This window comes from Lottia gigantea, assembly GCF_000327385.1.
Source record: "Lottia gigantea unplaced genomic scaffold LOTGIsca_48, whole genome shotgun sequence".
NCBI classification, from domain to species: domain Eukaryota; kingdom Metazoa; phylum Mollusca; class Gastropoda; family Lottiidae; genus Lottia; species Lottia gigantea.
The window spans coordinates 1,853,939-1,922,585 of NW_008709663.1; the positions used below are offsets into that span (position 1 = coordinate 1,853,939).

At 33.3% G+C, this 68,647-nt stretch overlaps 10 protein-coding genes across 10 annotated transcripts in view; 6 read left to right on the top strand and 4 right to left on the bottom strand.

Annotated features, from left to right (window-relative positions):
* Positions 1 to 1,920, bottom strand: part of LOTGIDRAFT_192880 (hypothetical protein) — a 4,845-nt gene extending 2,925 nt beyond the window's left edge. The window contains exons 1-5 of the mRNA XM_009061462.1: positions 1,904 to 1,920; positions 1,264 to 1,306; positions 718 to 880; positions 212 to 289; positions 150 to 168 (exon numbers count right to left, since the gene is read on the bottom strand). Of these exons, the coding sequence (XP_009059710.1) occupies positions 150 to 168; positions 212 to 289; positions 718 to 880; positions 1,264 to 1,306; positions 1,904 to 1,906 (306 nt within the window). The 5' untranslated portion in view covers positions 1,907 to 1,920. The remainder of the gene's footprint in view (positions 1 to 149; positions 169 to 211; positions 290 to 717; positions 881 to 1,263; positions 1,307 to 1,903) is intronic.
* A 3,978-nt stretch (positions 1,921 to 5,898) lies between these two features.
* On the top strand, positions 5,899 to 9,641 carry LOTGIDRAFT_124953 (hypothetical protein; the record flags this gene model as incomplete). Its single annotated transcript, XM_009061463.1, has 8 exons — positions 5,899 to 6,012; positions 6,255 to 6,419; positions 6,975 to 7,033; positions 7,422 to 7,484; positions 7,706 to 7,850; positions 8,394 to 8,451; positions 8,874 to 8,950; positions 9,447 to 9,641. Coding segments are annotated over 8 exons (876 nt in total), but the record flags the coding sequence as incomplete, so codon positions are not given.
* Positions 9,642 to 14,732: 5,091 nt separating this feature from the next.
* On the top strand, positions 14,733 to 23,925 carry LOTGIDRAFT_192884 (hypothetical protein). The gene is made up of 11 exons (XM_009061464.1): positions 14,733 to 14,805; positions 15,571 to 15,615; positions 16,161 to 16,244; positions 16,595 to 16,767; positions 17,345 to 17,474; positions 17,675 to 17,808; positions 18,331 to 18,433; positions 18,922 to 18,986; positions 19,298 to 19,379; positions 19,774 to 19,926; positions 21,104 to 23,925. The coding sequence occupies exons 1-11, from the start codon at positions 14,758 to 14,760 to the stop codon at positions 21,185 to 21,187; spliced, it is 1,101 nt and encodes a 366-aa protein (XP_009059712.1). The 5' UTR covers positions 14,733 to 14,757; the 3' UTR covers positions 21,188 to 23,925.
* Positions 23,926 to 25,882: 1,957 nt separating this feature from the next.
* LOTGIDRAFT_125060 (hypothetical protein) lies at positions 25,883 to 27,761 on the top strand (the record flags this gene model as incomplete). Its single annotated transcript, XM_009061465.1, has 4 exons — positions 25,883 to 26,068; positions 26,529 to 26,618; positions 26,960 to 27,046; positions 27,543 to 27,761. Coding segments are annotated over 4 exons (582 nt in total), but the record flags the coding sequence as incomplete, so codon positions are not given.
* A 5,084-nt stretch (positions 27,762 to 32,845) lies between these two features.
* LOTGIDRAFT_234254 (hypothetical protein) lies at positions 32,846 to 39,874 on the bottom strand. Its single transcript, XM_009061466.1, has 10 exons — positions 39,812 to 39,874; positions 39,336 to 39,407; positions 38,803 to 38,925; positions 37,887 to 38,087; positions 37,060 to 37,167; positions 36,460 to 36,519; positions 35,883 to 36,008; positions 34,461 to 35,058; positions 33,744 to 34,435; positions 32,846 to 33,154 (listed from the first exon to the last, which is right to left on the bottom strand). Exons 1-8 carry the CDS (start codon positions 39,854 to 39,856, stop codon positions 34,972 to 34,974), a joined length of 822 nt encoding a protein of 273 aa, XP_009059714.1. The 5' UTR covers positions 39,857 to 39,874; the 3' UTR covers positions 32,846 to 33,154; positions 33,744 to 34,435; positions 34,461 to 34,971.
* Positions 39,875 to 48,362: 8,488 nt separating this feature from the next.
* Positions 48,363 to 50,874, top strand: LOTGIDRAFT_125037 (hypothetical protein; the record flags this gene model as incomplete). The annotated part of the gene is made up of 5 exons (XM_009061467.1): positions 48,363 to 48,480; positions 48,880 to 48,977; positions 49,444 to 49,598; positions 50,210 to 50,339; positions 50,848 to 50,874. 5 exons carry the CDS (start codon positions 48,363 to 48,365, stop codon positions 50,872 to 50,874), a joined length of 528 nt encoding a protein of 175 aa, XP_009059715.1.
* A 1,089-nt stretch (positions 50,875 to 51,963) lies between these two features.
* On the bottom strand, positions 51,964 to 54,543 carry LOTGIDRAFT_125047 (hypothetical protein; the record flags this gene model as incomplete). Its single annotated transcript, XM_009061468.1, has 4 exons — positions 51,964 to 52,100; positions 52,953 to 53,092; positions 53,925 to 54,013; positions 54,445 to 54,543. Coding segments are annotated over 4 exons (465 nt in total), but the record flags the coding sequence as incomplete, so codon positions are not given.
* Positions 54,544 to 58,231: 3,688 nt separating this feature from the next.
* On the top strand, positions 58,232 to 58,612 carry LOTGIDRAFT_124879 (hypothetical protein; the record flags this gene model as incomplete). The annotated part of the gene is made up of 1 exon (XM_009061469.1): positions 58,232 to 58,612. A coding segment is annotated over one exon (381 nt), but the record flags the coding sequence as incomplete, so codon positions are not given.
* Positions 58,613 to 60,846: 2,234 nt separating this feature from the next.
* On the top strand, positions 60,847 to 61,323 carry LOTGIDRAFT_124993 (hypothetical protein; the record flags this gene model as incomplete). The annotated part of the gene is made up of 1 exon (XM_009061470.1): positions 60,847 to 61,323. A coding segment is annotated over one exon (477 nt), but the record flags the coding sequence as incomplete, so codon positions are not given.
* Positions 61,324 to 63,431: 2,108 nt separating this feature from the next.
* On the bottom strand, positions 63,432 to 64,439 carry LOTGIDRAFT_179011 (hypothetical protein; the record flags this gene model as incomplete). Its single annotated transcript, XM_009061471.1, has 1 exon — positions 63,432 to 64,439. One exon carries the CDS (start codon positions 64,437 to 64,439, stop codon positions 63,432 to 63,434), a length of 1,008 nt encoding a protein of 335 aa, XP_009059719.1.
* Between the last annotated feature and the right edge of the window lie 4,208 nt (positions 64,440 to 68,647).

The following is a 68,647-nucleotide window of genomic DNA, read 5'->3' on the forward strand; positions in this document are numbered from 1 at the left end:
GGGGGGGGGGGGGGAGGAAGGGAAGGAGTGTGGGGGGGAGGGGGGAAAGAGAAGTGGGAAAGGGGGAGGAAGGAGATACAAGAGAGTTTTAGGACTAAATATTAAGATATTTCGTTTATTGTTTATTTTGAAGTAACCAGATCCACCACAAGATAACTCATGACAAAACTAACATATTTAGTAAAATAAATAATAATTAAGAAATAATTACCTTTGTGCTATAAGTCTTAGATCGTGAGTTAAAACATTAGCATCAGCTGTTATACCTGCTACACTACAAGCCATATCACTGAAAATAATACACCAGTACGAATTACTACCCAGCACAGGGTAGGGTGTAGCACAGTTGGTTAGAGTGTCGCAATCTTGGTAAAGTGGAACAAATGATTGCTGTGGGTTTAAATCTGTCTATGAGTGAATGTCTGGTAACCTTGAATAAGTCATCTTGTCTCATTATTCCAGTCAACCCAATTGTAAATAGGTACTAAATAATGCATCTTTCCTCATTATACCAGTCAACCCAACTGTACTGAGTATGTCATAGGTATAGATTGCAATTGTTATATATAGATTGTAATTTTGTACTAATGACAAAGCACAGGCACAGCACTTTTAAGTTCTTTAACTTGCTATTGGGTTTGTCGGTTGTTGCCAAGTGTGTAAATAAATAAATTTGAAAAGAAAAATCAGGATAATTCTGAAAGTGACAATACTTACTCATAAAGTTTGTAAATTTTCTCTGAGAAGGAGACTTCATCTAATAATTTATTGGTGTTTCTTCTTTCAGCTGCTAGAAGAACTCCATCGTTAGCCAGAATCCCCAGACAGGTTCCTGCATGTCCAATAGCTTCCATAGCATATTCTACTTGATACAACCGCCCTGTAATTAATACATTATTTCTTTATGTTTCTTTTACAGTTCTACATCTGTATGTTTGCAACACTATTACATACATATATTATGTTTAATTGTAGTCTTATTTTCTAATATTAAAGAGTTATCTTCTTTGTTTAACATGTTTACAATCACAACATCGCTTTTAGTTGTAATGGATAATAATGATTAATTTCACCCAAATTGAATGAAAGTCAGAGAACATTGCAATGGTTCTTCTGAATTTCTGGGCTCGAATTTGGACAGTGAACACTGTTAATGATTAGTTTAGCCAAAACAATCCCCGTTTCTGAGACTATGGTATGACTGGTCAAACGGATTGCAAACCTGTCTCTTCAAATCAAGTCCAAATGAGAAAAATGAGTTACCTTCAGGGGAAAAAATGGTAGTTCTGGAATCATATCTTCGAGCCTGAAATATTCAGAATTGATATCAAGTTAACAGCAGTGTCGAATAGATTCCAGTTGATTATCTTTGGTTATTGAGTAAAGTCAACACACATTATCAGGGATCCCAGTATTGAACAAAAAAAATTAAGGAATTTTAAAATATCACGGGGCTACAACAGAAGAAAGGGGAACAAGATCTTGCTCTCGTTTTGTAAATAATAACATTCCAATTTTCAATCGATGTCCATGATCAACCACCGAGATGTTGTCTACACACTGCAGGACAGCCACAGGTACACACACATCAAAACCACATGTAACTTTATCAAGCACTAACAGACACAGGTAAAATGACATTCACATAAATGCAAACAAAATATATTAGGGAAGGCTTCAAATGTTTTCAAATTTGCATTATCATTTCTCAAGCTGACCTGCCGGCAAAGTTTGCCAATGAAATATTACAAGTGGCGACGCTTAATCATTCCAATACAATGAAATATTAACACATCACATTATTGTACATTGAAATAATTGTGTTCTTTTCTAATTCAAAGTTTGATCTCGTTGATAAATAGAAAACTAAATATCAATTTGTCATGCTTAGATTTTTACCCACCATCTTGGATTTTCAATGCAGAGCTATAAAAATACGCAACTAACATGAAATCCAATTTGTATGAAAAAAAGAATGTTTGCGGTGCAAAATTCATATAATAGGCATCAATTCCTAAACGGACAGATAAAGATTAAAAACAACCAAATTAGAATATTATTTTCAGTGGATATTCAAATTTGAATTTTTCTTTCGTGTCGATTAATTTTTCATAAACTCAAAAATAGTATGTTAAACCGAAACGAAGCAATAAAGTAAACAAATAAAAGAATGCATTCTGTCCAAAATATGACATAAAACTGTAACGACTTCTGCTTCAGACTCTGTTCTTACACTTTTTGTTACATTTTATACTGTCTTGATTCTCAGTGGACTTAATAAGCATGAAATTCGGATAAAAATAAAGCACCTCTGACTACATTGAGATCTGATTTGAATATTTTTTCCTCAAATGTGAATTGAAATGTTGCAAAAATTAAAGAAAGGAGTAGTATATCCATAATAGTGTTATTATTTATTTGGTGTATGCCATTTGTCTTAGAATGTCCTAAGAAATATAGAAATATAAGGTTCAGTGAGTTTACATTTTAAATAGATACACTTCCCTCAATTGGCATACAATTCAATCATATCACTGCATTCTAAAATACAAGAATAGTGGTTATTGCAGTCAAGGTATTAGATGAAGTGCGTATTAGCTTTACATTGTGGAAATGAAATGAAATGAATGGAGTTTTACGTCCTACTTTTCTGCACCATGTGGGCTAATGAAGACGGCTTTTACATTGCGAAGATTGGTAATGAAAGATAAAAGTGTGAATCATTATTTTATTTTATAATCAAGGTAATAAATATTGAGGTACAGATGTTATGATGATATTTGATAGAAAGAAATCTTTAATGGTAGTAGATCCATGATCAAGTTTCATCATGATCCCAGTTGCAGAAACGGGAAACCTTCAACCGCCATCTTTAAATGGCAACAGATGAGACAGATGAGACAGGTGAGAGAGTTAATAAGATTCACTATTTAACCTATATGTAGGCTACTTAGTAATACAAAGTTACTGCTTCCCTCTGAAGTATTCCAAAATCTCAATTGTGAAATGGTAAGTAGGGAAAGTAATGAAGATTAATGGTTTATCTCAGTCGGTAGCAAGTTGGATTGTTGTCTGCTAGGTTATTAGGTGCTGTAGGTTCGAATCCTCCTCAAGATAAGAAAACTTATGATGGCAGTGCCAGTGCTTTTGAGAGTCGGCCTGGTGTCGGCTTTCACCCCCTTATACCAAAACCTGAATTTCTCTTCAAGGTAAAAAAAATTCTGATGCCTGTGCTAGTGCTTTCGAGAGTCACCTAATACCTAACCCCTAAATGTGGAAATTTATCATTTTTACTAGTCATGAAAATTTGGAATCATATTTTACAGACAGACCCAGGGTTAGAAATTTGTACACTGTTTTTTTATGTAATAGGAATGTATCCTGAAAAATAGAATAGAGAAGGCACACATTAATCTCATTTTTGACTTTAGTCTCAGAAATGGGAATTTTTTCTAGCTAAGCCAATCATTAACAGTGTTCCCAGCTCACTGTCGAAATTTGAGCCTTAAAATCCAATTGTGACCAAAATTATCGGCGTTTGAATGTTAATATGATGATTGTCCCTTTAAACCTCTCTGCAAAATGATGGAGTTTGGTTTAATCTCATCTGTATGTGAAACCTTGTGATGTTGATATAATGTCAGAGATAATAAGAACTGTTATAATCGTTTAATTGACTCATTTTTTATTTCATGGGGGTGTAAATAGAAAAAAAAAAAGTGATATTCTTCAAACTATGACATTTTGAAACTTGACAAATAATGAAATAAATAACAAATAATTGTGTTAATAATGAAGGAAGGGCTAGTATACCATGAACATTCAGTAATTTCTTGAAAAAACAATAGAAGTAGCTACATAAGCTTACCCTGGGGCCACAAAACTTTTAAATACTTGCTGAGATTTTACTCCAATTTGAATCAGCTATTACAGGTGTATAACTGATTGTATCAAGGAAGAAATATATTAATCTATTCCACAATGGTTATCTAACCCTGTACCAACACCGCGCCTTATATTGAACAGTTACTTTCAATAACCCTAATCTATAAAATTTATCACATCAATTTTCAAAGGGGCACAATAGTTAAAACTAAGCTGAGAAATGTTTTGTGGCCTGGGGCCTGATCCCCTGAGTAGTTATTAATCTTTAACAGTGATTTTTTATTTAAAGAGACATGTTCGTCATCCGTTTGACCAATCATACTTTAGTCTCAGTAATAGTGTTTACAGCTCACGTTTGAACGATAAAATGAGATTCTGTCTTTTAAAGAAAGACATATATAGAAATAGAAAGTGAAATTCCTAGTTTGAAGTATTTTTGAAGGAATTATGTGGTTTTTTGTACATTTCTAGTAATTCTGAAGACTATTTACAGATATAATCTTTGTAAGATAACATATACATTACATATATTCAAGACTCAAATCAAACCCCAAACATGGCTAACCTGTCCCTTTAACTTACTACCTGTGTTTGTTTACACTAAGAATTTTTGTAACTTGCTAAACTGAGTGATAATAATAAATAAGAATTCAACTGAAAAACTAAGGCTTCTACTCAGTCTGTTGGAACCTATAGTCAGAGCAAAGCAAAAGGTTTTTTCTTTTTTTGCTATATCTTTTAAGCGAATGGAAATAATAGCCTCAAAATAGTACTGTTAGTCTTAGAATGTCTTCGCATTGATGTATTAAATACTATCAGTACTATTGTGAGGCTGCTATTCCAATTCTCATAAAAATAATGAATATAATTAAAAGAAACTTTTATCTTGCTCAGACAATAGTGAATTTACTGAAATAATTGATAGTTAAAAAGTGAATATGGACTCGAATATCAGAAAAGAAAATTTTGTATGTGTATCGGAAATACTGATAGCATCAATTTACAACATTTCAGTTTTCAATCAGACGTCAGTGGTTCCTGCAATTCAACTAAAACTAAGTGTTTGATGACATTACTAATCGCGAATTTTGCTTGTATCACATACAATAAGGACCTTCGTGGTTAGAGAAGTAAATGACACTTAGTTTTAGTGGAATTGCAGGAACCACTGACGTCTGATTAAAAATTGGAATGTTGAAGCTTGCATATTTGGATATGATCTCTACTACTCTATTTCAAGCTGTATTGCTTGCAGTTTGTGTGTCAAAATGCCTCCTTTTGTGATGCAATATTTCCTATGATTCGTGAAGATCTCTGAATCAAATCAAATTCTATATCTTTCGTGAGAATTTTGGAAATATATGGCAACTGTTGACGGTTTCTATAACCTTAAGGAACTAACGTCATTGGCAAGATCATTCTGAAGTTTACAACAAAAAACATTTAGAATCGTGATTGAATTTTTATGAGATGCGAACAATAACTGGATTAACCAAAACTGAAGTTTGGTGTAATAATTTTTTAATCTAAATTGAACCCTGGTAATCTGGACTATATTTGACTGATTTTAGAAGAACAACCCTGATTATGATGTAATAGAAATAGAAGAAAAACTGACAGAAAATAGAAATGGTGGAAGGATGAAAATATTATGGATCTGTCTGCTGATTATTGAGTAAGTAAGAATTAAAAGCACTTGAGAATGGAGAGGAATAGTAGAATAGCTGTTTATCAGGACAATTGACGCTAAGATATCCTAGAGTCTTAACTTCTAACACTGTTTCTAGGATATCCTAGGGTCTTAACTTCTAACACTGTTTCTAGGATATCATAGGGTCTTAACTTCTAACACTGTTTCTAGGATATCATAGGGTCTTAACTTCTAACTCTGTTTCTAGGATATCCTAGAGTCTCATCTTGTAACACTGTTTCTAGGATATCCTAGAGTCTTAACTTCTAACACTGTTTCTAGGATATCATAGGGTCTTAACTTCTAACACTGCTGAATATTGATTTTCTAGGGTATGTTTGTACAGTTCGTATTCACCATTAGTTCATCTGTGTCAAGTTGAGGGTCAGCTTCCTTTTTCATCATCTTCCCTCGTTCTTCTCATAGAAATATCAAAAGTAAGTGGCATTCGAATTATATGTGTGGTTCTATGTCCTAATACATCAGTTTTCTTACTCTTAGTTGTAGTAGAATTGTAGGAATCACAGATTTCTGATTAAAAATTGGAATAGTCAAATTGATGCTATTAGTGTCCCCAATACACATAAAAAATTAATAAAACCTATTTACAATCCTTTTAAAGCATTGTCTGAGCCATAACAACAACAAGTGTATCTGACAGTCTTGTCTTCTGTTTCAGCTATGTATATCGTTAATAATGCTGATCCCAGAAATATTAAAAAGAAGCGTTCAACTTCCTCCGTGGTCATTCTGTGTGGCCCTCATCGTTCCTGCATTTCTCTATACCATCAACAACAATACAGCTGTATTGATGCAACAAGAAATGGACCCCACAACTTATCAGGTATGAATTTTTCTATTTGTACTGATGCAGACGTCTGATTTTTGACCAGAAAATATTATTTTGCTACAAAATCTTGTCATGTGAGTTTACAAATATCTTTGTTGTTTCAAACTATAAAAATATTTCTAGATAGATTTTAAGATCAAGAGGTAAATCAACAGCCTTCAGACCTGACATCTTGAATTGTATTGGAAAGGCATGGGGAAAGAGGCTTCTATTTTTCATAAAAAGTTTTGAAGGAAAATGTCAAGATAGCAGATGTTTTTCTTTTACATAGCCAGAGAGAAAGGGGAGGGGGAGAGGGGGATAGCTAGGCACTACAAGCTATTTATTACAGCCAATCACACACCACTTTCCCAACAAATTATAATCACTTTTACAAGTAAGTATTCATCATCATTGGAATTCATATCGCTATTCTTTGGGTTTTGCTATCCCACACATGGATTCTGCATGACAGACTGTGATTGGTTGAAATTACGAGACTTCGGTATAAATCATTTTAACCTTCAGTCGAGATAGAAAAACTATACAAAAAGGAATTATATTTTTCAGGTGTTAGGCAATATGAAGATAGCCAGTACAGCGGTACTCTATAGATTTATCATGAAAAGGTAGGATTGTCTATTTTCAACCTATAAGTTTTATTAAAAATAAGTGTTCGATGAGGTCACTGAACATAAAACATTCTTGTATCACATAAGGCCCATAACAATTAATGATGTCATCAAACACGTTAGTTTTAGTGGAATTGCAGAAACCACAGACATCTGATTGAAAATTGGAATGGTGAAAATTGATGCTATCAGTGTCTCTAACACACATAAACAATTTAGGAAACCTATTTACAATCCCTTTAAGCTCTCTAGGCCAAAGAATTTGAGCTCCACTACAATAAGTACTATGGTGAAGTTAATTGATTATATCTGATGTTTTAGTGAAAGATTCCCCAATGTTAGATAAAGACAATAAATTGAATTACATGTGAATTTATTTCTACAGGAATCTATCCAGGATTAAATGGTTTTCCTTAGCTTTATTGACTTTAGCTGGAGTTATAGACAGGTAAATAAGTTAATAATAATAATAATAATAATAGTTCACTTATATATGGCGCAAATTACTTTTCAGTTCCTATTCCGCCCTCGATTAATAATTTCTGTGATGTATATTACCCTATATTGGTGTGGAATATTGAGTTGGATTGTGACAATGGAATAATGATGTTTGTTTGTTGATGGATATTTAAAGTCATGTTTGTAATAAGTCTTGTATTATATTTTCAGTTTAAGTGGATCACGAGTGAAAGAATCCAACACAGTGTCTCATCTTTATTTAAGTATAACAGGAATATTATTAATGACTAGTTATTGTTTTGTATCTGGCCTGGCTGGAGTTTATACTGAATTTATTTTCAAGAAAAATTTTAAGGTAATTCTCTTATTTTCACTTTTAGCAAGTATTTTTTATTTCACTTCTGATCTTCAAAATTTATAAAATAATGTTCACATATTGACTTTAACAAAGAATTTGATATACATATTGTATTAAAGGTCTTAAGATTTTCATAGGCTGACTTATTGAAAATGAATCAATAAGGTAGATATGTAGGTGAGAAAAGTGCCTAAAAACTATTCTGTATCAAAATTGAAATAATATTAAAGGGGATTGTAAAGATGTTTTCCAAATTTTGTATGTTTATCAGACGTCTGTGGTTCCTGCAATTCCAATAAAACTAAGTGTTTGATGATATCAGTAATCACGATCTATCGTGTGATAAAGCATTTAGAACACCTATTTGTTATAATGAGAATATTTGTATAACTAAAAAAATCACAGGTCATAAATAAGAAATATTAATTAAGTGCTATTTAGAGTAGTAAAGTTTAATTAGTTTTTAGAATTAACAGAAAGAATATAAGATGAATATTAACAGGTGATATTGATATAACCATGTTTTAATGATATTTTCAGTATTCGATACACATACAGAATATAATATTGTATATAATTGGTATAGTATTTAATTTAAGTGTTTGGTTAATACAGACATCATTTGATTCCACCAAACCTCAACAGTTAGATATCGGTAAGATATATTAATAATTTATAACATGGAGCTAGAGGTTTTACTTCTTAGTTAGTGGGAGACGGACAAAAGACACTTGACAGAGACATATCTTCTTTTAACATTCAAACATGGATAATTCTAGACACATGGATTGAAGACTTAAATTTTGATAGTGAGCTGTGAACATTATAACTGAATAGCTTGGCTAAAAAATTCCGTTTCTGAAACTAAAGTATGATTGGTCAAACAGATGACCTACCTGTCTCATGTAAAAACTTGTTTCTGGTATCTATGATCAATTTCGGACTGTATGAAAAGTTATAGCAAAGTGGTTCGGCTAGACAAGACTTTATCGTATCTTATCTCCCTTGTCACAGTTTCAGGTGTTGAAGATGTTGAAAATAAGAAAGGATTTCTCCATGGTTTTACATCTTATACTTGGTTGATAGTGATATCACAGGTAACACCTTTTCGTAACCCTTTCAACATTCATTTTATTCATTAGGCTCAGTAAGATTAACCCTTTCAACACTTGAAGTCTGTCTACCAGTCACATAATTTTTATACGCCCATATATCTGTCTGTAGATCTGTCCACAATTGCTTGTAAACACTCTGGATGGCACAATTATTGACTGATTTTGATGAAACTCGGTATGGTTGTTTGCAGTCACCCAAGGATGAACCCTATTGAAAATCAGAAAAATCGAAAAATATTTAGTACGAGTTAAAGTAGGGCCCATTTTTACGTTACAGAGTGTGCAACTTCCGATATGATTGTTTACATTGGAGACCGTCTATTTGATACAATGATGTCAATGAATAACAACGTCATTGATTAAAATTACTACTCCTAATGTTTTGGTGATGAGGCAGTGGGCGTTTATTGTGATATAAACACCACACATAGTGTCATTAAAATAATAGCTAATGTAAATATTCTTTTATAATTTTCAGACACTAAATGGTTTAATTATGTCATTAGTCATGAAATACGGCAGTAACATCACCAGGTTATTTATAGTAACGTCCGCCATGTTGTTGACAACGTTGATTTCGGTGTTTATATTTTATATCAGTCTGCCCCCGTTATTTATCGTGGCATTATTTTTAGTCTTACTGGCTTTATATCTTTACCATAGCAACGAATAACACCCGTCCTGTAAAAATTTTATTCTCAAAATCTCATCTTTGTGTTTTGACTTCTTATGGATGGCGTTAAATTTCTTTTCTTACTCCAGATTCCGCTTTGTTTTACTGGCTTCATATTTCTTCCTCATAGCCCGTCAAACATTTGCGATCTTATAGCGACTAAACATGAACCTGGTCGCTGGCAAACATGACAAAAACGTATAAAATATCTATTGACGTGGTGAAATCCATTCTTATTTTGTTTATAGATGACTTTCTCAATTCGTGGACAATCTTATTGCCACAATGAGACTGATCGTATGGTAACTGACGCTTCCTTAACGCTTATACTGTGCTTATTGCGACCTTCAGCTAATTCTATGACACCATAGCTTCTCAGTCAGAACGCTGTTCTGGTGTGACAGCGTTCTGGCGTGACAGGGCTGTAAGCAATGTCCCTTGGCAATTTTATTCTCATATCCTTATTGTGATTTGAATTCTTGGATGTGTAACTGGAATGAAATGGAGTTTTACGTCCTACTTTTCTGTACCATGTTTGCTCATGAAGACGGGCAACGCCATGCAGGATGCAATGAGTGTGCGAGGACAGCAGCATTAGCCTGCTCTTTTCGATTTCCAACAAGGGATCTTTAATGTACACAGCCTGTAGCACACAGGGCCTAGGTTTATTGTCCCATCCGAACGACTAGAAGTTTTTCCGTGTCAGCCTTAACTGCTATAGATGTGTAGAATGATTATTTATGAAGCTAAAAACTTTACTATTGTAAATTACATTATATCTGCTATCCTGATGTTTTTGTTTCTAAATTGAATTAATCTAAAGAAATTACAATGCTAAAATCAAACTGAGGTATTCAACTAGATTTAAACTTCGTGAATCGCCACAATGTAATCAAAATAAGCTATCCAAGGGTAAGGGTATAAAAGAGAAAACACATTCTAAAAAAATCATTGTCACCATATCGAGGTATTACAAACTGTGTCTAATACCTTGACATCATGAGGAACTTTGATAAGTTAGTAAATGAAGCAATTTGTTTGAATTGTATGATATTGGGTACAGCCAATCAGAGGCCTTGACAGAAAGTAAAATATAGCTAGCTGTAAGTGTGAATGGCTCTGATTGGATGTACTAGGGTTCACTCAAATCAAATAGTTGTATTTACAGGCTTCCCTGCTACAAGAAAAGTGCCTTATGATGTTAAGACATTAGATGCAGTTCGTAATACCTTGACATTGGGAAGATTGCCAAAAATAATAAAAGTATTGTTATATGTTCCAATTTAAAGGGATTGTAAAGAGGTTTTCTAAATTTTGTATGTGTATGGGGGATTACACCATTCCAATTTTTAATCAGACGTCTGTGGTGCCTACAATTCCTCTAAAACTACAAGAGAAAAACCTCTGTACAATCCCTTTAATCGTTTTATAATAGTTGATATATTCTACCTATGCAAAATGGAGTTGTGAAATGTGCAATCAAAGTTTATTGTATTTATTATCTATTTAATCGTTTTGTAGACATTTAACCGTTATAGTATTATATATTGAAGGGAGATAGTCGTGTAATTTTTTATTTTACCAGCTCAGAGAGTTTAGATAGATTTAGTAGTCTAAATATTTGCTTTTAGACTATTTTAGTAACCTTTGTTACCTTTCCAATCTGGCATCTGGCAAGTCTACAATAAAAAATGTGTTGTTAAGGACCATAGTTTAATTGGCCCCAGCAAGTGTGAAATAAGACCCAGCAAACCCAGATCATAGAATTTGTGGGGCTTCACGTCGAGGGGTCCTCCCCGGTTACACCTGAGCACAAAATCCAAGCCCCTACACCAATTTACTCCTGGCACAGGGCTATATAAATAGTACTTAAATTAAACTCTCTCCAGCTGATAAAATGATTATTTTATGGATATATCCCTTTGATATTATTGTTTATTTCTTTTTTTTATATTATGCGATTTCATTCTGCTTTTATACTAATATATAGAAACTTCAAAACCAAGTAAAATGGCACACTTCCATGTTAACAAAAGAATAGTAGGGTTGATGTCAAGCTATTACAAACTGCTTCTCATACCTTGAATGCAATAGCCACCATCTTAAATCATAGAAATTTGTATATGCAGCAATTTGATTGGAATGTACGCTACCGAAAAATAGCCAATCAGAATCCTCGACAAAAGTTAGTAAAAAATAAGCCATTATGACATTCTTTTTGTTGACGGCTCTGATTGCCTCTTTTTCACAATCCAATCAAATCGCTGCATTCCGTGATACAAAAAAGTGGCTATTGCAGTCAAGGTATTAGATACAGTTCACAATAGCTTGACATTGTAAAGATGAGACGAATTCTGTTCAACTATATAATTGATTGTGCTCGTCGATATTTTACAAACTTTTCCCCAAAGATTGTGTTCAATAATTAGTTAATATTTTTTTACCATTGTATCTAGTCTAACCATCTTTAGTTTTAATATTTTTTACTTTTTATGCTTCATGTTTTATTATAATTTTAATTCATTAAGATTGAATTTTTTATTAGCTAAACATGTGTTGAGCCCCAGGCGTCGTCTTATGTTGACAAAGTTTCCATTGCCCCCACCAGAAATAGGAATTTAAGGTTGTAACATTGCAGTTAAGCAATGTTACGAAAGCACAGGCACAGGCATGTAGGCGTAACCTCTAGTGAGAGAGTATTGTTTGTGTGAATAATTCTGTATAAAATATTTGAAATGAAAATCTAGAATCTGAAATATATAAGAAGAATACTGGTTCTTACAGGAACATTAATAACCATGGAAATAATAATAAACATTTTTACTGGTGAAACTGAGGAATTGTCCTATATTAAATGAAAAGGAAAATGCGTATTTCATATAAAAAATATATATAATTTATTAAGTGAAAATAGTATACATGTATGATATTTTTGCGAGGAAACTTTTCAATTGCAAGTTATCATAAATAAGAAATATTAATTAAAGGAAATGTACTAAACCTATGGAAGGGGGATGGGGGGTAATCTACCACGGACTAAGATATCATTTAGATTTTTATTACGGGTATAGGCGATAACTAAATCATTTGTAAAGACTGTTGGAAATTTTTCCTGCAATTCTTTGTAAAGACGGATAATTATTCGGGGAACTTGACCAGCTGTGATGTTGTATTGAATAACAAAAGGTATAATTTGGAAATCAACTTGGATGTTCATTCCTAAAGGATACATGGTTTGTAATTTGTTTATCCAATAATTTTCGCGAATGAGTCGAATTTTCTTTGTATCAATGCCAGGTTGTTTGTAAATCTGTTCAATGGGAATAATTTTCAGGTCTGTTAATTGGTGATCGGGTTGATTGAAGTGTTTTGAAACGGTTTTATTAATTTTTTTTAAGTTGAAGTCAGACTTATGATGGTTGAAACGGACCCTTAACGAATTTTTTGTCTCCCCAACGTATTGTTCGTTACATTTTGTGCAAGAAATGAGATAAATAATATTTTTGCTGTTGCAGTTGAGTTTTTCATTTACTTGAAATATGGAATCTGTGCGTCTATTTCGGAAAGAATTTGTTGGTAAAATGAAGGGACAGGTTTGACAGCGAGGGTTGTTACAAGGATAAACTGAAGAATTTGGTATTGGTAAAAGAATCGAATTATTTTTAGCAGAGATTTCAGCAACTGTTGAGCTTTTAATATCTCTCAAGAACCTTCTAGAATATCCACGTTCGCGCAATTTTTGGAAAACAATTGAACAAGCCTCCTCGAAGTCCTTCTTGCGCGTACAAATTCGGTGAAATCTCAAGATCTGCGACTTTATAATGCCAGAAAAGGTATGTTTAGGATGAAAAGATGATTTGAATAAAAGTTGGTGAGTATCAGTGGGCTTAAAAAAAACTTTAATATATAATTGATTGGTTTCATGAAAATTGATATCTTTAAAAACTGTGGTGTCTAGAAAATCAATCTGTTTGTCGCTAATATTAGAAGTTAATTTTACAGAAGGGTGGCGGCTATTGAGAGTATCAAAATATTCCTAAAATTCATCTATTGTATGAGTCCAAATTAAGAAAATATCATCAAGAAATCTTACATAAAAAATTGGTAGTTTGGGACAGAGGAGTGAAACGTCTCTTTCCCATTCTGCCATGAAAATGTTTGCATAAGAGGGCGCAAAGCGTTTTCCCATGGCAGTTCCTGAAGCCTGAAGATAAATATTTTCATTGAAAGTAAAGTCATTACGTTTTAAACAAATTTCCAAAAGTTGAAGAATTTCTTTATCTGGTCTATCAGGATCGGGCTTTCGCTCGAATGCCTGCTTTACAGCGCGTAATCCAGAATCATTGTCAATTTTAGTATACATGCTTTGAACGTCTAAAGAGACTAAAAGGGCATTTTCTGGGATCACGAGTTTCTTTACCTTTTCCACAAAGTCTTTGATATAGGCAGGATGTTTTGAGGTAAGAGGCAGTAAAAAGTGATCAATGTATTCTGATACCTTGTAAGAAATAGGGTTAGCCCTCCTTACATTGCCTACCCCCCAACCAGAAACAGGGCTTGTAATGCTTACATTGACTACCCCCCAACCAGAAATAGGGCTAGCGCTCGTTACATTACCTACCCCCAACCAGGAATAGGACTAGCCCTGCTTACATTGACCACCCCCAACTAGAAACGGGGAGATAGCCCTGCTTACATTGCCCACCCCAACCAGAAATAGGACTAGCCCTGCTTACATTGTCTACCCCCCAACCAGAAATAGGACTAGCCCTGCTAACATACGGGCCTGAAATCGATCATCCATAGAAGGGATGCTAGATCTGATGAGACACTAAGAAGGGTGTAATGATACACATAAAAGTGTTCAGGAAGTTTCAGCAGACCTTAGAAGATATTCAAATTGTATTACAATTGTTCAAAAGGATTTATTACTTCAAATTTCAATAAAAAGTTTCCAAACATCAACAGGAAAAACAAAATCTGAACGCTCTTCCATATTACGAACCGACCCTCTACGTATGACGAATCGTCTCTGAAGTACACTGTTAGTGTTACGAAAGATCTCGAGAAAAGATTTCAAAGCGAGTACATCGTAGCTAAGGTCATCAAGGTCACGATGGCCGGCAAAAGTATCAGGACGATTTTTCGGCATTTTTCAAAGCCTGTAAGCATGAATTTAACATTTTTAGATATTTGAAAAGAAGATTAGTATTAGTGTCTTCACATCCTAAATGTATTTTGAATTTGGTTCTGTCCATCTTACGATTTTGCAAAATAATCATTGGTCAAAATCATCAAAAGTTGGTGTCTTGGTTTTGCAAACCTCCAACGGCAAATCTTTGGCCACTTTATACCTTATAAGGTCACTACGATACTCCATTATGAAATCTATCCTTTTTCATTCCTTTTATCAAACTATTTCTTTTACCTTTGAGGTTCTGGAACATTGGGGCATAGTGAATACGGGGGTGGGGGTGCAAATGGTCTAAATTATTCCAAACTAAACCCAGCGACATTGGACACTGATTCAGAATTGATTGCTTCAATCAATGATTCTGGCAAAAGTTGGCAAATGAGAATGGCAAAAAGGAAGGAGTCCGCTGGTTAGAAGATTAGAAAAGATGGGGGGGGGGTCAACTCTAGAATCTGGGTTGGTTGTGTTGATAGGAAACAAGTCATTCTACCTTGTATTTCTACTGGCATCTTCACAATAGTTGACAAGGTATTTTGTCTTCATCTTGTACCCTAGAATTCAATCATGAATGCTGCATTCACAAACTTCGGTGAAAGAAGAAAGTGGGCCATTGTAGTCAAGGTATAAGATGAAGACGTAAAACCCTGTCTTGTAGTATTTTTGAATATTATTTGATTCTAAAATGATACTGTATAATATTTGACAATAGGTAATAATTAATCTTTGTTCTTGTAGATATTGAATTCTAAAGATGGAGTACAGAGATTATACTCATCAGGGGTGAGTTGAGTAGAATCTTACTCATCTGTTGTATTTTGTTTCGTCCTTTTCAAAACTGCTAAGACTATCCATTTTCATAGAATACTGGTAGCTATCAATGCCTTTAATACTCTGTACCATGTTTACAAGAGATATAGAGATATAAGCACATTTGGAAGTATCATAGCTATCTTGAATTAGATTATTGAAGGTTTTGTATTGATATGTCCTTTTCAAAGCTAATTTAGTGTATTACCTGCTGTGATACAGAAACATCTCTATTTCAGCCTCTGAGAGCTATTTTGAAAGTTGTCATCTGGAACTCAAGCCACCAACTTTCAAAATAGCTCTCAGAGGCTGGAATAAAGACAGATGCCTTGGACTACCCTGCTATATGGTGTGAATTGGTTGATGTAATATTATTGGCATGAGATTTGACAAAGGATAAAGGAATAATTAGAATATTTCATGTAGGCTACAGTCATTTTGGTTCTTGGATTGGAATCTCAAAGCACTACGTGGTGTAAATTTTATTTTCCTAACAGTATTTTTTATTTGTGTTATAGATTCAGAGGGTTACCATGATACCAGGTGATGGAATCGGGCCAGAAATTTCAGCTGCTGTTAAACAGATCTTTGCAGCTGCTGATGTAAGTCTTTCAATCTTTGGTAATAGATCTATAGGCAGATGATTGTGCGGCTGAGATTCTTTTGAATGATTCTTGTCATGCCAAAAATGCCTTAAAATCATGAAACAAAAGTAGTATTTGATACCAGACTGACTCGGAAACACTGGCTGTTCCGTCAGAATTTTTCTTACTCTGAGTAGATTTTGAACCTATGGTACCTAATTCTAACAGACGACTCCTTAATCCAGTATATTAAATACTGCAGTGGTTTTCACCAGCAAGGCAGAGATGGCCCACTCTTCTGAAACTGCCAATTTAAACTTTCTAGTTTTTTTTCGTTGATTTTATCACCAATAATGATTCTATTCTAGGCACCATTAGACTGGGAAGATGTAGATGTGACACCAGTGAAGGGACCTGATGGAAAATTCCGTCTGCCTCAAGCTGTATTTGATTCTATGGCTAAAACTAAAGTTGGATTAAAAGGACCACTGGCTACTCCGATCGGAAAGGGTCATCAGTCTCTAAATTTAGCTTTAAGAAAGTAAGAAGATTGTATTTTTATGCCTGCATATCAAGTCTTACATTTTATTGGATGCTATTTTCAGAACTGTCTGCGGGAGCCATGGTGGCTCCGTGAGCTAGACGATTGTGCATTAGCCTCACAGTCCAGGGTTCAATCCCATAGGCTTACAATTGCTGCTGACTTAGTAAAAATGTGTCAAAATCTATAAGGGAAGTGGGCATCTGTTGCTAGGCATAATCTGGTTTCCCCCTGTCAGTGATGCAGGTAAGAGGGGCTGACATGGAAAAGCGTCCAATCTTTCAGATGGGACAATAAACCTAGGTCACATGTCCTGTCCTGGCAAAATTTCCCTCATTGTATCCTACATGGCGTTGTCTGTCTTCATTTGCCCATTAGGTGCAGAAAATTAGAACGTAAAACTTCATTCATTTCATCTCAGAACTGTTTTTGTCACATTAAAATGATTTTATTACCAATAATGTTGAAGTCAAGATTTAGACACTTGTAACCAGGACAGTTTTATCAAATCAAGTATGCATATAATTTTGTATCATTATTTATTTCCCTTGACTAATTATCAATCTAAATATTTCAGAGCTTTCAGCCTGTATGCTAATGTACGACCATGTAAGTCTATCGAAGGTTATAAAACACCGTATGATGATGTAGATATTGTGACTATACGAGAAAATACAGAGGGAGAATACAGTGGTATAGAACATACAGTATGATTATTATTATTATTATTATTATTATTATTTATGTGCTTAAAGAGATTGTAAAGAGGTTTTCTAACAAATTTAAGTGTTTAGGGGACACTGATAGTATCAATTTGCATCATTCCAATTTTCAATCAGACGTCTGTGGTTCCTTCAGTTCCACAAAAAGTGTTTGATGACGTCACTAATCGTTTTATTGTCTATAGATTGTAGATGGAGTTGTTCAGAGTATTAAACTGATCACAGAAGAAGCGTCAATGCGGGTAGCAGAGTATGCGTTTGAATATGCTAGAAACAATGATAGGAGTACAGTTACTGCTGTCCATAAAGCCAATATCATGTAGGTATACTTGAGAAATTTTTAGCCAAAAATCTAGAGAAATATGTCGTTTACCTTATTTGAAAGTGTAAATTAAAAGTATCTTGCCGTTCATTTTTGAAACACAAAAACTGTCAAAAAAGGTTTAACGTAAACTTTTTATAGTCGCTTTTATTTGGTATTGAAAAATCATTGTACCTAGTTAAGAACATTACACAAATGATTTCCTGACCCTTTTAAATGATATTTTATACCTATGTGTTTGTCAACTTTGATCAACAAGTTACTAGGACTAGACCACTATAGTTTTGAGTAGGCCTGTTTCTATATAGTTGATACAAAAATAATTGACTGTGTCAGGCGTCGCTTCCTTGGCAACACAAACTTACCCTTGATACAAATGTCAAATAATAGCTGAGTCAGGCGTCGCTAACTAGGCGGTTCAAACTCAATCCCAAATGTCACTTGATGCCGGCTTAGTCAACTGAGTATCCCTTTTTTTTAGATTTTGTTTTTATGATGTTAATTTTTAATGTTTTACAGGAGAATGTCAGATGGGTTATTTTTAAAATGTTGCCGAGATGTGGCACAGAAAAATAAAGATATTAAATTTCGAGAGATGTATCTAGATACTGTTTGTTTAAATGTGAGTATGGGATCATAAAATATTTTTAACAAAGATTCAAAACCTCTCACTTAATATACACAAATCACCTCAACACTTTCTATTGAAGAAAATCATTCCTAAATTAGTGGGCTAATGTTACTCTAGACCTTTTTGTCGACCGATTTAATTTGGTAATGATTTGCTAGTACAATTTTGTGCAATTTGGATTCGATTAGCAGTGGTCTACAATTGCTAAATTTGATATTGGCGATTAGGAAATATGGTTGCCACCGCTGACAACAAAAGAAAGTCATCTATTTTGATTATTATTATTATTATTGTTGAACTTCCACATGCCGCCATCTAATCGCCTAACCACCTCATTTGGAACCATGAGGATAATTAGCCTAATCAGTTAAGGTAAATTTTCTCACAAATGTACCGATTAGCATAAACTTCCTGAGCACACTTTTTTGTGAAGTTTAGCGCTATATATAATTGCACGTCATTATTATTTATTATTTCAGATGGTACAAGATCCCAGTGAATTTGATGTTTTAGTCATGCCTAATTTATATGGTGATATTCTCAGGTAAAATGTTATATCATTTCTGAAATCTGACAACTCTCAAATAATATTTCCTTCAAAAATTTATCAGAAAAAATGATAACACAGTTGGGCAGAATAGTTATTTTTTGATGAAAATGGCATAAATTGGAGTTTTGTATGGTCATAATGAAAAAAAGAGAGAACTTCCTTTCCTTAATTCAATGAATATGTATTGTAAAGCATTTGTGTTAGTAACATGAACGCTTTTTGAGAATATAGATGAATGCCTGTTCCCCAATCTCTTTCATTTTTCATGTGAATAAATTTTGAAAATAGTTCACTATCTTTTGCAGTGATTTATGTGCTGGGTTGATCGGAGGTCTAGGAGTGACACCTAGTGGTAATATTGGTAGTGAAGGAGCCATATTTGAATCAGTAAGTTGAAAACCATGAATAGTATTGGGTAACATTTACATTTCTACTATCACTCCTTTCAATTGATCACACCACAAACATACATAATAGACTTCTTATTTATTCAGTTTGTCACGTGATCAATTTACACACCAATAATGCTATTGAGACCAGCGTTAAATTTTTAAAAAAATGATAATTGAAAATTTAAGATTAAAATCAGCTTTGTTGAGTTTATTTATTATCGTTATTGCAGCAGCAAATAGAGCCTGGCAAGATAGTTGAGTTAATTGGGTATCACTTCAGAAGCCTGAAATATTATAGCATTAAATATTGTACAGGTACATGGTACTCCCCCAGGGCAAGGCAGTTAAATTTATTGCGTTTCACTAACATATTGTGCTATATTTTAAAGGTACATGGTACTGCCCCTGATATAGCAGGTCAAGATAAAGCCAACCCTACAGCCTTGTTACTGAGCGCTGTCATGATGTTAAGACATATGAAATTAAACGACCACGCCCGTAGAATAGAGAAGTCATGTTTAGAGGTTATTAGAGAAGGAAACGTAAGTTATCACTTCATATTTATATTTCTACGGTTAATATCAATATTGATACACCCTTTCACTATCTAATACTCTACACTTGATTGTCTTATAGACCTTATTCACACGTCGGCCATATTGAATCCAGAACCAGTCTCATAACACAAACCTTGAAAGCTAACGTTATGTCTCTGCATAAAAATCGCCACCTTGACGTCTTTAAAGCCTCCTTCTCCAATCTCACTAACTCAAGACTAATATTTTACATCATTATATTTGGAATTGATTAAACTATTTAATGATACTTTTACATGAATTTTACCTTCACACATTTCTGAGAAAAGGCAGTTTTAAGCCCATTTTCTTGTTGTTCAGGGAGTGTTTAATGACATAAAGTATTCATTCATATGACGATGTCCTCTTATCAATGAATTACGTAATTTTTGTTACGGACCTCGCTTTCAGTGTCTTAAAAACGAGGTGTGAATAAGGTATATTGATAAGGAGCAACACGATGTAGTGTGCAATAAGGAAATTATAATATACTTGATATACTGTAAATTTATCAGGGAAATGGGCATATCATGTTAGGCAACCACTTGTTTTCGATATTTGTCAGGGGATATTTTTCACTGTATTAGCCCTTTGAACTCAAAATGTATCATTGTAATATACCCTCATATCATTGTAATATACCCTCATATCATTGTAATATACCCTCATATCATTGTAATATGATTTAATGCATAGGACATAAAGGTTAGGTAATGAACGATGGTAAAAACAGGCTGCTTGTGTAATAATTTTAGTAATTATGTGGCCTGTATAGTGCACACTAATGTTGAGAGATTTTATATGGCTTCTTTGTTGGGGTCACTCGATTGTTGAGTTCTGCACTTTCGGGATTCACAGAATCAGCCAGGCATTCATTAAAACAAGTTGGAACAGATTTCAGAATGCGTTCCATGTGTGCCGAAAAAATAGGTGCAGACAGAATTCAAAATGGAAGAGAAAGAAATAGATGGGTAAATTTTGAAAGTGACATAACCTTATTCCGCTTTCATACCGTTTTGGTACTGGAACAGACGGAACCTGTTCAAAACTCTTCAATCGAGCGCCACCATAACTATATTTATGAATTGATAAAGTATAGTAAGAACTAAATATAACTGAAAATGGTTCTGTCTATTTATTTCAGCATCTAACAGCTGATTTAGGAGGAAATACAACTTGTTCCCAGTTTACCACTGAGATTTGTCGACGTGTTCAAGAGATGTCTTGAAACCACCCAAAATAATCTCTTCTCTTCTTCACCAAAATTTTGAAAATTTACTTGAGAATCACTGCCATGACTGATACTGATAGATATTGTTTATTAGAAGTCGGGATACAGTTCGTCTAAAATCGAGTTATTGCCACACATATCTACAATTGATAATGTGTATAAGAAGAATTACTGATCAAAGAATTTTATCAAAACTTTTGTGAAGAAGGAACTGGATTACCTCCCCTGTGATGTTATTTTTGTTGAAATAAAGTATTGTAGATTTTTATTATTATTTATACTAAAAATAGATCTGGTACTCTCACGAAATTTAAAACATTTTCACCAAGAACAAAAAGAAATATAAGTAAAATTGATCTAATTAAAATTAGACCAAACTTTCCTTCAGTTTTTTCATTAGCTTTTCTTCTTAATATAGCCACTTCAATGAGGGTGTAACGACGGCCCTCTTGAACGTTTCTCTAATCAACCTTTTGACCTAACGCGATGACCAATCAAATTTCTACACCCTCTCGAGCGCTGGCATTTTGCGAAGCGGTGTTTATCAGGTAAGGTCAAAATGTTAATTTGACGAACATTCAAGAAGGCTGTCGTTAGACCCTAACTGAAGTGGCTGAATGGTTGAATAGATTAATTTGTTGCGCTTGGGCCAATCATTTATATCTAGGATCTGGTGTTGCATCAATATTTTAACAGTCATTTTTCGTTAGTAACAAAATTAGTTATTTTTTAAAAGGGGGTGGAATGGACCAGGAACAAGTGTGTAATGAGATGGCACCTCATCAATAACTAGACTATTCATCGTCTCGTCAGATGAAAAAGAAAACTTTCAAATATATTGCTTTTGAGGATGATAGGACTCTTAGGATGAACAGAAATTTGAAATTTTTAAACTTGGTTGAATTGAGTCTTATGTTCATCAGTGGACTTACCTGGTATCAAAACTATACAACAGAATCTCTCTTTAATCCAATAAATCTATAAAACTAAGTAGTAATAAGTGTTTTTGAATAATTATTTAGTTTAATAGATATATTGTGTTATATAGAGATTCTATTCTTTAGTCATGGCACCTGGTAATTCTAACTGATGAATATATACACTTGTGACCAAGTTTGAGATTTTATATTTTATATCCATTCTAAAAGGTAGTGTTTCTTTAAGAAGATATCTTTAAAATGTGCCAAAATATTTACTAGATAGTAATACTAATACAATAGAAAGATACTAGAGGTGTGTGGTTTTGTTGAAATTTGATTGTTGTATGTTCGTTTTGTTCAAATTCTATTCAACTGTTTGTTTTGAATGCTGAGAACTGTGTCCATTTCTGTATCGTCAAACAAAAAAATTTTTGCACATGTTGGTGTGGTTATGAACAGAATAATATTTAGGCTTTTACAATTCATTCTTGAATGACATTTAGTAAAGGTAGTTGAACATAGACAACACAAATCTTATAGAGTTTAATTCCTGATATTTATTCAATCAACGTTTCGACTAGGATTCTTTAATCTTTATTAAATAAAATAGAAATCAGTCTTCATACTCTATAATAATTGTATTATCTATATTTTATAAAGCAATTGCTATTTATTTTACCAAATGATATGGACTGCTGATATTTGTGTTTTAAATTGAACTCTGAATATGTACAAAATATTTGTTCTGGACTTTACAAGGAGATGAATTGCTCACAACAATAAGTTTGCATTTAAAGTTGGTATTAAAGTTGATATTATTTAAACAATATCTAGACTTTTCTTAAACACTTGAGTCTGAATCTTGATGTTGCCATGGAAACAATGATATTAATGCTCAACTGGGGACATTTTGATATACAAGATATCACTTTTTAAAACATATATATATTGCTTTCATGACACCTTAAAGGGACAGGTTCACCATCTGTTGACCAATCATACTTTAGTCTTAGAAACAGGAATGATTTAGCCAAGCTAATTAGTAATAGTGTTTACAGCTCACTGTCGAAATTTAGCCTTCAAATCCATGTAGGTCCAGAATTATCTGTGTCAGAAAGTTCAAATGACAACTCTCATTTCTTGAGACACTGTCATATATAGAAAAGACATCTATAGAAAAGTAAAATTCCTAGTTGCAAGATTTTCAGGGAGTTCTAGTAGTTCTGAAGACTATTTACATATATTAAAGACTCAAATCAACTCCTGAAAATGGCAAACCTGTCCTTTTAAATTAATCAAATAGCAGTAGCAGTATACTGTTTGGTTTCAATATCTCTGGAAATATCTGTGTTTGAAATATTAGATCAAACTTACTGAAAATGTTTCACAAATTCATTACAAACTTCCCAATTTACCATTACGGTAATTTTTCTCAATTTGTTGTTAATTTAAATTTTGTTGTATTAAATTCTCTCACTTATGTTCAATTTCTTATCAAATCCATTTATTGTCTAAGCAAAGAAAAGTAAAAAGTTTTTTGAATTTTATTCATTATTTTTATGAGAATTGGAATATCAGCATCAAAATAGTACATTGCCTATGGTACATTTTAATTCACACATCCGTAAACTCATGCTAAATTTAAAATTTGAAGCCGTGCACCTGAAAAATGCAACCTATTATTCAGAATCATTAGGCAGATTCAAGCTGAAGATAAAAAAAAAAAATCATTAATTTATTGTGGTCTACAGTATTATAAATAAAGTTAGCTCCCTTTACCAAGATGTGAAATGTAAATAAACATTTTGACATTTTATTTATTTTTACAAAATTGATAAAAAAAAAAAATAAAGGAAATTTCACAGGAAACCAATATGGGGGAAAGCCTTTTATGATATTTGAACTAATGGAGGATATTCATATCATAAAGCTGAAAGCACTGGTTAGGTCTTTGTTTAAATGATTGGCATTATAAATTATATCTGCTTCACGGGCGTGGACTTTACTCTCTGAGTACAATGATTTCTGAATTGCATTTTGCCAATCATTTTCGAGTGAATTGAAATATCAACATTTTCTTTGGGTTGATGAAAATGTTAACCACGGGAAAAGTTATTATTTGTAAACAAGATTTTACCGAGGGGAATTTTGAGTCTGAAAAGTAGGACGTAAAACTCAATTCATTTCATTTATTTTGAGTCTGAAAAGTAGGTAGGTCATTTTCACGGAAATTTTCGGGGAGGGAAGTGTTTCTATTCAAAATGTAAAATCATTGAACCTTATATTATTTCTATGGATCCAAGACATTTTAAGACAAATGGTATTCAGTTGAAAATTGTAATTTGAATATTTATGAAACGAGAAAAAAATTCAATTCAGAGCTCAGTGCCTCAATGAAGTCAGAGACTACTCTAGAGAGTAGTAGCCTACCTTTTTACAGCATTTCTTGAAACAGAAGGACGGAGCATATTCGTGCCATTTAATCAAAATTGTCTACCTGGTAGCCTATAAATTGTTCACTCTTTTTTACAGCAATTAAAACTGAAAGACCAACTGCATGCCTTTAAGCCTAAGGTAGGTCTATGGAAAGGTCTTCTGTTTGACAGGCTTACAAGGGTATGACAAGTGATCTGTGAAGTTGGACCACACTAACTTGCTATGGGTGTGAGTAAATTATGGGATGTATTAGAATCAGTTAAAGAAGATATGAAACTATCAGAGCTGTGTGGATTGACGGTAGCTATCGATCTCTCGGGATGGATTGTACAGAGTTTGACTGCCAGTAAAACGGCTTCTGTCAACGGAACACATCTCATGTTGAGGTTAGTATAGATGTTAGTCAATAACCTGACAACCTTCTGTCAGCTTCTGTATAACTAAGGGAGAGGCGTAATATAGGGGAAACCCTAGCAACATATTTACGAAACGATCTTAAAGCTAGGATATCCTAGTGCCTTATCTTCTAACATTGATTCTAGGATATCATAGGTTCTTATCTTCTAACATTGATTCTAGGATATCCTACGGTCTTATATTCTAACATTGTGTCTAGGATATCCTAGGTTCTTATCTTCTAACATTGATTCTAGGATGTCCTAGGTTCTTATCTTCTAACATTGATTCTAGGATGTCCTAGGTTCTTATCTTCTAACATTGATTCTTGGATATCCTAGGTTCTTATCTTCTAACATTGATTCTAGGATATCCTAGGTTCTTATCTTCTCACATTGATTCTAGGATATCCTAGGTTCTTATCTTCTAACATTGATCCTTGGATATCCTGGGTTCTTATCTTCTAACATTGATTCTAGGATGTCCTAGGTTCTTATATTCTAACATTGTTTCTAGGATATCCTAGGTTCTTATCTTCTAACATTGATTCTAGGATGTCCTAGGTTCTTATCTTCTAACATTGATTCTAGGATGTCCTAGGTTCTTATCTTATAATATTGAGTCTAGGATATCCTAGGTTCTTATCTTCTAACATTGATTCTAGGATGTCCTAGGGTCTTATCTTCTAACATTGATTCTAGGATGTCCTGGGTTCTTATCTTCTAACATTGATTCTAGGATGTCCTAGGTTCTCATTTTCTAACATTGATTCTAGGGTATCCTAGGTTCTTATCTTCTAACATTGATTCTAGGATGTCCTAGGTTCTTATCTTCTAACATTGATTCTAGGATATCCTAGGTTCTTATCTTCTAACATTGATTCTAGGGTATCCTAGGTTCTTATCTTCTAACATTGATTCTAGGATATGATGAGTTATTTTTATATTTCAGGACACTGATGTATAGAATAGTCAATATTATAAGAAATGGTATAAAACCAGTGTTTGTACTGGACGGAGCGGCTCCTGATATTAAATCTACCGTTCTCGAAAAACGACAGAAACAACTAGGACACAGTGGCAGCAGTAGTACCGAACGTCAGAAATTTACAACTTGTTCTAAAAAAGTAAGTTTATCTCTCATTGTGCACAGAATCACATCGTCTTTTTTCATTGGTCAATAAAAAAACCGTAAAAGACGTAAAACTCCATTTGATTTAAAGGAACATACGGCTTTTTTGTAAAACTTTTCATTTTTAAAAACGTCATAAATTATACCTGAAAATATTAAGCAGTTTGACCTAGTTTCGGTGTTTGGCTTTATAATGGCTCGATATTATTAATTGTTAAACCTTTAGAATGCATAGGAGACATATTTCTCTACAATTAGGCGTTTATTTTACTCAAATCCGTATACTAGTTTTCTAACAACTTCCAAAAAGCATATGGAAATTAAAAACCTTACGTAATATTTTTAAATATTTTTGGCGTTTAAAAATTAACGGCTGGATTTATTTGGTTAAAACTTTCAGGTACGTTAAAGGGCCGGTTCTCTTACTTCATTTAATTTTGTTTTGTATTTTTTAGTGTATAGAATTAATAGAAGCCCTGGGGCTACCTTATATAGTGAACTCTGGCGAGGCTGAACAAATGTGTGCCTGGTTAAATTCTTCTGGGGTAAGACTATCTATTAATTTACTTGTGGGTTAGGGTGATGGGGTGCTGCCTGGTTAAATTCTTCAGGGGTAAGACTATCTATTAATTTACTTGTGGGTTAGGGTGATGGGGTGCTGCCTGGTTAAATTCTTCTGAGGTAAGTCTATCTATTAATTTACTTGTGGGTTAGGGTGATGGGGTGCTGTATCCATGTAAAGGTTGGACCAATTGTAATTGGTAATTTTTTGTCTCATGAAATTTTTGGGTAGATATTCTTCTCTTATCTTTCAATCCAATAATATTGGAATGGAATGTAGTGTAGTAATAGTTATGGTATGTTACTGTATCATATATTATTTTAGAAAGTAGATGGATGTATATCAGATGATGGTGATTGTTTTTTATACGGAGCCAAAACAGTCTATAGAAATTACGACCAGACTAAAAAGGTGAGTTTTGACAGTTGGATTGATTTACAGTGGAATACTTTATTTGGAAAGATTTAGACCATACAATCTAGCTATATTATAACCTGGTAGACCACTATACAGAATATAACATAAAGTTAGACCCTGAAGGCTGAATTTGAAATATATATGGCAATTTTGAACATCATTTTATTTTATGGTTTTTTGACATTTGAGGAGATAGTACTTTTGGCATTTCAATCAGACAAATTTTCTACCATAGTCCTGTTCTAATAATAGTATTTTTCACCAATCAAAGTGTGTCATGTAATACCTGTTGAATTATGGGATAGCAAAATCCTAAGTAAAACAATAGAACAGACTCCTTAAGTTTCCATTCCACATTTTATCATTGTTAACTTATCATCATCTTTAATATACAGCCATAACCCCCAAACTGTAACAGGTTATTGCTTAAATGATTAATTCCTATTATGTTAATATTTATTTTTGACGTAAAATATCCTCGACATTCCAGGATTCAACTATAGAAAGATACAGACTAGAGACAATAGAAGACAAACTTGACCTGGCCCGTCGTGATTTAATAGTTTATGCCTTACTCTCAGGCTGTGATTACAACGAGGCTGGTGTCCAGGGGGTAGGACAGAAAAAAACACTCAGTTTTATACAAACTTTAAAATCTACTGATAATGATGTCTTAACTCGGTTAGTCTACTTTATTTTTAAATATTGAAGCTCAAGGAAATTCCAAATATGATAACCTTGAAACTAAAGATTATCCGTACGGTACTTGATCTAAAATTGGGTTGACTAGAAGGCACTTCTACTTGTGTATATACTCTATCAAATTTCAGACTGAGACAGATTATAACTCATGTTTGACATCAGGAAACAAATGATGTCTAGATTCTAACACTCTAACTGATTTAACTACAGTCTGCCTTAATGAGAATGCCGAATAGGGCTGCAACGATTCACCGTTGAATCGATGAATCGCGATTCGTTCCTTCTTATCGATGCATTGCGGAAGAAGAAAATAATCGCGATATATCGGTGGGATTCTCATAAATATAACGACTGATAGCACGGAATCCTCCCGTATTTTAGAAATTGTGTCATGTTCAAATGTTAAAAAATTGCTTTTCACGTATTAATTTGTCTTCAGCGTTTTCAATTTTTGTTATAAATGATGAAATGAAAACATATTAATATGCCAAGTGGAAGATAAACGCATGGGATCTGATATAAACTTTTTCTTTTTCTAACGTAAGATGTGTTTGCATAGTCATAAAATAATTCCACGAAGCTGTTTATTCGATACAGCGCTCTTGGAAATTAGATTCTTCAGCTCAATACGTTTTTATAAAACCAAAATATATATGATACAAAAACGCAATTTATGACCTCGTTACTAACAACAAAACACGGAATGACATTTCTTTGCTTTTTCGGTCGAAAATCTTTTTTTTTCTGGTTCTCAAGATCATGGTTTCGAATGCCCCCGGAAATAGAATATCGTGGAATATAGGCCTACCTTATTGTCGAAACATTTGAACACTGAAATATTTTATGAATTATTAGCTCGAAATCATCTCTACCAACATCGTTATCAATTAAAGTCAGACTAAAATTATGTCAAAAATCACTGTGGGTGAAAAGGCCAGTCAAAAAAATCGAAACTGAAAACGCTGAGGCTAAATATAAATCTGAAGTTCGGAAGTCATTTGGTTTTCCCGTTTATTACGACGACAATTCCCAATTGAGATATCTGCCAATGGTTTGGTATTTTATTTATTATTTTGAAGAAATTTGGTAGTCCGTGTATGTAACAAACGATGAAAAGTGAATTTTGTACTTCTAATCGTACAAAAATAATTTAAACTGTGTTAAAATGTTATTAATTATCAGTTCTCTTTTTCTTTCCCTTTTAATCAAGGAATCGCGATTTATTATCGCAATAAATCGTATCTTTGATCTAGTAGCGTTTGTGTATCGGATCGCCACTTTAGGAATCGTTCCAGTCCTAATGCGAATTATGTATATCCTAGTCTACAAATTTGACCAGATTTTCTCTGTGCATTTTATAAAGTACCTTCCTGATTTAAACGTGCTTTAGTGAGGATGATGGGTGACAAGATTTTCCTCCATTTCAGAATATTATCATGGAGAGACAGTACAGAAATAAAACAATGGAAGACCCTACAGTCAGATCTTACTAAAATAACTAAAAATAGACACTGTAAATATTGTCTACATACAGGTAACGTTAATTTACAAGGAATATTCTATGGTTGCCATTTGAAAGAGGCTACCACTTTTTTACAATAACAAACAATCCATATTCTCAAGATCCTGTTGGCTACCGGTAGCTGGTGCTTGGTCAAATGATTTTACAAGTACAGCAACTAAGATTTGCAAGAGTTTTTTCTATCAGCTTGTCCTTGGTCAAACATCTAAGTAATGATTTTTTTCATGGATAATAACTTTGGCTCACAAGAATCATGTCTACCAGCAATCCTTGGCTAAACCTCTTGGCAATGATCTTTCTATTTTTTATAATTGGGTCTTACAGACATTCTTGCATCACTTACTAAAGGACATTAAATATATTTATTTTAATTTTGTCCCTAGGGTCAGTTGATATCCACAAGAAATCAGGATGCAGTATGTGTAAAACAAGTACAGTCTGTATATTAGCTAGTAGTGTAGACTGTTCATGTGACTGGCACAGACTTTACAACCAAATACAGCCCCATCATAAAGAATTAGATATCTGTGATAAAGCTTTAAAAAACCCTGATTTTCCTGATAAGAAGGTATGGAACTTTTTAATATTTCTCTTTGGTATAAGGTGCTTGACCTTGTTCCACAAAAAACTTACCATCAATTTTGCTGTAAATATGTTATTTCTCAAAGTAAAGAGAATAACAGCACACAAGGCATTGCCTGTCTTTATTAATCCAATCAGGTGCAGAAAATAGAGGCCCGTTCCGTTGGCATGACCAGAATATGTTCAGCACAATTGTTGTATTGATTGCGATATTGCATGATGTGTGCACTATAACATGACTGCCAGCTTCTGTGACATTACTGCTTCATTAGCCACTGCATTTATAATTGACTTTATCATGAGAATGATGGCCATTGTGATATAGTGTTTTCAACTATCTTAAAATATCGGCCTTAAATTTAATAGTGTTTTCAAAATATTCTTCCTGTATAACACAAACAATTTAACAATATTAGTGTTTCTGAATCAGAATAAATTTGTTATTAAATAAAAAATATTATTAAATGTTGTTTTGTGTCTTGAGTTAGTCTTTCAGGCTAGCAAATTTTTTTCAAAAAGGCTTATGTGCATTAACAGCCTGTTGTGTATTAACAGCCTGTTGTGTGACCGAGACCCATACTGCATTGGCATCTGATCAACATAATGGTCGCCATTTTGATGATGTCAGTGTTCCAAGTGTACCACCTTTTCACATGGAATAGCTTGGACAGGTCCAGGACACCGTCGTTTTCTGCTCGATTGCTATTCTCTTTGTGCGAAATGTCGCTGAGAATGGGCCCTATTACAATTAACTCACAGGCACCTGTTTCTATTTATAGTTGACTCTCTTTATGATGGTATATATATAAAGAGAGTCGACTATTGATAAAAACAGGTGCCTGCGATATAACTTTCCTTCTATCCAGATTGTTGAAGAGTTTTTAAAAGAAGATAGTAAAGGTCTCATCAGTGGTAAGACATTGAAATGGCGTCTGCCTGATTTTAGACGTTTAACTGTAGTGGTAGAGAAATATTTAAAGTGGGACACTGAGGATATGATGAAGGTTGTCATACCAGCTATCGTTTATGAAGGTTTACACGATATTTTACCTCGATACAGTTCTATAGTAACTCCAATACAGTAAGTTTTATTACCTCATATTCACTTTAATACTGAACTCGGCATAGGTCGAGATAATAACTTCTGTTTTTTTCAACCTGGTTTCCCCCCGTCAGTGATGTATGTAAGAGGGGCTGACATGGAAAAAGTGTATAGACATTCGGATGGGACAATAAACCAAGGCCCTGTGTGCTACAGGCTGTGCACGTTAAAGATCCCTTGACATTTGGAAATCGAAAAAAGAGAAGGCTTATGCTGATGTCCTGGCGAAATAAACCTGGACAACTTTAAGACAACTTAGACCAACTTATGATCTGAACCATTGTCAACACGACTTGGACTTTTCCACTTTTAATTGAAGATCAGAATTTAAATTTATTTAAAAGACACACAGTGGTTATGTTTAAAGAAGGCCAAACTCTCACGAGAAGTAAAGAATGCAAAATAATCAATTGTTATTTTAGAATAATTCGAAGTTGTCAAGATAATTTTATATCATGTTATGAGGTGAAGTGGAAAATACAGTCACAGTTTAACACGACTAGTAAGTTACTCTTTAAATTTTGAGCTTTTTACTTATTAAAGACGGGTTCCCTTATTTTCAAATATGAAAATGCTAATACTTATATGAATAGAAAGTAGAAGTGTTCTAATGACTTGGAAAAATACCAGTTTGTCTCACATGTCCATAATTCATTCATAATTAGCTAAATTAGAACAGAATTACCAGCAGAATTCTAAAGAGTGACCGATCAAGAAAGGTCAAAGGGTCTTTTTTTGTTTATCCAGACTGTACATACATGGACATTTATGATTGGTTAAAACTCTTAATTATATGCAATAAGAACATAATGATATGATTAAGAATACATGATAATTCATTAGAAACACCAATTAATCAAACCCATAATGCTTGAATTTTTTTAATCGTAACAGGGGAGGCTACCCACTATGACTGCAGCACCGGAATGTTGTTAAATATTTGTTTATTATTTCAGTTAAAGGTGCACAATCAGAAATCTTAGTTAAAATAAAGAAAACATTATTACAATCAAAATTTACAGATTTAGTTGAGAAATTTGAAAAACAGCAAGAAGAGAAAAAATCTTCCAAGAAAAAAGGTGGGTAAAACTTGGGTGTTGGGGGGGGAGGGGGGGGAAGGGGAGGAGGAAGTACTATATCCAAGGGGCAATGGGGTAAGGTGTTTAGTTGTAGTAATGCAATTAGTCGGTTGTCAAGGGGGCGGCAATACAATATTTGAAGGTGCGAATGGTACTTTGTGTATTCGCATCTTGCATTTTTACTATGTTTCGCTTATTCACAATTTATTTTTCACTAGTTTCCTCTTTTTTGTACAGTGATTTTGTTAAAGGAATTTGATGGGTGTTTAATATTTTTCAGGTAAAAGAAAGGAAAGTGAAGTAGAGGAGACACAGACCACAATTAAATCATATTTTACAGCCAGAAAAAAATTGAAATTTGAAGAAGATAATTCTAAAACTAAAACTGTTTTAAAATGTTCAGAGAAAGAATAAAAGACTAAGATGAAATTCATGGTTAATCTACAATTGCTGTAGCAGTTAATCTTTTTAACTTTTATACAGGAATTGTGGGCTACCTTTCTCGTTCCGTTCTTTATACACCCACATGAATATGTGGTCGTATATTATTTTACCCCTGTCCGTCCGTCAACATGTCTTGTGGGCACAATAGAGACTACAGTTTTCATTTGATTGTAATGAAACTTGGTGTGAGCATTGGGATTCATAAGACGGCGGTCAAGTTCAAATTTGATGATATTTCCATGAACGGTTTTTGAGTTATTACCCTTGACTTAGTAAAAATACATCAAATTTGAATTGTAAACATGATTGGGGCTCTTGATGAAACTTGGTATGCAGGTATATATTAATGAGATCTAAGTAAAGCTTCTGGGTTATTGCTATTGAACTACAAATGCATAATGAAGATTGTCAATATGAGAAATTTGTATTATTATTGAAGATCTTTAATATATTTTTGGTCAATAAAGATTATCATCTCTGACAGCTGCCAGTGGGCGTATGTTACCTTGCCTGGCAAGCTATCTTTTTTAATTTAAGCATTTCAGTTAGGGTCTTAAGACGGCCTTCTTGAACATACATCTGTTTGATGACACCCAAACCCAATCAAATTTCTTCACTCTCTGGGATTTTTCATGTCGATATAAAGTGTTTTCAGTTGATAACTAGTCTAATGCTTTTGGAATCACAGTGGCTATTTTTACGGCATTTCCTGGAATGCCTCCGCAGTTAAATATACGGTAAAAATAGTCTGTGACTACTTCTACGTATTCCTACAACTTTGCAGTATAAGATACCTTAAAATAGTCTTGGTGATTATTTTTCTGTATCTTCACCGACACTGCGCTGTTTAAACTGCAATGCCTGCGCAGTATGAAATATCTAAAAATAGTCTATGACTATTTTTCTGTATCGTCTGTAACGCCTGCGCAGTATGAAATATCTAAAAATAGTCTATGACTATTTTTCTTTATCGTCTGTAACGCCTGCGCAGTTTGAAATATCTAAAAATAGTCTATGACTATTTTTCTGTATCGTCTGTAACGCCTGCGCAGTATGAAATATCTAAAAATAGTCTATGACTATTTTTCTGTATCGTCTGTAACGCCTGCGCAGTTTGAAATACCGTAAAAATAAATAATATGTGTTCTATTTTAACGGCATTTCCTGCAACTCCTGTGCTGATGGGGATACCTAAAAATAGTTAGTAGCTATATTTCTGTATCTCCGGAAGTCCTGCACATGAGAGAAAAGAATAGCCACTGTTTTTCCGAATAGACATTTTACTCGGAAATAGCAGGAGCGATTGTATCAACTGAGTTAATGAACTAATGTATTATTATCAGAGTTTCTTCTCTACACAGACTGGATTCTTAGGGTCTCAATAGTTTTTATACGTCCACATGAAAATTTTAAATTCAACCTTGACAGTTGTCATGTCATTGAGTCTGTTTGCCTTCTATTTTTTCCCTGTCACGAGGGAAGCTACTGACTCCACTCTATGTATGCTGATTTTAAAGGACTATTTAATACTTAAGTTTTTGATAACTGTTTAAATATATTTTTTTTACACTGTATATTTGATTATATATTGTTTAAGGACAATAAATGATTGATAATTGAATTGTATGTTTTTTTTAAATAGTTCATAATTTCTAATCAGTTTTGATATTTTTTTTTATTTACCTCTGTAAATGCCCAACATAAAAGTTTGATGTAAAACTATATTTCAAAACCGTTGCAAGATAAACTTGATTGTAAGTCAGCTTTATTACTTTTGACTTACTTTACCCATGATAAAAAAAACACAAAATTATTTACATTAAAAAGATTCCACTGTCAAATCTGACAAATATTATAAAAAAAAAAAAAAACTGGCACCAAAAATCAAAGGCAAAATTACATTTCATTTCACCTTCTTGCATTTGTCCTACATCTTCTCATGATTAGAAGAATTCTAGGTGGCGCTCTATTGAAGAATTCTAGGTGGCGCTCCATTGAAGAGTTCTGAAGAGATTCCGTCATTACAAATTCTCAAACGAGTGGTATAGAAGCAAAATATGTCACTTTCAAAATTTCTCCATCTATTTCCTTCTCGGCCATATTGAATTCTGTCTGCACCTACTAAACATTCTGAATTATATTCCAATTTGTTTTATTTAACGTTCAGTTGATTCCATTAATCAGGAACTCATCAATTGAGCTCTTCTCTACATATATGTCTTCTGAACTATTCAACATTATTTGATGTGAACTTTAATCATTAAAATTTGTGTTAAGAGTGAAGAAGTTCATAGAAATTCCTACGTCAACACTGGCCGAGGTCACAAATAAAGATATCTGTTAAAAAATATAGTTGTCAAAGATTGCCACTCAGTCGTACTGACCATGGTTTGGCCGTATTAACAGAGTTAGTAAAACAGTCAACCCAAGTTTCATCAGCAGTATCTGTGTAGCACAATATTTCACCAAACTTTCAACATATTTTATTTCACCGAACACCACCATGATGGCTATGATGATTATGATGATGGTGATGAGATTTTCCACTAGTTTGTTGCCGAGCTTGTTTTAATCCCTAAAATAGAAATACATCATCATTATTCAATATGAAGGATGTTTTTGAGGAAGTCTGTTTTTCAGTTATTAAGCAATATTGAACTATTGTCTGAGCAAAGTAAAAAGTTTTTGAATTTTGTCCATTATGTTTTTTATGAGAGTTGAAATATCAGCCTCAAAATAGTACTGTTAGTCTTAGAATGTTTTTGCTTTGATAAAAATATAAACACACATTATGTCTTCAAAATCTGTTTTTACAGAGGACAATTTTCAACTAAAATTGGTGACATTTTTGAATTGAACTTTCTAGGAGAGAAATGTGTTTTGTTTCAATGTAACCTTACAAAAGATTATATTTTTATCAAGGCAAAGACAATCTAAGACTAACAGTACTATTTTGAGGCTGATATTTCAACTCTCCAAAACATAGCGAAAAAATTCAAAAAACTTTTTACTTTGCTCAGACAATAGTTGTGAGGTATAATCTATGTTGATTTATAGTTAGAGATATGTAGTAAGTTCATTACAATTTAAACCAACATAAAAGTTAGTAGACTATTGGTGTTGAGGTGTATGTAAGTGTATGATATCTACCGGCACTGGAAATATATTAACATCTTTTCTAGATTCTGGAGTTTCAGAAATTCAGGGAAGTGGAAAACTTGGCCAAAAATATCTTTCATATTGTAGTTATAACAAGTCTTCCAAAACTCTAGTCTAGGGACGCTCAAATCTCAAAATACCTGGCTAAACATCAACCCTGCTATGGCTTATCAAGTCTCCAGGAACATGGAAAGGGCGCATGACCCCTAATTTTGGCTAAAAATGAACCCTGACCCTTACCTGGTAATATCCTGTATGGTATCCACTCATATACCACGATATTAACATACAAGATAGAGCATCTTCGTCATTCTCTATATTATCATCATAAAAAGGGGGTGGGGGAGGGGGTATCGTCGGTATTCTCTGAAAGACAGGAACAACAAATAAAAACAAATGATAACATTACGAAAGGTTGCATGAAAAGTGCAAGGAATCTTTAAGTGAGCCTGATTTGCACTATCTAAATCAGGATTCTGCACAATGACATACACTGGGGTGTGCTAATGATTAGAGTCTTTATGAACTAATGTAAGGAGTATTGTGAAGGGAAATACAGTACTTGCTATGTTGTAAACAGAACTTACAGTCATTACAGTACGCTAACAAGCTGCTAACTCTGACCTCCCCTGTGAAGCACCGAAATGTCCCAAAACCAAGCATTGTGGGTACAAAAATCGTGTCAGGGTCATTACCGTAATTTTAAGAATTCTTTTAGTCAAAATAATCGTGACAAGACAAACAATTGAACTACAGTTTTTACCAGACATGTTCACAATAATAATCTTAACAATGGTAACTATTAATAGAAACTTACAGGTGATCTTTGACCTCTAAAACCAGGTAACATACCAGCAGCACCTGGAGGAAACGGTGGCTAAAAAAAAAAATCATGTAGATACACTTTATATTAAAAGAGCCAAGTTTCAAGATACAATATACACATAGAAAAACTGGTATTCATTAAATAAACATTATCTAATGGCAAGGTTACCTCAAACCACGAATACTGTTGCTTGTGGTTAGAACTTTTATGGGGAGGTTTTAAGAGGTTTCTTATTAATCTATTGGGGGCAATGACAGCATCCATTTGCCACCATTAAAATTTTCAGTTTTCAGTCCATGGTTCCTGCAAATCCACTAAAAGCAGGTGCTTTACTTCACTATAGCAAAAACTGCTATAGATATATAAGGGTTTTGCGATAGTGAAGTCATAAAGCACCTACTATTAATGGAATTGAAGGAACTACAGATTGAAAATCGAAATGGTGCAAATTGATGCTATCAGTGTCCCTGATACACATAAAAAATTAAAAAACCTCTTTACAATCCCTTTTATGTTTTGAATCTGTCTTAAGAATCTTTATCCACCTGTAGTAATAAATCATTAGACAAGTATTACAGAAAACAGACTTACTGGCATCATTCCTGGAAATGGAGGAGGCGGGGGATGAAAACCAGGAATGTTCCAATGATTTGATTTGGCTGCTCCAGTATCCTCTCCCTCTTGATCTTGACTTTCTGTCTGAAATACAAATATTAAAAAAATCTAGAATATTACAATCTTAATTCTCTATCAAACACTAATTCAATGGAAATGGTATTTTTGACCAAGGACAAGTGACAACTATTTATCATTAATAGCGATAATTGGTTGTTAAAAAGTTGTAACATGTTTCTGTTTTTCATATCATTTATTATGATTATATATAATGATTATATAAGCAATAAACTGTTACCCTATGGCGGTTATGGTCGTATATCAGGACAAAGGGTGGCTGGAAAATGAATCATATATGCGTTAACGACCATAACTGCCATAGGGTAACAGTTTATAGCTTATATTTACGTTTTCAAGACATTCTAATTTTGAGACAAAGACTATAGTATTTTAGTAGGGCCTATTTCTTTACGTTTCAACGTTTGGGACTACGGACATGATTGTTTACAGTGGAGACTGTTTATTTCATACAATGATGTCAATTAATAACAAAGTCATTGGTTAAAATTACTACGCCTAATGTTTTGGTGATGAGGCAATGGCATTTATTGTGATATAAAAGCTACACAAATTTGCATCAGTCCAATTGACAAAACAATAGCTAATGTAAATATGACAGCTTGTTCCCCAATCCTTTCTTTAATGTTTATATTTGAATATATTTGTGAATAAGATATAGTTTACAAAAATTAATATATCTAATAAGACCTCTTTACAATCTCTTTACTATGATCTAATCATACCTCACTAGCTGAAGTAAGTTTATCATCACTATAATGAGCTATAGGTCGTAATAAGGCAGCAATATTCTGTTTCTCCTCATTTCCATAATCCATATACTTGACAATACAAGTATCAGTAGTGGTATCTATAGATATTATCTTAGCATTATAAATATAACCATCCTCACTGTATACAGCTCGACAATAATCATTTAACTTCCACTGAAATTATATCAGAGGCTTTTCTTATTTATCATCATTTTGTTTTGCAGTTCTGATCGTTAATACTTGGTTAATTTTGTGGTTCAAATTATTATATCATGGTAGGGGATGATCATCCTTTTTTGAGAGATTTTCCCAAGAAATATGTGTTATTAATTTAACTCAAGATTTTAAATGTATCATTAAGATTTTAATATTATCTCCAAGAAAAAATCTTTAACTCTCAATTCTTTTTCAGAACTCATGTGTAACTTTTCAAACACTCAAACCTGATCTATAATAAGAACAGGGTATACCCGATAATATTGAAAAACTGCCGAAACATCTATTGTAAGCTTATTGCAAGTGAAACTCTGAAATCTTTCGCCTTTTACAATTCCTTAGAATATTACTTAAATAAAATTATACAATAACACAATGCTCTGTGACCTAGGCCAGTGCTTTCATTGAGACTCGTCTCAATACACCCTAACACAATATTTCACTATTAAGAAATACAATAGTGAAAATATCTTGTTATTGTAGAAATACAATCATAACAACATGTTTCAGGTTCTGAATTAATATTTCCTTCTCTGAGTAACAACATGTTTCAAGTTGTTTAAATATCTCTATATGACTCTACAATTGTTGTATTGAGTTCTATGTTAAACAGTGAAAATGTTTGGTTTTTGTATAAAAAATATTAGATATTTTCACCGCCCTGTAATTTTACCTTCTGTCTTTTCCTTGGTTTATTTTTATGTTTATTTTTCTTTTTTTTACCATGGCCATGTTTAACTGGGATTGGATCTGGTGTATCATTTACTTCATCATTCTCACTCCCATTGAGTTTAGACTGAAAAATATAATTTAAGATCAATGTACTCCAGGGGTTTTCAACCTTGGGGTAATTTTGACATGAAATTTTTGGACAATATAAGTTTAAATCGTTCTATTCAGTCAGAGAAAACCTAAGGGAAAATCATAAAATAATAAGGAAAAGGTAAGGCATTTTATGTGCATTGGAGGCACTGGTAGCATCAATTTGCATCATTCCAATTTTTAATCAGACGTCTGTGGTTCCTATCAATAGTGATGTTATCAAACACTTAGTTTTAGTGCAATTGCGGGAACCACACGCATCTGATTGAAATCTGGAATGGTGCAGATTGATGATATCAGTGTAAAATAAAATACACATAAAACATTTAGAAAACATCGTTACAGTCCCTTTAAGTTGAGTTCTTGTATTAGTATGGTATCTACCTTGACAGCAGCAATGGCCTCATCATACGCTTTAATTAGAGCTGTATCATCCCAGGCATCACTATCATCAGTCTACAAGTAATAAGACAACAACATTTTCTAAAATTTGAATGGAAAAGCTATTATGAGATTCTAAGATAATAACCAAGACATTTTTAAACACAGACTACATGCCTACATACTTGCCATACAAAGACCACAAAATCCCATAAGCTTTGATGTATAGATAGCTCTATGCCAAGTTTCTTATCAATAGCACAACGGAAAGCTGAGAGGGGGCGAAACAGCAAAAGTGCCATCATTCATGGCCATGAACAAAATACAGTTTCGAACAAAACTGATTGGCAAAACAGCAACCGAAAGGCTTTGGTGTGTTTTTTGGATGATTGAAGTTATTTTCATAAAGAGGCACCGAGCCAATGTCTCTCAAAAAAGATATGGATCAAGTGATATGGTAAGAATAATTCAATTTCGACCTCTCCACGCTGAAAAAGTACGAATCCACTTTCAGCTCCCGCCATCTTGAACGTCGAGCTGACGTACAACTGTACCTAAACTCTTGATTGGATGATATCTAAAGCTGTAACCAATGGCAGTTTCTATAACAAACGCGTTGGTATAACTTCCGGTTGAAAATAGCCTTGATTATACCAGTGAAAGTAACGACTGGTTGCTCAAGGCTTTAATGGTGAAACGTAGGAAAAGCAAATAATTTTAATAACAACATGGAATTCTCTTTATACATTTGATGGGTAGGATTTTAGTCTTCCCTTGCCATTGCGATCTGTGATCTGAGAGTTTCAATGAACAAATCTGTACAGTCAGTCTCTATGAGAACCGTAGTCTATGGTGAGGACACAAACTGAAGTCTGATCTGAACTGAGTTGAGTTGAGTTGAATCTTGGCTTGGACTTGGACTTGTTGATTAGCCTATATAGTGTTGTCAATATTGATAAGTGAGAGATAGATAGTTACTGTTGTGAGCATTACATTTCAAGATTGTCATTCATTGTTATTCCATACTGGTGCTAATGCTGTTACTAAGCTGAAGTTACTCAGCAAACTGGTCCAAACTGGGTCAAATTATCATGTTGGTAAAAATCACTTAACGTTTCAACACTACACTGCTGTTACTCAGTTATAGCTTCTGTACCGTTACCAGAAAAAAAATGTGGACTGGATAGAAGCGTCAACTCCTCATTTACAACTTCCAGACGGTATGATGTGGACTATAACTCTCACTCCCAGAGAGAAAAAGACGTTAAAAAGGTTAACAATATTTTTCCTGTTAATTTCAGATTAGGCCTACATGTAATGAAGTAAAACTAAAGTTTACCAAGATGAGTTTTCGTCAATGGAATTCGAATAAAGGAAAAAACAGTCAGAAATCAGTGGGGCAGCAAGTTTTAGATCAAGAAAAACTGATAGCTGAGAAAAAACGTCAGATTCAAGAAAAATTGGCAGCAGCAGCCGCAGCTCAAAATCAACCAATCAACATCCCTGAACCTTCTGTACCTCAGACTAGCTCATTGTAAGATAGGTTTCATGTAGTATGAAATACTAGTTATATAAACAAAAAACATAGACTTGTGTTGGCTTTTCCTAGTATCTGTCATCTGAGTTGACTGGAATAATGAAGAATCAAGAATGAGTATAAGCCATCAAACATCAAACCTATAAAAATATAACGTCATAACCTAGTAAACTTTGTGTGAGAATTTTTGATTAATAACAACCTGAAAGTAACAAATTTTCTGTGGCCGTGACAACAATATATCAGATTCATTCTGAAATATATGACAGATTTCTTGAATGAAGTTATATCAACTGGTACATTGTGAAGTTATTAATTATAGCAACTATATACATTCACAGGCATCATAAATATATTGCTTTTTTGTTTTGTTTTTCAGTGGGAAACTACCAGGTTTAAGAAAAACAGCTTTTTTACCACAATCTTCATCAAAATCATCCCTAGATAAAAAACGTTTACTAGATCAAGGTACAGTATAAACTTATGGTTTTATAAGTAACCTTTTGACTTGTACTGGGATTTGACAGTCAGAATTTCATTGATACTATTCATTGTAAAGATGTTTTCTAAAAGAATTATGTGTGGCTCCTGCTATTCCACAAGAACTAAGCATTTTCTGACGTCACTAATTGTGAAGGGCCTTTTGGGATAGAGCATGATTTGCGATTAGTGACATTATCAAACACTTAGTTTTAGTTGAATTGCAGGAACCACAGACATTTGATTGAAAATTGGAATAGTGCAAATTGATGCTATCAGTGTCCACGATAAGCATAAAAGATAGTGGACCACAACCATATACGCGTTTACAAGCAATATAAGTGTTTACAAGCAATTGATGTTGATAGAAGCACTTACTGTATAGAGGGTAAAGGGCGATAACTCCTCAAAACTGACGTAAGATGCCTAAATCTTGAAAAAGCTTTAAATTTAATCAGAAGTAAACTAAACTTTCTCAAACCTTTCGATTTAGGTCCAATAACATCCATTTTAAGTTTTATCAAAATCGGTTGAAAACTAAGACAGTAATAGCATATTCAAGATTTTGGGGCAAGGGCAATAACTCTGATTCTAACGGTCGAAAATAGCTCAAATTCGAACTTGATCTCTGTTTAATGAATATGTATACACATAATGAATTTCATTTGATTCCATCAAACAATCTAGTTTATAGAGCGTTTACAAGCAAATGTTGACGGAGGGACTGACCAACGGACCGACGGACGGACGGATAAGGGTGTCGACAATATACATCCACATAGAGATGTGGGCGTATAAAAATTGAAAAAACCTCCTTACAATCTCTTTATTCACGATCGCTAGTGTCAGATGATAAATCATTTTGTTTTTATTTTTTCAGCTGTTAAAAAGACTCAACAATTAGCTCAATCATCACCCTCATCTAAACCTAAACCAGTTCAATTTGATATCAGCTCAAAATCACAAACCTCTTCTAAAGACAGCAGTACATCTAGTTTATTCAACCAATATGGTTACAGTACTAATAAACCAGAATTGGTTAGCAAATACGATTCATCTTTTGATAAACCAGAATCGGTGGGAAGTGACAATCAAACTAAGAAAGTGAAATATGACGAATATGGAACTCCTGATAAAGAAAGTGATTTTCAGTCTAAAAAATTCAAACAATCTTCTTACGGGACTTCTGGTGAATATGGATCAAGTGACTCATCTGAGCCTGGAACGCGGAAAAATCGATTTGATTCTACGCCTACACCTTCTCTTGGATCCACGAATCAATATGGATCAAGACCTTTTATTCCAAATCAATATCCTGCGGGAAATATCTCTCAGGCTCCACCAGGACCTCCTCCAGGACTTCCCCCAGGACCTCCACCTTATATGCCCAGAAATTTTCCCCCAGGGCCATTTGGAATTGGAAATGTAAACCCCCCTCCCCCTCCTCCCACAGGAAGTTTTGGTCAGGTACCAAATCAGATGGGGGCTGGAAATTTTAGACCTCCACCCCCAAATCAGTTTGTACCCAGACCAGGAAATTTGGGTCCTTTGCCTCCAAATCAAGCAGGGAATTTTCGATCGCAGTTTCCAAACCAGGGTCCTGGAAATTTCTGGCCTCCGTTGCCAAACCAGTATGGACCTGGAAATAATTCAGGGCCTCGGAATCAATTCATTATGGCTTCACATTCGGTTGGTCCACCAAAAATTGAATACGGCTCAGCTACTAACGAATACGGTTCAGCTACAAACGAATATGGTTCAGCTTCAAACGAATACGGTCCACCCAAAAATAAATTCAGCTCATCTATGAATATGGCAGAATATGGTCCACCTTCAAATGAATACGGTTCACCTACCAATGAATACGGTTCACCGGCAAATGAATACGGTTCAGCTACAAAGAAATATGGTTCACCTTCAAAGAAACATGGCTCCAATACAAATGAATATGGAAGCAAGAAACCAGTGAAATCTGAAGATGAAGAAGAATATGATCCATTCTCTCCCACAGAAGACACACCTGGTAAGTAAGTTAAAAATAGATAACTTGATAGTATGATTTTAGCCTGGGGCTTTAGGGTGAAATGAACGTTTTAACATTATTGGACAAAAGTTTCCAGGTGAAAGTTTTGAAAGGCTAGCCACCCCTTAATAACAGCCTGCTGTCTTGCTATGAATAAAATATTCAATTGAATTGTTTTTTTCAGAAAAAGTTGAAAAGAAATTACAAATGTAAGTAAATGGAATGCACTTCTCAATCTGAAATTTTCAACTCTAAATATTGCTATGTTTGTAGAAGCTGTGTACTCTTGATGAAACAGTTGCTTAGCCTAGTTCCTCCCCTGTCTGTGATGCTGGTCATTTGGGTTGGTATGGAATATGGGTCAAGTCATAATAGTGGTCTTGTGTGCTACAGGCTGCACATTTAAAGCTGATGGAAAGATGAAATGGAAATAAGAATAGGTGTTATTGAAAGACCCTGATTACAGTTTAGAAATTTATAGTTACACTAACAACAGTTAGAGTCAAAATATTGACTGTAGGATTTAGAGAGACGTTGTCTATTTAGCGTTGACAACTAGGAGGAACGTCAATGACGTTACTAATGTATGACATGAATTTAGTCCAATCAATGCCAAGATGACAATGACAATATCTCCAACCCTTTTCTTTGATGGAATAGCAGACCTTTTTAGGCATAACACCTCTAATAAATTTGTTTATTGTATCTACAATTGACAGCAACTTTTTTCTACTTTTAGATCGATTCAGTCCAAGTCGAACGCTGCCAGTAAAAAGAAAGTGACGCAGAGTTTAGCTTCTGTTTTCGATCAAGGAGATAAAGAAGGTATGTATACCAGTTTAGAGCTCATTTCAAAATTATCTTGGACAATATGGCTGACCATGGCTTTTACAATAAAACATTTGCAATTATGCTAAGAGTGGATTGAAAACCAAAATGATTGGATAAAATGGCTGATTTGCGTTAGCAACAGCAACCATCGTTTATAAGGTGAAGCAGACATACGATAGCAGCAGATTTGAATCATAAAATTCATATTTTTCCACCTGAATTAAAAATTCAGAATAAAAAAATCGTGGAGGAGTAAAGACCAGGGTTCTCATCAGAGGTCTTCTAGTTTCTCCTACAGAGTCGCCAGAATTAAAATCGAGAATAGATGAACTAGTTGCCAGATTACAAGCTGGTGGGGTTTTAATGGTAGCTCAAGTTATGAATGATTACAGAGAGAATCCTGATTATTGGTAGGTTGTCTCCCCTTTTAGTCATTCTTAAAATTGGTGAGGCTCAATTGGAGATTTCTGCTCTCAATTAGACGGTATAAAAGCAGAATATGTCACATTCAAAATTTCCCTTCCATTTTGAATTCCTTCTGCACTTATTAGTTTTTCGGCAAACAGACACGTTCTGAACTCTGTTCCAACTTGTTTTATTGAACGTCCAGTTGATTCCATGAAACCGAAACCAGCAGAACTTGTCATTTGAGCGACGCCATGGTGTCAATAAATACCACTATGGATATATATAATTTTTATCTACAAACCGATATGAAGAATTTTTAAAAATGCTTGGTACATGTTAATCAGTAAATTTCATCTCTATGTTTTTGATGAAAGTGGTTGTTAAAACAATGTCATTGAATAACGAAAGCACAGGCTGAGCAGCAATCAATTTTTTGTGAAAATTATCAGGAAAAATGAGTTGTAGGTGGTTATACAGATCTTTGATAATGGGTATATAAAGATTATTTCTCTACCCTCTAGGTTTCTATATAAAGATTATTTCTCTACCCTCTAGGTTTTTATATAAAGATTATTTCTCTACCCTCTAGGTTTCTATATAAAGATTATTTCTCTACCCTCTAGGTTTTTATATAAAGATTATTTCTCTACCCTCTAGGTTTCTATATAAAGATTATTTCTCTACCCTCTAGGTTTCTATATAAAGATTATTTCTCTACCCTCTAGGTTTTTATATAAAGATTATTTCGCTACCCTCTAGGTTTTTATATAAAGATTATTTCTCTACCCTCTAGGTTTTTTTATAAAGATTATTTCTCTACCCTCTAGGTTTTTATATAAAGATTATTTCTGTACCCTCTAGGTTTTTTTATAAAGATTATTTCTCTACCCTCTAGGTTTTTATATAAAGATTATTTCTCTACCCTCTAGGTTTTTATATAAAGATTATTTCTCTACCCTCTAGGTTTCTATATAAAGATTATTTCTCTACCCTCTAGGTTTCTATATAAAGATTATTTCTCTACCCTCTAGGTTTTTATATAAAGATTATTTCTCTACCCTCTAGGTTTTTATATAAAGATTATTTCGCTACCCTCTAGGTTTCTATATAAAGATTATTTCTCTACCCTCTAGGTTTTTATATAAAGATTATTTCGCTACCCTCTAGGTTTTTATATAAAGATTATTTCTCTACCCTCTAGGTTTCTATATAAAGATTATTTCTCTACCCTCTAGGTTTTTATATAAAGATTATTTCTCTACCCTCTAGGTTTCTATATAAAGATTATTTCTCTACCCTCTAGGTTTTTATATTAAGATTATTTCTCTACCCTCTAGGTTTCTATATAAAGATTATTTCTCTACCCTCTAGGTTTTTATATAAAGATTATTTCTCTACCCTCTAGGTTTTTTTATAAAGATTATTTCTCTACCCTCTAGGTTTCTATATAAAGATTATTTCTCTACCCTCTAGGTTTTTATATAAAGATTATTTCTCTACCCTCTAGGTTTCTATATAAAGATTATTTCTCTACCCTCTAGGTTTCTATATAAAGATTATTTCTCTACCCTCTAGGTTTTTATATAAAGAAGATTCTGAAGCGTATCAGTATTTCTGTAAAGAGATGCAGACAAAGAGAAAAGTAACGGCACCAAAACCTGCCGGTGTTATTGTTTCAAACTTGGTACCGAAATCTGCTGACAGAGGTCATGAGGCTGATACAGAAGAGGCAGAAGGTAGATTTGTTTTGTCATTTGTTTTCAGAATAAAAAATTAAAAAAAAGGCATCCATATTTTACAAGGATAATTACTTAAATTCTTAAGGATCTTGTCTATCAGCTGGTCAAAGTTCTTGACAATGATCAAAACTTAGGTTTTCAAGGATCTTGTCTATCAGCTGGTCAAATTTCTTGACAATGATCACAACTTAGGTTTTCAAGGATCTTGTCTATCAGCTGGTCAAAGTTCTTGACAATGATCACAACTTAGGTTTTCAAGGATCTTGTCTATCAGCTGGTCAAATTTCTTGACAATGATCACAACTTAGGTTTTCAAGGATCTTGTCTATCAGCTGGTCAAAGTTCTTGACAATGATCACAACTTAGGTTTTCAAGGATCTTGTCTATCAGCTGGTCAAAGTTCTTGACAATGATCACAACTTAGGTTTTCAAGGATCTTGTCTATCAGCTGGTCAAAGTTCTTGACAATGATCACAACTTAGGTTTTCAAGGATCTTGTCTATCAGCTGGTCCTTAACCAAATTTCTTGACAATGATCAAAACTTAGGTTTTCAAGGATCTTGTCTATCAGCTGGTCCTTAACCAAATTTCTGGACAATGACCTCACGACTTGTCTACAGCTGGTCCTTGACTGAACCCCTTGACAACTTAGGTTCTAACGATTTTATTTACTGGCTGGTCTTTGGCTCCGAAAATATTCTCTTTGCCAAATAAATTTTGTAAGATTTAAAATCTGATTGTTACCTCTTGGCTTCTTTTTATTTGACAGGTAGTGATGATAAACGTAAGAAACGAAAGAGAAAGAGTCGATGGGGAAATGAGGAGTCACAACCTGCTACCCCGGTACCTATGATGTCTATCCCTGGGGGTAGTGGAGGGGTGGGGGTTGTCACCAATATACAGCTGGGAGGGATATCAACTGTACAGGCTCCTACTCCAGCAGGTGAGTTTCATATATATTCACAAGCACATACCAACATAATTAATAAGCTTATCTATTGCTTTGTGACCCAGGCCAGTGCTTTTATTGAGACTCGTCTCATTACACCCTAAAACCACAATAAGCCTTTCTATTGCCCTATGACCTCGGTCAGTGCTTTCTTCTCAATACACCCTAATATCCAATAATATGTGATTCTGTGAAATGTCATTTCCTCTAAACTAGCATATTTAGAAGAAAAACCTCAATAAATCGACACCCCTTCTAAATCACAATTCGGCATTGAAATAAGATACAAAAGTAGCTAATCTGTAGTTAATTAACCTCTTGTAAACTGTAGGGGGTTTCATTATAGTAGGAGCCTATCTTTCACAATTTCTACCAATTTGTTACCCAACCTCTTACCTTTTCGGGTTTCAGAATTATTGCCTTTGACAAAGTAAAAATGCAGCAAATTTGGCTTGTAGGCACGATAGAAGCTACAATTTTTATCAGTTCTTGATGAAACATGGTATGCTAATATGTATTATTGGGAGATCCTTCACAATTTCAGACAGTATTCCGCTAATTTGTTACCCTCCCTCTTATCTTTTCAGCTCCCCACTATCCGACTGTACAAGATTTTGCCAGGAAGATGGTCGGAAGTGATAATATTAATTCAGAACAGATGCAACAAATACGAGAGCAAAAAGAGGTTTGAAGTTTAATTTTCATTGAGGTGTTCAATAGATAAAGAGTTTGTCATCAATTTTCATTTTTATATGCCTACGCATATTGCCACCTTGTCCGTCTGTCAGCCCATCTGCCACATTAAGATGGTGTTCAATTTCACATGAATTGGAATTAGAAATTTATTAAGTGGGCGTATGTTGCTAGGCATATCTGTGTATATGAAAACATACAAGTTATTTAGTGGTCTCATGTTAAAAATTTATCAATAGTTTGAACATTTTCTATATTTTGATCTTGAAACAGAAGTAAGTATATGTTATTTATATAAATGAATTATTTGTAGTTGAATATGATGTATGAACTGATATTGGCCCAGAAGAAAGCTAAAGAAGCTATGTTGATGTCTGAACTACCTGGTATAAAAGTCAAACCTCAATATGAATATGATTCTGATGAAGACACTGAAGGTGGAACTTGGGAACATAAAAAACGTATGACAGAAATGAATGCTACCAGAGGTAATACTTCTAAAATTTTACATATATTTGGCAGTTTTTCAATTTTTGAGTAGCGAGTTTGGAGTTTTTGCTGATAAGATTCTGGCTTCTTTTCAGTAATATATTTTTGACTCAAATTATGTACATTTACTACATTGTCACTAGTTGTTAAGTTGTGAAAATTCATGATGATATTTGTTGTGATTTGATTATCCAGATAGATTATCTAGATTATCCAGATAGATTATCCAGATAGATTATCCAGATAAACGATTCATTACTTAATTATAGAATGCTCCTTGATCCATTGGTTGGCTATGTCGACTGGTTTGATAAGGAAAGATGAAGTTATAAATGTTGTTATTATATTTAATTTAATTATCCTGATTAACGATTGATTAATTAATTAATTAATTCTAGAATGGGCCGACCAGTTAACAGATTCTAACAGAGGAAAACATTTCATTGGTGATTTTCTGCCGCCTCAAGAATTAGAGAAATTTATGGAAACATACAAGGTCAGTTTTATTTTGAAATTCTCTAGGCGTTGATTCAGACATCAACATAATGCATTTAAACTTTTCAAACTGATTGCTTCTGTAAGTTGGTAGATTTTCCAGGTTTTTTTTCCCTATCATTTAAAACACTAATATTGACTGATATTGACTAATATTGACTGACATTGACAGATATTGACTAATATTGACTGATATACTAATATTGACTGATATTGACTAATATTGACTGACATTGACTAATATTGACAGATATTGACTGATATACTAATATTGACTAATATTGACTGACATTGACTAATATTGACAGATATTGACTGATATACTAATATTGACTGATATTGACTAATATTGACTGATATTGACTGATATTGGCTAATATTGACTGATATTGACTGATATTGGCTAATATTGACTGATATTGACTGATATTGACTGATATTGACCTGTAATTTCTATTTTTTTGCAGGCTTTAAAAGAAGGTCGAACGCCAGATTATTCTGATTATAAAGAGTTTAAAATAACGTGTGAGAATATCGGGTATAAAATGTTACAGAAATTAGGCTGGCAGGAAGGAGAGGGGCTAGGTCCCGAGGCTCAGGGTATCACCCAACCTGTCAATAAGTAAGTTTTATCATCCATTCTTATAGGATCAAATGTTGCCATGACAACTAATAGATAAAAGAAAAGGAAAAATAGATGACATCGTAGGTTCATTTCTACACGCTGGTCTTCAACCTAACCTCTTGGTTGCAATGATCTTTCCAGATTATCTGTTCCCATTTTCAGCGGGGTCGACTGGAATACTAAACAAAGATTCAAGGTCATCAGATTCTCACTATCTGACAGGGTTTAGAACCCACGACCATGGTTTGTAGGGTGTAATCAAGCAAAACAACTGCGAACGAACCAATGCTCTAACCGACTGTGACCCCATACAACATCCTTACACTCAGTCAATATGAATTAAATGTAATATTGATGGGTTTTTCCCTGTTCTATATTTAGGTTATAACTTATTCTGATATAAGATGGTATTTCCTGTTTTTTTGTGCAGTGAATATAATGTTCTATCAACAGTCGCGCTGTTCATTCGAAACTATAGGGATATATATCTATATTGTGATATTGCCCTGCTCTATAAGCTTCTATTGGCAGAATTAAATATTTGTCATTATGGCTAAATGAAGTCCAAACATTCCAAGTCTAATCTTTAAAACGTAATGTTATTACAGGGGAAATACTAGTGTAGATAATATGGGATTTGGAGTAGAGAAAGAGTCTAATTTAAACCAGGGTGATGATGAATTTGATGCTTATAGAAAGAGAATGATGTTAGCTTATAAATTCAGACCCAATCCATTGGTACGTAGTTGATTCTTAGAATAACACAACACAATATATTTAACTTTTTGGTGACTGAATTAAAGGGATTTTAAAGTTGGTTGTATATGCATCGAGTTCACGTAGCTTCCTATCTAATTCCAGTGGCTCCAGCAATATAAAAACTTTATGGCTAGATTGTAATGTCTCTATCACAAATGCCATTGGAGGAAAAGTTAAAGAGATTGTAAAGAGGTTTTCTTAATTTGTTATTTGTATCGGGGATACTGATAGTATCAATTTGTACCATTCCAATTTTCAATCAGATGTCTGTGGTTCCTGCAATTCCACTAAAACTTGGTGTCTGAACCAAGTGATGTCATAAAACGCCAAGTTTAAGTGGAATTGCAGGAACTACAGAAGTCTGATTGAAAATTGGAATGGTTTACATCGATGCTGTTAGTGTCCTCCATACACATAAAGAGTTAAGAAAACCTCTTTACAATCCCTAGTATAATACTAGTATTATAATAAAATAATTATATTTCAGAACAATCCAAGACGTCCGTATTACTGAAGACATCAGTTAACATACAATAAAACATTTCTATAATAATACGCCTTATTCTTACTCACACTGGATACAAATAACCCAACAGGAAAGACAGAATCCCCACTTATTTTTGGGTTGGGGAACCTTTGTAATGGCTGGTTCTTCACCATCCTCTTGACATCGAGCATTTCTGGATTATCTATACCATTTTAAGGTTACAAGACGACATTCCAACAGTCTAACTGACAGTGATACAGCCCAGACAAACTATCAGGAGAAGTTATTATTATATTGATATGGTTTGATAAAACATTGTTCATTAAAAACCACTTTATAAAATAATTACATACAGTAACACAACAATCTGATTACATACAGCTCTAGGTATTTTGTTTCATTTATTTCTGTGGGTAACTTCACCCATTCTTATAATGTATGGATCAGCCTGCAGAAAACATGGAAATTTAGAGCTGTATTTGTAACAGACACATTTAATTCAATTCTTAACACAAACCATTCTCAAATATTCCCAGAATGCTAAAACATCCGTCTGCATCAGAAGTGTTTTTTGATAAAAGTTCACATTTTTAATACTTAATAAAACTGATTCAAAATCCTAATAAATTATAAATGTTTGAACCTAAATAAATCGGAACCAAAATGTCTGGATAGTGGATACACATTGTAAAACATGGATCTATATTAGAGGTATGTTTTTGATGAGTACTGATTCAAAACCCAAAACAAATTCGATTTTTCTCAATTCACATTTTAGACAGATTCTATTGGAAACATCTTATTTCTGTTACTAGTAATTCACCCAAAATTGAGAAATTTTATGATTCACAATCTAAAACATCAATCCTAGAGTCAGACGATATGTCAATATTATCAGAAAACAGTAATTAAATACTGATCATTTTAGGGATTATATCTTATGATAGGACCAAAAATGACTGTTAGAAATCAGTTAGTTAATTATATAACAATGTTAAACATGGCTCCGTGAAGGTTGGTCATTAGACAACATTTTTTCTATGATGATGATAAAATTCAGACTAAAATCTCTCATATCATCAAACTATACATCAACAAATCTCAGACATGTTATATTTAATACCAGTATTTTTTCTGTCTTACTCTCGTTTCCACAATTCCCATTTCCTGCATAATATCTTCTTCAAATGTTGATAGTTTAGGTATGTAGGTCACATTTCTTAACTCCTTGTCTGGTGTATCTTTCTCACTGTCTAAAACAAAAAATATTAAATTAAATGGATCTTTATGTCTTACTGCAGCTAATGGTAACACCATGCTGTATGCAATGAGGGATATTTGTAATGTATTTTTGCATAGACTAGAATTTTATGAGTGTTTAGCAACTATCTCTCGCTTCATCGCAGTTTTAATTAAAATTAGACTAGACTTTCCATTATTATTAATGTAGTCACTACAGTTTGGGTCTAACAATGGACCTCTTGAGCTTTCAAAATAACCTTTTGACCTAACCTGAAGAATAATAGCTACAGAATAAAACAACGGAATGAAAGTTTATCAAGAACTGGGTATATCAAACATTGTTTCACCATGACATTATTTTTGATTAAATCAATACTGAAGAATGACAATGTCAAATTTTTTGGGCCCCTAAACTTATAATATCAGGCACTATTTCTAGAATAATTTTGCCTGGGTAGGCCTATCCCTAATTATAGATTTGTTAATTTTTACTGTATCATGTATAGGCCTATGATCACTCTAATTAATTTACAAGGCTTAATCTGAAAAAAAATTAAATCAATTTGGAGTTTTAAATCACAAATTTACGCGCTTTGGAAAAATATCCTGACTTTTCACCCAATCTCAAGATTTTTCAAGGCAAATCTCCAGATTTTTTTTTCTGACCTGTACACATGTATGATATCAGTATTTAATAATATGCTAAGGAAACTTCAGATACTTGTGATATTATTAACTCCTCATTAGAAAGTAGTGATGTATACAAGTGTTTATCTAGAGGTAGGATAGATATATAGGTACAGTTTAACAGGTTTAACTATTCTGTAATATAGTCTATCTATCCTGTAATATAGTCTATCTACCTTTATAAGCTGCCTTATCAACACCATCATACTCAGTGTTATTATAGGTAGCTGACAATGGAATAATACGTCCCGATTTTAACGATACACGAACTCTCTCTCCGTCTGCAGTATATCTCCATTCTACATCTGTCTTAGTCCTGAAATATATCATTAGAAAGATATAATAAACCAAGGCCTGGATTGCTACAGGCAGTGCACATTATTGATCCTTCTACAGTTGGAAATCCAAAAAGAAAAGGCTAATAGTCTGTCCTGGAAAAATTTCCCTCATTGCACACTGCATGGCGTTGCCCGTCTGCTGAAGAGTAGGATATAAAAATTTATTTCATTTCATTAAATACAATTATAGTTGTCACCAGGACTAAATAAACATAAACTATGTAGACTTTTTGAAATGAAATAACATTTTTTTAAAAACTTTTCTGCACCTGATTGAGCTAATGAAGACAGGCAACACCATGCAATGTGCAATGAAGGAAATTTTACCTGGAGCATTAACTTTGACAAACTCATAACAATCAAAGGTGGTTTCTGTCATTGCATTCTTATTGAAGTAAAGCCCTTCTAAAACTCTTGTGAAGTTCTATAGTACAGTCAGTTAGAGCATTGGTTCTCTACAGACGTCATTTGTTTGGTTACATAAATCGTTGAATAAGTCATCTTCGCTCATAGTTCCAGTCAACCCAGCTGTAAATGGGTACGAATAATATGGGAAAGATCGATGCCAACAGGATTGACCAAGGACTAGCTGGTAGAAAGGATCCTTAATAGTGAACCTAATTTGTTATCCTTGTAAGGTCAATGCCAAGAGTTTTGACCAAGGACCAGCTGGTAAAAAGGAACCTCTGAGAACCTAAGTCGTTATCCTTGTGCAATAATAGTTGTTTCTGTTGGTACAATAAATAAAATTGGGCAAATTTTCAGCAGAATTTTCTTAACAGTAACTGTAAAATAATGAAAAAGTCTTACTGTTCAGCTGGGTCTATCAGTGCTACTTCACTGGTGACTAATAATGGTTTCTCTTCACAATCTATCGCTTCTTCTTCAAGTTTAAATTTCTACATTTACAATTATCAAAATAGAATAAAACCAAAACATATACCACTGATAGTTATTTTGACAGTTGTAGGCTGGTGTAGAGACTGTAAAACTAGTCCTTTATTGTGTGAATTCTTTCCCGAATGTGTGGGGGTTTTAAATATACATATTTAAATGTTAGAAAAAACGCATCTTCGAAGATGTGGAAAAGGGCTTAGTTTTTCTGACTCTACTCAGGACAAACACTGTCATCAGAGGTTGGAATAGAGATAGATAGTTCTGACCTATACAGAATATCTTCATTGGGACTAAGCTTATATCCTTTTGGTTTTGTAATTATGAAGAAGTCAGTCTTCCCAGTGATGTCAATAAGCTGATATAGACTGGGTTGATCTCCAGCAGAAAACCATCCAGAATAAATAACACAATAACAGAGGGTTAAATAACTTACCAAGTTTAAACCTTTCACTATACACAGGTTTGTATCATCATATATTCTTGATATAGTACCAATTTTCCCTTTATCAGAACCAGTCAGTACTTCTACCTGTAAAATATATCATTCTTGTTAATTAGTCTGTGATATCAGACATTAACTTGTCTTCTACCAACAACTACCTAGTCTGTGATATCAGTTAGCTGGAAGCGGATGCTAACTTGTCATCTACCAACAACTACCTAGTCTGTGATATCAGTTATCTAGAAGTGGATGCTAACTTGTCATCTACCAACAACTACCTAGTCTGTGATATCAGTTATCTAGAAGCGGATGTTAACTTGTCATCAACCAACAACTACCTAGTCTGTGATATCAGTTATCTAGAAGTGGATGTTAACTTGTCATCAACCAACAACTACCTAGTCTGTGATATCAGTTATCTAGAAGTGGATGTTAACTTGTCATCAACCAACAACTACCTAGTCTGTGATATCAGTTATCTAGAAGTGGATGTTAACTTGTCATCAACCAACAACTACCTAGTCTGTGATATCAGTTATCTAGAAGTGGATGTTAACTTGTCATCAACCAACAACTACCTAGTCTGTGATATCAGTATCTAGAAGCAGATGTTAACTTGTCATCTACCAACAACTACTTAGTCTGTGATATCAGTTATCTAGAAGTGGATGTTAACTTGTCATCTACCAACAACTACCTCGTCTGTGATATCAGTTATCTAGAAGCAGATGTTAACTTGTCATCTACCAACAACTACTTAGTCTGTGATATCAGTTATCTAGAAGTGGATGTTAACTTGTCATCTACCAAAAACTACCTAGTCTGTGATATCAGTTAGCTGGAAGTGGATGTTAACTTGTCATCTACCAACAACTACCTAGTCTGTGATATCAGTTATCTAGAAGCGGATGTTAACTTGTCATCAACCAACAACTACCTAGTTTGTGATATCAATATCTACTAGAAGCGGATGTTAACTTGTCATTTACCTACCCACAAAAAAGGATGGGTATCGATTATCAATGGTAGAATATTGATCAAAAATCCATCAATAATCAAAATATTTTAATTGAGTAAATACTGAATTAAAAACCAAAATTAAAATTCTTAATTTCATCAGTTATTTTAGTGTTATAGAAGTATATTCTTGTTTTGATCAGTTATTATAGTTTATTGTGGGTATGTTATGTGTCATAGAAGTATATTCTTGTTTTGATCTGTTATTATAGTTTATTGTGGGTATGTTATGTGTTATAGAAGTATATTCTTGTTTTGATCAGTTATTATAGTTTAATGTGGGTACGTATGTGTTATAGAAGTATATTCTTGCTTTGATCAGTTATTATAGTTTATTGTGGGTATGTTATGTGTTATAGAAGTATATTCTTGTTTTGATCAGTTATTATAGTTTATTGTGGGTATGTTATGTGTTATAGAAGTATATTCTAGTTTTGATCAGTTATTATAGTTTATTGTGGGTATGTTATGTGTTATAGAAGTATATTCTTGTTTTGATCAGTTATTATAGTTTATTGTGGGTATGTTATGTGTTATAGAAGTATATTCTAGTTTTGATCAGTTATTATAGTTTATTGTGGGTATGTTATGTGTTATAGAAGTATATTCTTGTTTTGATCAGTTATTATAGTTTATTGTGGGTATGTTATGTGCTGAAGGGAAACTATGTGGAAGAGATTACTACTTGTAAATGGGTACATCATAGTGAAAGATATGTATCGTATTGTGACATGATTGATGATAACCAGCATTAATTCCACTGCAGTGTGCAATGAGGGACATTTTACGGAGACAGCAACATTAGCCTTCTCTTTAGTAATTATTTCCGAGAGTTTAGTGACTTTTTAAAGCAGTGTGCAATTAAGGGATATTTTACCAAGACAGTTTCCCCTGTAATCATTGGAGACAATGTCAACAACCAGGTTTTCAAACTTTTTTTTTCCTATTACCTCTTTCAGGTTCCTCATTAATTACATTACCCCTCTACATTCTATCAGTCCTTATCATTTCATGATTTTCTCTCAGGCTTCCCCTACCCACATGGTGCAGAAAAGTAGGACGTAAAACTCCATTCATTTCATTTTCATTTTCAGGCTTCCCCTACAATCTCTTTATGTCAAGAAATATATAGCCTGACAGAATAGAATGACCTTAATTATAATTGTCCAAAGTTTTTATGCTAGACTACAAAGTGCCTCATTACTTCCCAAAACCTTTCAAAATTACCCTCTTGGGGATAATTACCCTTCAGGTTGAAAACCCCTCGTTTAAAATATAACACCAAAATATCATTCAGACCTTTATTAATATTTTATACATAGTGAAATAATCAGAACACAGTTATTTAGTTTGAGACAAAATTTAAACTTAAAGAAATAAAACTTTGTAACATTAGGAGAAAAGTTGGATTTGGGGTAACTCTGAGGTTTCCAAAGTTTTATAGTAATACAAAGACCCCTGTCCCATAAACACCAGGGTCAAAAATTCTAACCAGATCCAGAAAATTAGAGAAAGCTGTAGGAAAGGAGTTTATCTAGCTATTTTCTTTTTTTTTCTTCTTTGCTATTACTATTTTAGAAATAAAATCTGATAAACTCAGAAATAGCACTTTTTATTAGCTCAAAATAGCTGAAATGATTTTCTATTCTGTTTTCTAAATTACTAGCTATTTTCAAGCTATTTTAAATGCTAAACTCAGATCCTGCACCTTCATGGAAAATTAAGATAACATTCACTTTAAATATTCAAGATGATCTTAAAGTGTAACCAGAATCTTTAAGAGAAGTGAACATTTCTCAATGATGGTAGAGCTACATAAACAGCTAAATTTTGAAAAGCTGAAAATAAGCATCAAAAGACAGATTTCAAAATGGCAATTTCTCAGAAAGCTTAAAACCTTGTGGTTAAGAATCAGAGTTTGAGCTTGTGGTATGAACTAGTTTCGAACTATCTTTTGAAAGATTCAAAGCTTATTTTTCAGAATAAAAACCTTACAAACCTCAAAAGCTCAATTTAATCACACTATTACTCAATGACCTAATTACAATCAAATTATAAATAATACATTCACACTTCTCAATAATAACTTTAAACTTCATGAAATCTGGTAAATATATTTTTTAATCATGGTAGCTTTAAACTAACAAAATAATAAAATAAGATGAAAAAAAAAAAAAAAATCCTCAATTCTTATACACTAGACAAAAAATAAAGCTTTTTAACAAAAACAAAAAAAATTCAAATGAAATTTAAGTCTTGTCTTCACAATTCACCAATCAGAACTTTAATCAGATTGCTTTTTGTGGGACAATAATATTTTCAATATATACACATACGAAACCTGAAATGGTTTAATGTCTCATCCAACATCCCTTATTTACTGGTAAGAAACTGAAAGGGCCAAAGAAGATATCAATATCTCATCAAGTGGTTTTAATGACCCCTTCAATTAAGGAATGGACTCAATATTTCATTTACTAAGAAAAAGATACTCCATGATCCCAATAATTACGAAATCAATTATTACAAAGGGCACCATGTCCCCCCTCGACTAAATATCAATAAGGGGCTCATAACATGTCCCCTTCAATCAACAATGGGGTTTGACGTCCTAATCAATAAATCCATTACCCTAACCCTGTCCTTTCGTAACATTACTTTACTTCAATGTTACAACCTAAAATTCCTAACCCTAGGGCTTTACGTCCCCCTCAACTCACCAATATAGTTTATAGAGGTTAATGTGCTATCACCAATAATAAGGGTCTATGATGTTTCCCTATATTCAATAATAAGGGTCTATGATGTTTCCCTATATTCAATAATAAGGGTCTATGATGTTCCCCTATATTCAATAATAAGGGTCTATGATGTTCCCCTATATTCAATAATAAGGGTCTATGATGTTCCCCTATATTCAATAACAAGGGCCTATGATGTTCCCCTATATTCAATAACAAGGGCCTATGATGTTCCCCTATATTCAATAACAAGGGCCTATGATGTTCCCCTATATTCAATAATAAGGGTCTATGATGTTCCCCTATATTCAATAATAAGGGTCTATGATGTTTCCCTATATTCAATAATAAGGGTCTATGATGTTTCCCTATATTCAATAATAAGGTATTATGGCGTATGAACAATGAAATGAAAGAATGAAACTTTATACAACCGGGATGATTCATCCTCAAAACTTCAAAACATGATGAAATCTTGTTATAATATAGATATTACTATATATTTTTACTATACGTGGGGGGGTGGGGCTGTGAAAATGAGGAGTGAGGTAAAACATGAAAGTAGAACTGAAGAATACATGGGAGGTAGGACACATCCCCATTAGATTTGGAATTTTTTTTATAAAATGACAAAATCAGATCTAAAATTTTGTCAAAACTTTTCAAATTAAAATATATTAGATTTTCATATTTTAAGTGCTTCAAAATTAGGCCCAAATTTAAGGATTTGTTAAAAAAAAAATGATTTAGCTTTTCATGTTTTACTCATTTTTTACAAATAATATTTCATTGGGTTCATACTAATGAATGATGCCAGAGTCTAGGGCCGTATTCTCCAAAACATAAAAAACCCTTTTCTCTCCAGATTGTCAGAGTCATTTATAATTACAAGTTTGGAATTTCTCGAATTTCTATTTCAGTTACAGAAATACCCAAATAAAATTGGGCAAACAGAAATTAATCATTATTTTGGGAGAAATGACCTGGTATGAACCCTGACGTCCCTGACTAAAATAGGTGCGATACATTACGATATTGTGACAGTTACTATAAATAGATACAGACCAGATATCCCAGTGAACTATTTTACAATGATTATATATAGATATAGGGCGTAACGCTGTGGTAACTAGGCAACCGGGTCGCAGAAAATAAAATGGAAGTTTACGTCCCATAGTTTTGTATCCTTGAAAATTTCTATTTCTGTCTCATGCCTAGTTAACACAAGTTACAACATTTCAAATTTCTAGAATAATTTCTCCAAATATCTTTGTGAAAAAGAGGCTCATAGCAGAATACAAACAATCCTTTCCAAAAGAATTTAAATACTCTTTCTGAACAGATTGAAATTTCAGTTCCGAACATTTTAAACAATCTGTTAAAAAATTGAAATCTACGCTCTGAAAGAATTTTAAATATTACTTCAATGAAAAATTTGGCAGAATTTATTTTTAGAAATTTGCAAATGAACTGAATAAATATATAAATTATTTGTGGTAACTATTTACAATATTTGTGGTGCCATTCTCCTAACACCATACACTACACTCATAGAAATACATAAACAAACTTCAATCACTCAAACCATCCTTCATTATTGAAATATCAATCAATTTGTTAAACAAGTCTTGAATTTCAATAAATATTTCATTTATCAACTGTAAAATTATTCAAAATGAAAAATATATCAAGACTATTTGCCAAACGTTTTTCGACTTTGAATCATAATTAATATTTGAACATTTAATATTTGATAGATTAATTTGAAGATAATACCAATCACCAGAAAGTTTATTAAGAATTTATCAAAATAAGAGTTAAAATCTTTTGTGTACCCATTATTTTCAAAATGATCCAATTTATACTGACTTTCCCAAATTTTCAAATATACGAAAAAATCTGAATTTATGCGTAACATTTAACATTATATTGGAAACTATTCGATTGAATACAAATATATTAATTGAGATTTATATTGCTGTAATATTTGACATCTAGTTAAAGTATATAGAATAAATTTAAAGATTTAGCCATTATAGTTTTTACAACAGAATTGGAATTAATCTAAGTAATAAGAATCATAAAGTTCTTGCAAACTGATCAGATTTTAATCCATAATCGGTAGATCAATTTGGGACTGGATGTTTTCGATTACTTTTAGGTCTGGACAATTTCGATTAAGTTTAGCAGTTGATCATGGTCAGGGCACACGAACGTTCTTGGGAGGCAATTTTTGTCACCGACTAGAGTCTTATCATGAGTTTTGCAACGCGCTCAAGCACGCAAGAAGACAAATATTTCCAGTCTGTCATTTTCCACTATGTTGATAATCACGTGCGGAGCATGCAATTGAAGGCACCAAGACTGTTCGTGTACCCGTTCCATTAAGTTTTTTTTTACATTCTTCCGAAGAAATAACAGACACGAATGTTGTTGATTTAAATCTCTACAACAGACACGATCAATCGAATTTTACACCGTCATGTCAAAATTTAAAATCATGAATAAGATAAGGAGTAAAATCTGATCAAGTTAGAACTGTTCTACTGTTTTCATTCTGTACAGTGCTGCCATCTAGAGCTGTATTACATTAACACCACCCTAAATTCATTTTACACCACCCATTATTATATAAACATCACCCAACCTCCGTATAATACTAACATCACTCAACCTCTGTATTATACTAACATCACCCAACCTCTGTATCATATTAACATCACCCAACCTCTGTATTATATTAACATCACCCAACCTCTGTATTATATTAACACCACCCAACCTCTGTATTATATTAACATCATCCAACCTCCGTATAATACTAACATCACTCAACCTCTGTATTATACTAACATCACCCAACCTCTGTATTATATTAACAACATCCAACCTCTGTTATATATTAACATCACCCAACCTCTGTATTATATTAACACCACCCAACCTCTGTATTATATTAACATCATCCAACCTCTGTTATATATTAACATCACCCAACCTCTGTTATATATTAACAACACCCAACCTCTGTATTATACTAACACCACCCAACCTCTGTATTATACTAACACCACCCAACCTCTATATCATATTAACGCCACTCAAAATTTAAGTCTTTTATTTTCTTGTCTTAATAAGGCGGCACAATATACAAAGTGGAAATAATTTCAAAACCCTCTCCTCTATAAGATATAGAAAAAATCAGTGAGCACAGCAATTTCTTAAAAAAAACTTAAATGACAGAATAATGTAAAATAGTACAATTATTTAGATTGATATCAGGTGAATTTGACAATTCAAAAATTTAGCCTATTTGGAAAATACCTAAAAGAAACAAAAAGTGATAAAATTATTGATTTGGCAAAAATAAGAGAACCTAATCTTGTATTAGGGTATTATAAGAAAACAATATTGTCTTCATTGAGTCTGAACCTGTATTTAGCATATCTGTTTCCTCTATTTTCTACTGTATCAATAATCACACACCTCATCTGTTTGTCTTGATAATTTATGAAAACAAAATGGTCGAACTATACTGATACAATCTGCTACTATATATTACAATGTTGCCATTTAAATGTCACTAATTACTACTAACTAATTAACTAAAGAACAAATGGCATCTAATTAGTATTCACGAATTATGCAAATGAGTTGAAATGGAAATAAAGTCTAATGAAAGTATGTAATCAAATTCATTCTCAAATAGAATCTTAGATAAGTTTTAAATCAATTCTACTAACATTCTGTTAACTTTTCAGATTCACAATGACAATATATTAATATTGATTTTACTTTTTTAAATAGCTTGGACAAATGAGTGTTGTTTTTCCCTGGTAAAATGATATAACAGTAGAATGTCCTGATCAATATCTTAATTCTCTCTGTGGTATATAAACATCTTTTTCTGATCATAAACCAAACTTTCAAAACTTTCAAAAATATAACTTTCAGTTCAAAACATTCATCAAAAAATAAAATCTAACAGCACTGACAAACTACATCTTCAAATCTAATATTTAACTAATTTATTTACTGAATAATAAAATTACACAAAATTATTCAAATCAGATACTATTCTAAAACAAGTAACTTCATTCTGTTCTGCCTTTTCCAAAAAATCTTACAATTATTGTTTTGATTTTGAAAATAAGAATCTTTATTATAAAATCTTCTAAAGAAACAGAACTCTGATATCAATACTTAAATTATTACAAAATCAATGAAGGCATATCATGGCTTTGGGATGCACAAGATTATTTGGTTATTATTTCACTAGGACTAGACCTCAGTTTATGGTTGGTTTATACAAAAATAAATAATTAAATTCATGACTCGATCTAAATGGGCTGGATATTAACAACAGGTTTTCTTCCAAATTGTAGTTTTGATCACTCAATAGTGCATAGGATTGAAGAACAGGGATTGAAGAACAGGGATTGAAGTATAAAAAACAGACAAGAAAAGACAATTTCGTACAGCCAGTGAATCATATTGTCTTTAATTGTAAACAATCCATCAGATATGTGTCTGTTGCACTAAGATGTTGTCAAGGTGTGAATGGACAAGACACTGTTATTGGTGTGATGTTCAGTTTCAAGTAGGAAATATAATTAAATTATCAATAATAAATGATAGTAGCAAAAAATAAATTAAATACTTTAAAAACAGCATTTTCACAACTTTGATGAGAAATGAGAACTCTTCAATCTATGAAGGTTAAAAGGCTTCAATCGACAACCCTTTGTAGCTTTCGTTTACAGGTCTTCAATGCAATGAGGTAACAAAAGTCTTCAATACACAAGTCACACACATAGTTGCTTTCGTGGAAAATCAGGGATGAATCCACTAATCCACTTATTAGATCTTACAATAAATGAAGCTTTAATCCAAGTAGCAAATACTGCTCTTTCAATCAGGGTTTACCCTTCTTTTAAACCTGAAAAGTGAAAATGTCAAAATTCTGAGTAAAGGTAATTGTAAAGCAATGCAGGTAAACAACACGACATGAGGCTCTCACAAAATCTAGAAAACTCTTTTCACTGCCAACAGTAATGATGTTCCAACCTCACATGATTTCGAATCCAAACACTCAATTTCCATTGGTCACTGATTATACCTTGGTGTGGCAGGTTTAAGGATTGGTTTTAGAAAGACACCAATCCATTGGACGAATTCTGTTTGAGATTATGTTGAATCCAAATACTCTATTTCCATTGGTCAATGATCAAATTTGGGCGTTTCTGGAAAAGTACAACCGTAATTCTGAATTACTTCTGTAGCAGCGTAAGATCCACACCTCAAACATTCATCAATCGATTTCCCTTGGACCAACTGGGATAAAAACCCACCAACAAAACTATCGCCACAGCCATTAGTATCCTTGATGATGTTATGATCCACCTGAATTATGGGTATTTCACGTATTTTCCCTGATTGAGCTAGAACTGTAGGTTCGCGACCTTGAGTAAAAATCACCAATCTATCACGAGTTTCATTAAATTTGGGTAATTCAGAAGTTTTCTTTGCTATTTCTTTAACATCATCTGTTCCAAAATTAAATTTTGTACTCAATTTCTTCGCTTCGTCCCCATTTCCAAACAAAATGTCTACATATTTTAAAACATCTAAATCAGGATTGGCGAAATGTTTACATAGAAACGTGGCATGAAGATTTGTTACAACTACTTTATTGTGGTCTGAAGCATGTTTTAGAATTTCTAGAACCGACTGGGGACTAACAGGAAGTAGAAATCCTCCGATGTAATAATATTTCGCTTGTTCGACATATTTCCAATTTTCAGATTGTTTAAGAAAATCGACAGTGAAATGTTCGGCAGCCCCTAACTCTGTAACTAAGGAACGATCTTCATCAACTATTATAGCTCCGCAAATTCCTGTTTTTCTCCCGGGGTGAATTTGATATCGTACATTGACTCCTACTTCACGAGCTTTTCGCTCCAAAATTTTAGCGAAGTCATCGTTTCCTACTCCTCCAAAGAAAGTCGTAGCGTTTGGAAGTTGCAGAAGCCATTGTGCAACACGAATGCTGTTCTGCGTAGCTCCTCCTGCAATGTACGTTGGTTTGTGTTTTTCCACCATTTCCAAAAACATATCATGATGTTCGTCCTCGGCGATGATAGCGTTGTTAGGGAGTAGATGATATTTTTGAAGAAATGAGGGATTAGCGCTAATAGTGACGTCTAGTAATGGATTCCCGATTCCCATCAACACTCCTTCACGAACCACCGCAAGCTTTGATCCTGAACCAGTACTCATTTTCTGAAAAATAAAAGAAAATTTTATAAATTATTGGTAGACAAATTTTAAAATCTATATAAGCAAGTTTTGTTCATCAAAATCTCGTCCAAAGTATGGCAAAATCAAGAGTAAAGGTTGTATAATAGTGGACTCCTCCAGAAGAGAAGTACCATCAGGTGTTTCAAAAAGAGTAAGCATGGTCTGCTTTTATTGGTAGACCTACCGAATGGAACCTACTCCCATGTTCTTTGCAATTCCTTAACTGAACCAAAAAAGTACCTACTCAATGTTGAGAGTGAATCCTAAACTGGTTTGGATTGTCAATTGAAAGTTTCATATTTTTCAAGGGAACAATTTTCAAAACATCAAATCTGTAAAACGTGCTATGTTCTGTGTTCTGTTCACAGTAATTCCTGAATCGTTTGTCCCTCAATTATTCAAATGAAATCTCAAGTTTAATATTTGTCAACAATTGACTTCAGATCAATAGCAATACAAGATTGATAACATCTTACAAAAGCCACTTTACTTCAGCAAGTTCAATCCCAAATTATATCTGAAATATTACTGGTAAAATACTATAGAACTATGGTTTCATAATAGTGGATTATTACAATTAATCAAACATGTTTTATAGTGATAATAAACAAGCCTTTAGGTGATAATAACCTTAATGGTATGATATTGATATAGACCGATATGAGATTATCATACTAATACGTTTTACAAAAGCGATAAAGATTCAGCATTATCCTGATGATTAGGATGAACTAAACACAATTTGTCCTTTTTCTACCTTGAAGTCATACATGACTGGCAAACACTGATAAGTAATTTGTAAATCGAAAATATACCCCCAATATCTCAACACAACTTCATTGATGGGAATCCCCCAATATCTCAACACAACTTCATTGATGGGAATCCCCCAATATCTCAACACAACATTATTGATGGGAATCCCCCAATATCTCAACACAATTTGAATGAAAATGGTTCTCCAAATATACTAGACTACAATATAATTTAAAGAATTTGCTACTTAAAATTTAATCAAACTTTATATAAACAGCACACATCACATCTTACAGTTCTACAATGTTTATCATCAAACTCTTTTATCTTATAATAACTTGGTTCAGATCCAGAAATATTTAAAACTTCCTGACTCGGCTCTATATAAACTAGTAAAATAATATCTCTAACCTTATTGCACTGATACCAATTCTAAAACTGATATAGAAATTGTCAAGTATGGTTTCTTACAAGATTTACTGTTTTCAAGTCGTGTCAAGCACCATACTTCAAGCTCTTATAAATAATTACAAGTTTAAAATCTGTCTGAGAAAAGAATTACTTGAGATGAACCCTGACAGTTAGACAATTATTCACATAGATAAACTATCTTATTGAAATATACATTTATATTTTACACGGATAACAACAAAGGTTCTCGACGATCCATTCTATAGATCTATATTTTACAAGTATAACAACAAAGGTTCTCGAGGATCCTTTCAATAGAAACATATTTTACAAGGATAACAACAAAGGTTCACAAGGATCCTCTCTATAGAAACATATTTTACAAGGATAACAACAAAGGTTCATGAAGATCCTCTCTATAGAAACATATTTTACAAGGATAACAACAAAGGTTCATGAGGATCCTCTCTATAGAAACATATTTTACAAGGATAGCAACAAAGGTTCACAAGGATCCTCTCTATAGAAACATATTTTACAAGGATAACAACAAAGGTTCATGAGGATCCTCTCTATAGAAACATATTTTACAAGGATAACAACAAAGGTTCACAAGGATCCTCTCTATAGAAACATATTTTACAAGGATAACAACAAAGGTTCATGAGGATCCTCTCTATAGAAACATATTTTACAAGGATAACAACAAAGGTTCACGAGGATCCTTTCTATAGATCTATATTTTACAAGTATAACAACAAAGGTTCATGAGGATCCTCTCTATAGAAACATATTTTACAAGGATAGCAACAAAGGTTCACAAGGATCCTCTCTATAGAAACATATTTTACAAGGGTAACAACAAAGGTTCACGAGGATCCTTGCTATAGAAACATATTTTACAAGGATAACAACAAAGGTTCACAAGGATCCTCTCTATAGAAAAATATTTTACAAGGATAACAACACAGGTTCACGAGGATCCTCTCTATAGAAACATATTTTACAAGGATCACAAGTTATGTTTATGAGGATCCTATCTACCAGCTGGTACATGGTAAAACCTCTTGACTTTGATAATACAAGGATAACAACATAGGTTCATAGTTAAGGATCCTCTCTCCCAGTTAGTACCTGGCCAAACCTTTTAGTACCTGGCCAAACCTCTTGGCATTGATCTTTCACGGATTATCCATACAAATTTACATCTGTGTACTGGTATACTGGACATGAATAAGCCCTTTAAACTTGAAATTTCAGTCAAAAAGCTAGCATAATTTGAAAATGTTCTCAAAATCAAAAAATAAATAAATTTGAATTTTACCTACACAATTTTAAGAAATAAATTTTCACCACAAATCCTCAGAAACACCTACACCAACTAGAGTCTGATCGGGTATAAAATAATAAGTCTGGGGTAGTAACATCCCCTGAGTTAAAAATACAGTAACTAAACCTGTCTTATCATTATCATCTGTTATATAAATATTATTTACACAAAACTCTATAGTGAACTGTGGTGACTGGAGGTTATTACTTAATCATACACTATTAGACTACCAACTTAGTTATTTTCAACATGTATTAAAGGCACAGGTTTTACCATTCGTTTGATCAATCGTAGAATTGGGAATTTTTTAGCTGAGCTTATCAGTAATAATAGTCACAGCACACCGTCAAAATTTGAGCCTTCAAATCCAGAATTATCCCTGTTTGAAAGTTAAACTGAGGAAGCATTTCTTATATAGTTATATATAGAACAAGAAAATGAAACTTCTAGTTTGAGATAATTTTAAAGGAATTGTGCGATTTTTTCATACATTTCTAGTATTTCAGAAGACTATTTATATATATTTAAGACTAAAATCAACCTCTGCAAATGGCGACCCATGGCTTATAATTGAAATCTAATTCTCAAAACTTATATCTGTGATCAAAATCAGTTTCTTAAGCAAAAAATTATTTGACTTTAAATCAATGATAATTTGGTACTGACAGTACACAATTGAGTTTCTCAGAGGCCACAAAATTTACCAGGGGGGCCACAGGTCATTCTTTCACTATGTTGAATGATAAAAAGTATGAAAGAGGGGGGGGGGGGGCAAAGCCGTTCCAGCCTTATTCTTGGGGAACCATGGTTCCCCCGTCGAAAAACCACTAACAGTATATCACTATGAAGTTTAAAATCAATATTTACTTTTGTTAAAATGATTTTTACTCTACTGTATGTAAGATCCTTGAAATATCTAAACAATATACAATATAGAATTCAGAGTTTATCTAAACACATTAACAAACTCTTCAATATCACTGTATTACTATTTGTTTTTCTTTGTATATTATTATATTTTTAACCTTTTTAACTTTAATAGTTATGACAATGACAATGACTCTGCTTGTTCATAAGAGTGTCTCTGGGAACTATCGCCAACTGTCTGCTTTAAGCTTTTCAGCTCAACTTTAGGAAAGCTGTAAGCATTTGAGCTCTAATGTGGTCAATGCTTTAAGTGTTTAATCTCTACTATGGTGAATGTTTAATCTCTACTATGGTCAAAGTTTAAGCTATAATGATAGCTTTAAGCTTCTGAACTCAACTATGGGGACAGCTTAAAGCTGACTCAACTGATATCATTACTCTTCTAAACTGTTGTTCAAATCTTATAATATATAAAAGTTGCTGTATCAGCAAGAATGAAGAAGCCTGTTTCTCAAGTTAACTATAAAAGTACACAATGTAAATATTATATTTTACAGTAGGCCTACCTGTATATAAAACATGCTGTATCAGCAAAATTTATCAAAACTGTTTTGAATGTCAGCTTTATAGTACTATATGTGTCTAGGTAATAACAATCTGTACAAGCACAACAATTCCATCAATCAAAAATCTCATCTAAAGAATGAAAAATTCAAGATTAAAGGTAGTATAGTAGTGGACCCCTCTAAAGAAAAATACCATCAGGTGTTTC

Excerpts from the sequence above, each read along its gene's own strand:
- LOTGIDRAFT_192884 (XM_009061464.1), top strand. The coding sequence starts at position 14,758 with ATGGCCGGCAAAAGTATCAGGACGATTTTTCGGCATTTTTCAAAGCCT. Across the intron at positions 18,987-19,297 it reads TTATATGGTGATATTCTCAG|TGATTTATGTGCTGGGTTGA; the intron begins GTAAAATGTTAT and ends TATCTTTTGCAG. Across the intron at positions 19,927-21,103 it reads AGGTTATTAGAGAAGGAAAC|CATCTAACAGCTGATTTAGG; the intron begins GTAAGTTATCAC and ends TATTTATTTCAG.
- LOTGIDRAFT_234254 (XM_009061466.1), bottom strand. The coding sequence starts at position 39,856 with ATGGCGGGAGCTGAAAGTGGATTCGTACTTTTTCAGCGTGGAGAG. Across the intron at positions 38,088-38,802 it reads AACCAAGGAAAAGACAGAAG|TGGAAGTTAAATGATTATTG; the intron begins GTAAAATTACAG and ends ATATAATTTCAG. Across the intron at positions 35,059-35,882 it reads ACCATACAGGATATTACCAG|GGATTAAAACAAGCTCGGCA; the intron begins GTAAGGGTCAGG and ends TTTCTATTTTAG.